Source organism: Moschus berezovskii, chromosome 2 (genome assembly GCF_049115385.1).
Source record: "Moschus berezovskii isolate FMDL1 chromosome 2, NW_MosBer_1.0, whole genome shotgun sequence".
Taxonomy (NCBI): Eukaryota; Metazoa; Chordata; class Mammalia; order Artiodactyla; family Moschidae; genus Moschus; species Moschus berezovskii.
Genome location: NC_142461.1, coordinates 22,114,140 through 22,186,228, shown reverse-complemented (window position 1 = coordinate 22,186,228; position 72,089 = coordinate 22,114,140).

The window sequence follows — 72,089 nt, the reverse complement described above, 5'->3', positions numbered from 1 at the left end:
ATCGATGGATGAATGGATAATGATAATATGGTACAAAATACAATAAAATACTATTCAGCCATAAAAAGATGAAATTTTGCCTTTTGTGACAAAATGAATGGACTTTGAAGGTATTATGCTAAGTGAAATTAAGTCAGATGAAGAAGGATAAATAGTATATTCACTCATATGCCAAATATTAAAAAAGTGAACAAATTGAAATGAGAGAAAACAAACACAGATATAGAGAATAGAGTAGTGATTGCAAGAGGAGAAACAGGTAAGGGGAGAGTGACTGGGTAAAGAACCTCAATAAAACAGTGGTAGATGGAACCCAAGCTTTTGGTGATGAGCACGCTGTAGTGTCTAATGAAATTGAAATATAATGCCATACACCTGAAGCTTTTGTTATCAATGTAATCATAATAAAATACCCACACACACAAATAGCAGTTAGGGGTACTACACTATGTCTCATTGTTTGGGCCTCTTCATCTGATAATTTGTTATGTGTTATTTTCATTTTACTGTACAGTCAAGGCCCACAGCTCCTCAGAGAATCAATTGCTCATATTTTTTCTTCTAAATTTGTATTTTTTCAATTTGAAAAGTCTGCGACTGTGGTTCAGGATGATTTCTTCCCTCAAACTGTTTTCTTTGGATAGCAAACGGATGAACCAGAATGCCTTTGGATACTTTGCTGAATCTGTCATTCCTAAATGCCACTCCTGTCCACAACAGAGCCTGTTCACAATAGATCAGCTCATCTGGCTGTTTTTCTATTAGCTAATTCTTATCTTTAATGAGATAATACATTGAGAACAACATTTCTCCGGGTTTGTATTGTAGCTAAGAATCATGTTCCTGCATTTTTATATTTTGACTGGTTGGCTTCAGGGTGAAGTTGAATTAAAAAATATGGAAAACTGGGTGGTTTCTATCTAATGCAATCTTAGGAGAAAATATTCAGTTTCTCCCAAGACTGTAACATGTTCCTTTTTATGTGGTGATTTCTTCCTTGTTATAAATTCTGAGTTTGATTTGAATGCCTCTGCACATTGTTTTTCTGTTGCTTAAAATTTTTGCTCTTTGAAATACATGTATTTAGGAGAGAGAGAGTAAATGATGTTAAGTAGGAGTTTTTTAATAATAAACTTCCTAAATGATTTCAAAATTATTTTTCCTTTTCATTGTACATAATGAGAATGTTGCTAACAATGACTTATCTCTTAATCTCTTAATACTGGACACCATAAGGCCTAGTGTTGATATTCAAATATTCTACTTATCTATTTTCCACATGATCAGTTTCCAATGAACTTTACCACAATGTATTTATATAACAAACTTAAATGTCTTAAGCTTTGGATTTCCTTTAACCAATATTCATTTTCCTTGCTTTATGTTTTATTTATGACACACCTGCAAATGTTAGCATGGGCTGCTGTTTTCTACTTTATGATTTTACATTTCTTACTGCAAACTTCACTGGGCAAATTAGAATTGTTAGAAACATAAGTACTTACAAAAATGAATTAAAATGTTTAGGATAAGAATGAAAATTCTCAGATTTTAAATTAACTGACATGGCATATTTGCAATACCTAAAATAATAATTTGTGTGTTACTGTGAATGCAACCAGAAAAATATTACAACTTATTCTTAAGTGGATGACTTGAGGAATCACCCACTATGGTGAAGATGGCTTTGTGCCTTGTAGCGTTGAGCCTTGTTTGTTTGTTTTCACCTCTGTAACAAAATCCTGATTTTAGTTGACATGTCACTATCTGAAATGAAAGCCATCTTATTCCAGCTTCACATGCATGGTAGATGTGGCATGTAAACCAATTATTCCTCAAAATATAGGGTAATATTTTTGGTGGGACACTCTCCAAAGGAGGAAATATTCCCCTTTTTTGCTCCATTTTCCCTACGATAGCTTGGAATGCAAATGTGATAGCTGGAGCTCTGGCAGGCATCATGGACCATGAGGCAAGAATAAGTTGGTTTATCACCATATTGAAATGTATGCAGACTATGCCAGCATTGGATTATCCAGAAATATGAAGTTCACCTTCTTTAAGCTAGTCATTTAAATTTTCAAGCTGTATGAACACAACTTTAGTCCTAAAAAAAAAACTCTCTATAATAATAATTAATGATACTTATAATATTATGTATAAATAGCAACCCACTCCAGTATTCCTGCCTGGGAAGTCCCATGAACAGAGGAGACTAGTGTGCTACAATCCATGGGGTTGAAAAGAATTGGACACCACTTAACAACTAAACAATGATAATAATAAGCAACACTAATTCAATTTGTAACTGTCAAATAGTCTGACAGTTGACTTTACACTAATTAATTTGAGCCTCTAAGAAACCTTGTAAGATAGATAATTTTATCATTTCCTTTTTAATAGATGAGAAAGCTGAAGTTCAGTAGATTGAAGTAGCTAGCAGAGGAGCCAGGCTCCTTGTATAGGCAATCTGACTCTAGAACACTGGTTCCTACCACTAGGCCATGTATCACCCTTAGAAAATCAGTACTTGTCACTTAGTAGTCAGCAACAATGTTTCTCATGCACATCACGTCATGCTGTGGTCTCCTGCCAGCCTCATGACCCCTGAGATACCTAGACATACATACAAATTGAAGAAGATAGACATGTATTGATTAACTATTTTCCAGCACTGTGATAGACATACATTCTCATTTAATTTGAATTATTGTTCTGTGAGGTAACCTCGTAAAGCAGGAAAGTTCAGTACAGTGTGTAGAGCCAGTGACTGAGCCTAGGACACCCACTTACTAGGTTTGTGACCTTTTGCAAATTAGAAGATTTCTGGACCTCAGTTTCTTAATATGTATAAATGGGGAGATATTAATGCCTGTATCATAGGTTTCTAGAAATTAAAATAGTTAATCCTTGTAAAGTGCTTAGAATAGAGCCTGGCATAAAGTAGTCACTCGATGCAATTTAGCTATCAGAATCTCTCTTATATGATAGACAGTGAACTTGAGGCCTGGATTAGACAATGAACCACCTATGGTGGACCCTTTTCTTATAAACAGATTCTGAGATAGCGGTTCAGGTGCAAAAAGGATATTGGAGAAATCTCATAGCAATAGCACCATGGAGGAGTAAGGACGGCAGGTGTGGGCTGACAGAGGTGTTAACTTGCAATGCTCATGCAGTTCTGCCATAGGTCTCAGCTGATGCCATAGGGAGCTCTGAGCTGGGTGGGCCCTTCAGAGCTGTTGCTAACTGAGACGGTGTCTAGGCCTTCATGCCTGTGCGTTGACCCATCATTGGATGTGAAAGACACCAATCATAGCGGATGTAGAGGATGCAATAGCTTCTTTTGGTTGAGGGTGATTTCCAGGGAGCGCTCATCTGAGAACCTGCAGGAGACCACCATTTGTGCCAACAGTGTCCCTCTCATTGATAGGGGAAGTGATTGTATCCAGGCAAACAAAACTGCGCAAATATAGCAGCACAAAATCCCAAAGTCATAAATGATAGATCTGGGTACAAGATCAGATTGTGTAGCTTGTGCAACGCTTCTCTGTCGCTGTTGTTTTTAGTCACTAAGTTGTGTACAAGTCTTTGCGACCCCATGGACTGTAGCCTGCCAGGCTCCTCTAGCCATGGAATTCTCCAGGCAAGAATACTAGAGTGGGTTGCCATTTCCTTGTCCAGGGGATCTACCTGACACAGGGATCAAACCAGAGTCTCCTGTGTCTCCTGCATTTTCTGCCTTGCAGGTGGATTCTACTGAGCCACCTGGGAAGCACCTCTGTACTGTGTTACAAACCCTCTCAAACAGTTTACAAAGAAGAACACTGAGAAGTAAACAGAATGACCCTGCTGGGAACCTGTACAAAATAGCCCTCTGAGAATATAACCAAACAGCAGAAGAAATTGATAGAATTTATGTCATGGTGTGGCATTAATCATCATTTTCTCTTTTTTTCCAGATGGAGATTCAGTTTTAGACTGTGCTCCCTTGAGGCACGGAGAAGGCAATGGCAAGCCACTCCAGTACTCTTGCCTAGAAATTGCATGGACAGAGGAGCCTGGTGGGCTGAAGTCCATGGGGTCGCTACTAGTCAGACATGACTGAGCGACTTCAATTTCATTTTTCACTTTCACACATTGGAGAAGGAAATGGCAACCCACTCCATTGTTCTTGCCTGGAGAATCCCAGGGATGGCAGAGCCTGGTCGACTGTCGTCTATGGGGTCGCACAGAGTCGGACACGACTGAAGTGACTTAGCAGCAGCAGCAGCAGCACTTGAGGCAGAGGTATAAAGGAAGGACTATAAGAAAAGCTACTGAGATGAATAGGAAATTAATTACTTCTGACACTGTTTTCAGTTCAGTTCAGTGGCTCAGTCCTGTCTGACTCTTTGCAACCCCATGAATCACAGCACGCCAGGCCTCCCTGTCTATCACCAACTCCCGGAATTCACTCAGACTCATGTCCATAGAGTCGGTGATGTCATCCAGCCATCTCATTCTCTGTCATCCCCTTCTCCTCCTGCCCCCAATCCTTCCCAGCATCAGAGTCTTTTCCAGTGAGTCAACTTGTCGCATGAGGTAGCCAAAGTATTGGAGTTTCAGCTTTAGCATCAGTCCTTCCAATGAACACCCAGGACTGATCTCCTCTAGAATGGACTGGTTGGATCTCCTTGCAGTCAAAGGGACTCTCAAGAGTCTTCTCCAACACCACAGTTCAAAAGCATCAATTCTTCGGCGATCAGGTTTCTTCACAGTCCAACTCTCACATCCATACATGACCACAGGAAAAACCATAGACTTGACTAGACAGACCTTGGTTGGCAAAGTAATGTCTCTGCTTTTCAATATACTATCTAGGTTGGTCATAACTTTCCTTCCAAGGAGTAAGCGTCTTTTAATTTCATGGCTGCAATCAGCATCCGCAGTGATTTTGGAGCCCAAAAAAATAAAGTCTGACACTGTTTCCACTGTTTTTCCATCTATTTCCCATGAAGTGATGGGACCAGATGCCATGATCTTTGTTTTCTGAATGTTGAGCTTCAAGCCAACCTTTTCACTCTCCTCTTTCACTTTCATCAAGAGGCTTTTGAGTTCCTCTTCACTTTCTGCCATAAGGGTGGTATCATCTGCATATCTGAGGTTATTGATATTTCTCCTGGCAATCTCGATTCCAGCTTGTGCTTCTTCCAGCCCAGCGTTCCTCATGATGTACTCTGCATATAAGTTAAATAAGCAGGGTGACAATATACACCTTTTCCTATTTGGAACTAGTCTGTTGTTCCATGTCCAGTTCTGACTGTTGCTTCCTGACCTGCATACAGGTTTCTCAAGAGGCAGGTCAGATGGTCTGGTATTCCCATCTCTTTACATTTTGCTATTTTCTAAGCCAGCGCTTAATTATCTGTACTATAAATTGAGTATAGGAAGACATCCTCATAAGTATAGTGGTGAGTATCCCTGCCTGTCATGCAGGAGACCTACATTCTGTTCCCTGATGGGGAGGCAACACGCCCTTGAGGCTTCCCTTGTGGCTGAGTAGTAAAGAATCCACCTGCTAGTGCAGCAGATGTGAGTTTGATCCCTGGGTCTGGAAGATACCTTGGAGAAGGAAGTGGCAACCCACTCCAGTATTCTTGCCTGGGACATCCCAGGGACAGAGGAGACTAGTGGGCTACAGTCCATGGGGTTGTGAAGAGTTGGGCACGACTTAGCAACTAAACAACAACATGGCAAATAAACCATCATGTTTACATATGCATTGCCAATGATTTTACCAAATAAATCACAGAGGAAGTGTAATGACATGGACAGCATTGAGCCAGAGTAGAAGCAGCTGTGACACGTGTGTCAGCCCTCTGCTTGCTATCATTCAGTAGTTCCATTTTGCCTAAGGAAGAACTTCTATATAAGCTCTAAAGGGAAAAATGTTTGACCTTTTCACTGAATAAGAGTCATGTCTGGAAATGACAATGCCCATGCCAGTACTTGGTAAAGAATCCTGTTAACTTGGTTTATCCCATATTCTGGTACTTCTCATTTCATAAAGATCAACATCTTTATGTCAGCATCCTAGAGTTCATACAGGGAGAGGCTTTGTGCTCATCTTCTATCTGTGGCCTTCTCCATTTCTGTTTTATTTTGTCTCTTAATATCTTTTACTTGGTGCTTCCCAGTTGCCTCAGTTGTAAAGAATACACCTGCTAGGCAGGAGATGCAGGTTCAATCCCTGGGTCAGAAGATCCCCTGGAGAAGGAAATGGCAATCCACTCTAGTATTCTTGCCTGGGAAACCCTATGGGCAGAGGAGCCTGGAGGTCTCTCTTAGCTGAGAATATTGACAGGCCGTGTATCATGTACAGGTTTCTGGATCCTGGCCGGTCCTGGTTTGATACCCACTGTCACAGTTTCAGAAGAGCCCAGTATCTCCAGTTGCATGACAGCCTAGACTCACCAGTTCAGTTCAGTTCAGTCACTCAGTCGTGTCTGACTCTTTGCGAAACCATGGACTGCAGCATGCCAGGCTTCCCTGTCCATCACCAACTCCCAGACCTTGCTCAAACTCATGTCCATTGAGTCGGTGTTAGCATCCAACCATCTCATACTCTGTCATCCCCTTCTCCTCCTGCCTTCAATCTTTCCCAGCATCAGGGTCTTTTCCAATGAGACAGCTCTTTACATCAGGTGGCCAAAGGATTGGAGTTTCAGCATCGGTCCTTCCAAAGAATATTCAGGACTGATTTCCTTAAGATTGACTGGCTTGATCTTGCAGTCCAAGGGACTCAAGAGCCTTGTCTAACACCACAGTTTAAAAGCATCAATTCTTAGGCACTCAGTTTTCTTTATGGGTCCAACTCTCACATCCATACATGACTACTGGAAAAACCATAGCTTTGACTAGACAGACATTTGTCAGCAAATTAATGTCTCTGCTTTTTAATATGCTGTCTAGGTTGGTCATAGCTTTTCTTCCAAAGAGCAAGCATCTTTGAATTTCACCATCTGTCTATGCTCCTCCCCATCTCCATCCTTGGGAAACCAGAACCAGCACCTTTTCTCATATACTTCAGTCCGTGCAGTTGTCTTCATCCTGGTCCCACATAGAGTTTCACCTTGATCATCATCTAGCACCCTCTCATACTGCACTTGCCTGAACCATGCTGGAGCTTGTTCTGAACCACTTCGATCCCTTCTCCAGGATCAAACTAGACAACTATAGGCATTTCCCTTATCCCTGTGCTGAAGTAAGGTTGGGAATTTAAAAGGAAAGACTCTATTTTGGATCTACTTCTAGCTTCCTTTTGCCATTTTCAGCTCTACTTTACTCTCTCCCCATCATGCCTCAGATCAGTGTCTCCCTTTTACTACAAAAGCTAGATGTATGACTCAAGATGAGATCACTTCTAAGATACCTGGGCCATTTTTATTTCATCTGGACTGTGGTACTGTGGCATTGTGAACTATACAAAGGTGGAAAGAGGTAAGAAGACACTAAGACGCTGGTGGGGGGGGTCCAACATGGGACTATTTTTTACTAGCACTGCTAGATGTTATTATAGTGCTGGACAAAGGATTCCTGTACTGTGAAGTTGACAACAGCCAGCCACACCCCCACCCTTTTTGGTGTAAAAGAAGCCTGAATTCTAACTCTGATAAGATTTTACTATGGGACACTGGTCCACCATTGCCTCAGGTGACTGTTTTGCTGCATAAAGTTGTTATTCCTTGCCCCAGCAACTCACCTCTCCATGTGTTGTGCTGTCATGAAGCAAGCTGTACAATCTTGGACTTAGTAACAGCATATCTTGGTTATCCGGTAAGTATAACTTAATTTTGGCTAGAATCAACTTTCACTCTCCAGTGTATCTCAGTTTGAATGATAAATTAGGTGGTCACTGACTTTTGAGGGACTTTTCTATAATCCCATTCAATGAACATTTCATGAATATGTCTACTATAGAGCTCTATCTTTGAAGATGCCTCCTTTTTCCTGGGTTCTGTTTTAGACATTTTAAAAGATGGCTCATTTTGTGGTGTTTCTAATTCAGCTTTTCAAGTGAAACGGAGATACAGAGCACACACTATTTGTCTCTGACCTGCAAGACTTCATTACAAGTGTTATATTACAGATAACCTCCTGCCTTTGGAGGATGAGAGAGAAAAGGAAGTTAGTTTCTGTGGTTCTGATTTCACTCTATTTCCCCCTATGGATTCATTGCATTGCATGACAGCTCCATTTCCATTACTTGGAGTTCCAAACTCCAAAATTATGCCTGACTAAAAAGGTATTCATTAGAAAAAGGTAAAAGTGGCTTCAAAAGATGTTTCTTTCTTGCCAAATATGTTTATTAGTTGAGTAGCAAACATGTTAAGCATAGCATAGATATATAATTTGTGTATCTACTAAAACATGATAAATATTAATAAGTGCTAGCAGGTAGATGTTTCATATCCCTTTGGTGAGTTGAAGCTTTTTATAATAGATAGCTTTTATTCTTACAGGAAATCCATATATTTAATTTCCATTCCTGTTTCAGGGGTACAATAAATAGGTAATGATACTTAAGAAAGTTTGTGTTAGCTGCTCAGTTGTGTCCAACTCTCTGCGACACCATGGACTGGGGCCTGCCAGGCTCTTCTGTCCATGGGATTCTCCAGGCAAGAATACTGGGGTAGGTTGCCATTTCCTTCTCCAAGTTAAGAAAATAGACATTTTAAAATTCATGGAATTCAGTTTGGAATAGAATGTGTTATATGCCAAATCTTATGACTTACAGGAAACTAAAATAACAGTGAGGTCTGCTGGGAGGGAAAAAAAAAAAAAAAAGATAAGTTTTTCCAGATCTTTGAATATCTTTTAATTCCTTATCTTATTTATTCTGCACACAAATTTCCCACTCTCAAACTCCAAAAATACTTATTTGCTATGTGGTGATATTAGTGCCCAGTTTGAATCTCAGAACAATATAAAAAATAATTTTTCAGAGCTAACTAAACAGAACTTTTATTAGTATTATTCTGTCTGATTCTGTTTCTCTTTCTGTCTTCATTCTCATCTGGTAAATCTGGCTGTGGATCTCATGAGTGCTGGCTATTTCATGAGTTATCTGGCTCTCACAGCATCATTATTTCCACACCCATTTGAGAATCCTGAGAAATCAGCCTCACTTTGACCCTCTGGGCTCTAAACTCAGCCAAACTTTTAGAGTGAAAAATAAAGAGAAGAGTCTGGACAAACTTAGGTAGGAAATATCATTTGATTTGTCACTTGGGGGAAAATCATCCAGTTCTCAAGCCAGATAAACTCCAGAAATACTAAGAACTGCCACTGTACTCAGTCCTCTGAAATGTAGCCATTTGAAAGTTTGGGGAAGGAAAGCAGGGAAAGTATTTCAGATGTATAACCTACATCTGTGCTTTTCAATATGGTAGCCAACCACCACATATGTCTATTTAAATTTAAATTAATAAAATTAAATAAAAATAAAAAGTAATCTCCTTAGTTGCATGAGCTGCATTTCAAGGTTCAGTAACCACATGTGATTAACAGCCAAAGCATCTTTGTTATTGCAGGAAGTTCTGTGGGTAGTACTGATTTTTATGATGTCCCTAAAATATGTAGTAAAGTTTACATTATGTTTAGCCTGACTCTAGCATGTTTACTTGGAAAAGAGAATAACACAAAGGGGTGTGACTAATGAGGTGCTAATCTGAGAAAAGAACAGTCTTTGGCGTGAAAAAAGGAAAGTGAAACTACATTGTACGAAGAGAAAGTTTTGTGGCTACTACTACTTCGTTCATACTAGGAAAGCTTTACCTCACTTCTTCCTATAAATTTGACAATTATTTAATCCCAAGATTCATGAAAAATCATACATTTTCAATTTATTTCAGAAAAATTTTAAATTACAAAATACTAAAACTTCATGCCTTAGAGAAGTTTTCATTTATATAGCCTCCCTGGGAAGCCTGTGGACCAAATAATTATTACAGTTAAACAAAAGTATGTTACTTAAAGTTACTAGTCTATTCTTTTGCACCAAAATGGACAAATCCCTAAAAAGCTAAAAGTTCATATACCTGATTTCTGTCTCCTTTTTATAAAAATGTGTAACTCTGGCAATTTGTCTTTCCTCAGTTTATTATCACCACACCAAAACTTTTAATAACTCTTACTTAAAGGAATTTTATGAGAGTAAGTATTAAGACAAATGTGGCTGACAATTTATTCTAGATATTACTATTCTAAAACTATTTCCTATGATACTATGAACGTAATCCATATGTTAGTTGCTCAGTTGTGCTTGACTTTTTGTGACCTCATGACTGTAGTCCACCAGGCTCCTCTGTCCATAGGATTCTCCAGGCAAGGATACAGGAGTGGGTAGTCATTCCCTTCTCCAGGATAATGCATTAACAAATCCTTATTAATTAAAACAAACTGGAAGTAATAATTACATAGGTTAGTTGAGATGAAGTCAATGTTTCATTTATATTCTTAATAACCCATACACCTTAAATAATAGTGATTGAAATCATGTGGATATAACTAAAATCTCTTCAAAAACGTCATAAAGTTTAAAAAATGAATTCTGAATTATATTGAATTTAAACATATTTTTAAATTAAATAACTGACTTTAAACAAGTATCTAATAAGCTCCTATATGGTATTGGGGATACAGTAGGGAGGCAGGGAGGCCAGATCTCTGCCTGCATAGACCTTGAGACTTACATTCTAAAGATGGAAACAGTTGATAAACATATAAACTCAATAATAATATGTGTGACAAGATACAGAAATAATGTGATAGAAAATAATTTGAAGGCATGAAAACAGCAGTGCATAGAGTAGACAGAAAAATCATGCTGGTTGATAAGATTTCAAGATGGAGGAAGCTAGTGTGAGATACTTTAGGAATTTTAGGCTTGCTGATTTTAAAGTATGCCTATTAACAACTTTATCCAAATGTCATTATGTCTAGAAGATGGAAAGGAAACAAACGACAAACAAAGATTGGTGATACTAGAGGACAAAAACCTAATGGTTTTTATTTTGTTCATTCAACAACTATACATTGAGTGCTTATTCTTGCCTGGAGAATCCCATGGACAGAGGAGCCTGTCAGGGTCCATGGGCTCGCAGAGAGTCAGACATGACTGAAGCAACTTAGCATCAATAGTATCAGTGTTTTATACTGTAAGACAGCAGCTAGAAACTCAATTCTGGATAAAACAATCTTTTCAGTTGCTTCTGAGAGCAGCTTTTGAGCAGGATTGGAGAGTGTGGTTCAGTGATGAATATCATCTTTGGAGAAAAAGCAGTCAGTCGTTAAACACAAAAATAGAAAAAGTGAGAGAACAGAGGTCTTAAAATTATATGACACTCAAAAACCTTCATTTTGGTTAGAAATTCCAGCTTTAACACCTGCTCCCCCACTAAATGTCTGTGATTGATAGTGTTATATTTACAGCTTGAGGATAAAAAATGAAAAGTCTTCTCTTTAATTAGGTGTTTGCAAAAGTTATGAATGGTCAGTGAAACATGAGATAGGGTCAGAGCCTGATTTTGTTTTTGTTTATCATTCCTCCACCTGCTTTTTAAAGGCTACAGTTTGTTTCCCACTAATTGTCTCTGGCATGGAGTTGGCAAGCTTATCTGCCAGACTTTCTCTATTGTGGTCTAGGTCAGATTCACCCCATGGGAAAAAAGCAGGATCTGGTTCACTGAATCAAAGACCTAAGAAAATCACTGAGAAAGTTTTCCTATAATCTTGGAGTTTATTTTGTAAACACATTCTCTTTAATCACAGCTTCCAAGCTATTCTGTCTCACTTCAAAGTACTTCCACTGGCCCCAAGACACATTTTTGGTGCATAGACAAGGAATGGCCTATCAAAAGCAACCATCACTACCATTCACCACTCTCGTTAGTCTTTTTTAAAAGCCCAGAAACCTACAGCAAATTCTCTGAATAATAACTAGAAGTATCTTTCAAGATGAATTAATCTAATCAATAAAATTGATTTCAAGTTTTATCTTTAAAAAGCAGTTGGGGACAGGACTCAGTACTTTAAAGAGTGATGGAGAATGAAGAGGCCATCTTCCTTCTTAAAGAATCTTCAATTTCTCAACTTAAATGTAAAAGCCAAGGAGATCAGAGATTGAGTGATGACTCTTAGTGTGTGCCTGCTAAGTCGCTTCAGGTGTGTCTGACTCTTTGTGACCCTATGGACTGTAGCCCGCCAGGCTCCTCTGTCTATGGAATTCTCCAGACAAGAATACTGGAGTGGGTTACCATTCCCAATGGGATCTTCCCGACCCAAGAATTGAACCTGTTTCTCTTATGTTTCCTGTATCGGCAGGTGTGTTCTTTACCACTAGTGCCATTTGGAAAGCACAATAACTCAGTACTCATGGATAAATGAGGTGTTTCCATCCTTGGAAGATGCAGCACCAGATGATTTTACATCTATTGGACTGATTTAGTAGAAATGTCTTTTAATTAAAACAACAAACAATGTGAAATAAAATGTCCATAGTGACAGCAGCAACCTGTTCCAATATATACTATTTTGAGTGCCAAATAGTTTTCTAAGCTCTTCACGTATTCTATGTATATGTATGTGTGTATATATATATATACATAATCCTCATATATAGGATTGGAGAAGGGAATGGCAACCCACTCCAGTACTCTTGCCCGGAAAATCGCATGAATGGAGGAGCCTGGTAGGCTACAGTCCATGGGGTAGCAAAGACTTGGATACAACCGAGTGACTTCACTTTCACTTTCATGCATTGGAGAAGGAAATGGCAACCCACTTCAGTGTTCTTGCCTGGAGAATCCCAGGGACGGGGGAGCCTGGTGGGCTGCCTTCTATGGGGTCACACAGAGTCGGACATGACTGAAGTGGCTTAGCAGCAGCAGCATATATAGGATATATATTAATATCTAATAATGATATAATAACATATATAATATACATGACATTTAATAATATAAATATGTTAATAATATACATTAATGTATATAATCCTCCTATAACCCTTATTATAGATACTCTTACCATGACTCCTCATTTCCTTGAAGGAGAAACTAAGGCAAAAACAACTTAAGTAACACATGGAAGATTGACACTGGATGGATGAGTGGTGGAGTACAAATTTAATGCTGCTTTTTGGGCCCTGGCAACTGCAAGGAGATCCAACCAGTCCATTCTAGAGGAGATCAATCCTGGATGTTCATTGGAGGGACTGATGCTAAAGCTGAAGCTGCAATACTTTGGCCACCTCATGCGACGAGTTGACTCACTGGAAAAGACTCTGATGCTGGGAAAGGTTGGGGGCGGGAGGAGAAGGGGACGACCGAGAATGAGATGGCTGGATGGCATCACCGACTCTGTGGACATGAGTTTGAGTGTACTCCGGGAGTTGGTGATGGACAGGGAGGCCTGGCGTGCTGTGATTCATGGGCTCGCGGAGAGTCGGACACGACTGAGCGACTGAACTGAACTGAACTGAACCACACTCTTAGTATTAAGCATAGTTGTTTTTCATAAAGGAGTGTTGAAAATTATGGAACAGTCACTGCTTGTTTAAATATGTGTTCATTTCTTATGTCATGCCATTTGTCCTGTCAGTAATTGGCTAAATGTCTAATATTTCTATGGAGATTTCCACAGTATACACCCCTTGACTAAAAGAAACAAAAGCTGTGTCAAAGACCTATTTAGGTGAAAGTTGCAACGATTGTCGCAATTTTCTGCATGATGTAGTTAACAAGTGGAAATTACTAGAGCAGCTTCTAAATAAGCAGACAGCAAGGGCTTTGCTTTCCATAGTGGTTATCTCCTGAGCACCGAGCAAGGTTCTTGTGAGGTAAATATACATTTCCTAAAGAAAGATACAATGCTGATTTGAAACACCCTGAGAATTAATGATCTTGGTAAAAGTAGTACATATATATATATATATATATATATATACATGAAAAGTGAAAGTGAAAGTGTTAGTTGCTCAGTTGTGTCTGACTCTTTGTGACCCCAAGGACTGTAGCCTGCCAGGCTCCTCTCTCCATAGGATTCTCCAGCAAAAATACTGGAGTCGATTGCCATTTCCTTCTTCAGGGGATCTTCCTGAACCAGGGATTGAACTCGGGTTTATTGCACTGCAGGCAGATTCTTTACTATCTGAGCCACCAGGGAAGCCCATATATGTGGTTGGAATTTGAGCCTTTTTATGGACTAAATGTTTGTGCCCTTCTCCAATTTTATATGTTGAAGACCTAACCCCTAGTGTGCTGGTATTAGGAGGTGGGGCCTTTGGGAAGTAATTAAATTGGAATGAGGTCATGAAGATGGAGCCCCTGTCATGGCATTAGCGACTTTATAAGAAGAGGAAGAGATACCAGAACTTCCTCTCTGCTATGTAAAGACACAGTGAGAAGGTGGCTGTCTCCAAGCCAGGATGAGGGCTTTGCTGGGAGCCTAACTGGACAGCACCTTGATCTTGGACATCTCAGACTCTAGAACTATGAGAAATATATAACTGCTGTTTAAACCATCCAGTCTATGGTGTTTTGTTATGGCAGCCATAGCAGACCAAGAACTCATGGACTCTAAGAGTCATTAATCTGTAAGGACAGAAATGCATTGGCATCATCATGATGGGGTGAAACTAGAGAATAAAGCCAAGTGTATGAGCTTATTGTGGCTGTTCTAACAGAGGACCACAATTAGGTGGTTTAAATCAAGAGAACTTTATTCTCATGGTTCTGGAGACTAGAAGTCCACTGTCACAGTGCTGGCAGCCCCACATTCCCTCTGGGCTCTCTAAAGGAGAATTCATTCCTTGCCTCTTCCAATTTCTCGTGGTTGTTGGCATTCCTTGACTTGTGACCGCATTGCTCAAATCTCTCCTTTGTGGTCACATTGCCTCCTCCTTTTCAGCCTGTGTCTTCTTTTATGTCTGACTTAAATTTCCCTTTGCCTTTTTTTCTTTTAACGATATTGTGATTTGATTTAGGACCACCCAGATAAACCAAAATGATCTCTTTGTCTCAAGATCTTTGATGCAAAGACCCTTTTTCTTTTTCCAAATAAGATCACATTCACTGGGGTTCCAGGAATTAGGATACAGATATATCTTTTTATGGGACCACAACTCAATTCACTACACCAAATAATGTCAAGAAAAACCAGGGGAGGTCTTCTTTAGGCTTGTTCTGTTTGTGAAGCTGTTGACATTATAAACCCCCTTCACGTTAACCACAAGCTCAAGAAAAATGTTAAAACTGTGAATAGTACTTGTTTTATCTGAACAAGTTCACATAGCACTGGAATGAGTATATCTGATTTGTTGGAGTTAGTGAGTTCTTAAATTGCAAAACTACATGCTTAATTTTGCATACAGATAGGTCAACTTTCTCTGTTAGTCTTACAATAATTCCATTCTAGGCTTGGTGACTAAATAAATTAAGGCCACAGCCCTTGAATTAATTACTGCATTAAGTGAGAATGCGGTAACAGATCAATTCAGGTGAATGTGCTCAGGATTTGACATTCTACAGCATTTTCTATTCCTGCCCCTCTAAGTAATTGTTGACTTAGACTGCATTCTTATCTTCATCAATTTTGCATCATCAATGTCTATCATAGACTTGGAAGTATTTGGTGGTGTGAGCTGTGAAGCAAATTAGTTGTGTGAATGATTGAATGCTTGCCATGGTGATGATTTTTTTTAAACCATTTTATTTTTATTATTATACTGGGGTTCAGTTAGTTCAGTTCAGTACAGTCACTCAGTCGAGTCCGACTCTTTGCAACCCCATGAATCACAGCACACCAGGCCTCCCTGGCCATTACGAACTCCCGGAGTTCACTCAGACTCATGTCCATCGAGTGGGTAATGCCATCCAGCCATCTCATTCTCTGTCGTCCCCTTCTCCTCCTGCCCCCAATCCCTCCCAGCATCAGAGTCTTTTCCAGTGAGTCAACTCTTCACATGAGGTGGCCAAAGTATTGGAGTTTAAGCTTTAGCATCAGTCCTTTCAATGAACACCCAGGACTGATCTCCTTTCGAATGGACTGGTTGGATCTCCTTGCAGTCCAAGGGACTCTCAAGAGTCTTCTCCAACACCACAGTTCAAAAGCATCAATTCTTCAGAGATCAGCTTTCTTCACAACCCAACTCTCACATCCATACACGACCACTGGAAAAACCATAGCCTTGACTAGACGGACCTTGGTTGGCAAAGTGATGTCTCTGCTTTTTAATATGCTATCTAGGTTGGTCATAACTTTCCTTCCAAGGAGTAAACGTCTTTTAATTTCATGGCTGCAATCAGCATCTGCAGTGATTTTGAAGCCCCCCAAAATAAAGTCTGACACTATTTCCACTGTTTCCCATTCTATTTCCCATGAAGTGATGGGACAAGATGCCATGATCTTTGTTTTCTGAATGTTTAGCTTCAAGCCAACCTTTTCACTCTCCTCTTTCACTTTCATCAAGAGGCTTTTGAGTTCCTCTTTACTCACTGCCATAAGGGTGGTGTCATCTGCATATCTGAGGTTATTGATATTTCTCCTGGCAATCTTGATTCCAACTTGTGCTTCCTCCATCCCACGTTCCACAGCGTGCTCTGCATAGAAGTTAAACAAGCAGGGTGACAATATACCACCTTGATGGACTCCTTTTCCTATTTGGAACCAGTCTTTTCTAACTTTTCTAATGTCCAGTTCTAACAGTTGCTTCCTGACCTGCATACAGGTTTCTCAAGAGGCAGGTCAGGTGGTCTGGTATTCCCATCTCTTTCAGAATTTTTTACAATTTATTGTGATCCACACAGTCAAAGGCTTTGGCATAATCAATGAAGCAGAAATAGATGTTTTTCTGGAACTCTCTTGCTTTCTCCATGATCCAGCGGATGTTGGCAATTTGATCTCTGGTGCTTCTGCCTTTTCCAAAACCTGCTTGAACATCTGGAAGTTCATGGTTCACGTATTGCTGAAGCTTGGTTTGGAGAATTTTGAGCATGACTTTACTCGCGTGTGAGATGAGTGCAATTGTGCTGTAGTTTGAGCATTCTTTGGCATTGCCTTTCTTGGGACTTGGAATGAAGACTGACCTTTTCCAGTCCTGTGGCCACTGCTGAATTTTCCAAATTTGCTGGCATTCTGAGTGCAACACTTTCACAGCATCATCTTTCAGGATTTGAAATAGCTCAACTGGAATTCCATCACCTCCACTAGCTTTGTTTGTAGTGATGCTTCCTAAGGCCCACTTGACTTCATATTCCAAGATGTCTGGCTCCAGGTGAGTGACCATTGTGATTATCTGGGTCGTGAAGATCTTTTTTGTACAGTTCTTCTGTGTATTCTTGCCACCTCTTCTTAATATCTTCTGCTTCTGTTAGGTCCATACCATTTCTGTCCTTTTTCGAGCCCATCTTTGCATGAAATGTTCCCTTGATATCTCTAAATTTCTTGAAGTGATCTATTGTCTTTCCTATTCTGTTGTTTTCCTCTATTTCTTTGCATTGATCACTGAGGAAGGCTTTCGTATCTCTCCTTGCCTTTCTTTGGAACTCTGCATTCACATGCTTATATCTTTCCTTCTCTCCTTTGCTTTTCTCTTCTCTTCTTTTCACAGCTATTTGTAAGGGCTCCGCAGACAGCCATTTTGCTTTTTAGCATTTCTTTTCCATGGGGATGGTCTTGGTCCCTGTCTCCTGTACAATGTCACGAACCTCTGTCCATAGTTCATCAGGCACTCTATCTATCAGATCTAGTCCCTTGAATCTATTTCTCACTTCCACTGTATAATCATAAGGGATTTGATTTAGGTCATATCTGAATGGTCTAGTGGTTTTCCCTACTTTCTTCAAGTCTGAATTTGACAATGAGGAGTTCATGATCTGAGGCACAGTCAGCTCCTGGTCTTGTTTTTGCTGACTGTATACCGGGGTAGCTGATTAATAATATTGTGATAGTTTCAGGTGGACAGCAAGGGGACTCAGCCATGCATATACATGTATCTATTCTCCCACAGTGATGCTTTTATCTGGAGTCAGTAATTGGTGAATCCACCTATGTGGAACACAACTTAGAATAAAGATTTAATTTTAAAATAGTCTCCCAGCATTCAAGTTAGATACTATATCTGAGTATATATATTCTTATGTGCCTCAGTTCAGTTCAGTTCAGTCACTCAGTCATGACCGACTTTTTGCGACCCCATGAATCACAGCACACCAGGCCTCCCTGTCCATCACCAACTTCCGGAGTTCACTCAAACTCATGTCCACAGAGTCGGTGATGCCATCCAGCCATCTCATTCTCTGTCGTCCCCTTCTCTTTCCGCCCCCAACCTTTCCCAGCATCAGAGTCTTTTCCAGTGAGTCAACTCTTCGCATGAGGTGGCCAAAGTATTGGAGTTTCTAATTCCTCATAAATAGACAAGCCTCAACTTCCATTAATTCCTACCTTTAGCATCTCTTTCATCCATTCATCCATTGACAAATGCTTAGGCTGTAAAAGAAAAAAAAAAGATTGGATTTAAATATTTTGCCTGTTGTGAATAAAGCTGCAATTAACATGAAAATACAGCCACCACTTTGCTATCCTACTTTAATTTCCTGTGTATATACATATCCAGAGTGGAGTTGCTGAATCATTAGCATTCTTGTCTGAAGAATTCTCTGGACAGAAGAGACTGGCAGGCTATGGTCCACAGGGTTCAAAGAGCTGGAGACAACTGAAGCGACTTAGCACCTATCCATGGTAATTTTATTCTTAATTTTTCATTTTCCACAATAGTTGTACCCATTTTCATTCCCATTTGCAGTGCTCAAAGATAACCTTTTTACCACATCCTTGCCAACACTTAACGTTTTTTTTTTTTTTTTTATGATGGCCGTTTTAACAGGTGTGAAATAATCTCATGGGTTTGATTTGCATTTCCTTGATGATTAGTAATGTGAGCACCTTTTTATGTAGCTGTTGGCTATTTTATGTCTTCTAGTTATTTTTGTTTGCATGTGATTCTAATAATTCTGACTTTACAGTTTTCTGAATAAATTTGAGAGAAAATTATGAGGGGATCCATGGAGAGCAAAACAAGCTTGACAGAAAAATTATTAAAATGAAAATTTATACTTTACATAATGTTCACTGGTTTGTTTGTTTCATGAGGATCACATTATTAAAATGTTTTACTTGCCTGCCTGTATGCCTAACTATTTGATATATTCCTCTCATGAAAGTTTGGCAGACAGACCCTGAAAAGTACATGTGGACTGACCATTGAAATCAAAGATGTATATTTTTATCTAAAATAGTGTGAGGTAATTAGTATTATACATCTCCATCAGTGATAGAAGCTCACATTTATTGAACATCATTTAATAGTTCATTCTTGTTGGAGTCATGTTTTAAGTGAATCGGATGTTGTTAGCACTTCTATTATAAGGAGGGTAAGAGACTCAGGGAAGGCACAAAATTTTTCTGAGGTTACACAGCTAGGGAATGATGGAAAAGGGTTCTACAGGAGTTTCAGGAAAGACACATTTTTCCTGTTATTTGCCTCTCTGTATACAACAGCTCTGGTAGAACCACAGATTCTTTGTTCCCCCATTTTTGCAGGTACTAAGATGTCTTTGCTTCTCATCTTAATGTCAATATATAAGAATTTTATCTGTTCTGATCATCTACTGCCCCATTCATTTTGTCATTCCTTTCTCTTGCACTTCTTCATTTATTTTTACTTTGGACAATTTGCACTTCCTCTTGTCAGGAACATACTTCTTCCTTTTCTGATCATGGTAGTTGGTGAGCTTATACAGCAGTTATGTTGATTCCTGTGTATTGTGGGAAAAAAAAATGTTGCAGTGATAAAAAATGACAGGGCATCGGAGACTTTGGGAAGCCACAGTCAGAAACAGAGATGTTTGTATTATCTCAGTTTTTGGACAGATGTATTTGGGAAGTTGAAAGGGCATCACATTTGAAGTTGGCAAGCCCAGATTCCAGATCTGACTCCCTCCAATGTAGTCTGTGTTGTTGTGGACAAACCCCTTTAGCTCTCGAAGCCTCAGATCTTTGTTAACAGATATTAACAATAATATCAACTCAAGTAACTATTTAGATAGTGTAAGTGAAAAGCATTAAAATATTATAAAATTACAAAGGAGCATCGGTCATTTTTTCTACATCCCAGGCATGACTTTGAATTAATAAATCCTGTCTCTGATTGAAGTTTTATCTTGTAGCAGAGTCAGCTCTTAACTGAAGCTTATGAGTCATAGAGGAAAGCAGACACTTGCATCAGAGAGTGAGCTGATCATCTCTAGGTAAGGCAGATTTCCATCAGCTAAGGTAAAAGTATCCAAATACAATTAACATACCAAAGAGTGGCCCTGGCCTCTATATTGCACTGTGCTGTTATTACTTTGAACTTTAGTTGCTTAATTCCACATATTCACTGATGCTCTTGAAAGAAAGATGTTACCAAGACTGTTTTAATTCTCAGCTTCGAAAAGAAACATCAGTTCTCTTTACTCTTTCAAAACAGTTGATTGACTTGTATCCCTAAAAATCCTCCCTGAATTTATGCTGTTTCCAAATTGATGCTATTGGTTTAACTATTTATTGGATCATATCTACTCCACCTATTTTGTGAAATAGATTTGAGGCAGCCAATGTACACTTTGGGGGAAACAGAAGCAAAACAATTTCTATTAAGAACCACCACTGAGCATTATGCTGTTATAACCCCAGCTTATTAATCTGTAGGACAGAAAACAAAACCCACCTTATTAATTGCCCTGCCAAGATGAAAAGGTGGAATGAAATACACTGTATGACATTGCTGTCAGCTTGACTAAATATTTTGATGAATGAACTTATTGTGTTTTCACCCTGAGGCTTTTTAAAGTTAAGGGCATGCTGAAAAAAAAAAAGTGAAGGAAAAAAGTACTCCTGTGAATGCAGTTACCTCCCCACGGGTGGTGGAAGCAGACTCTCACAAAGGTCACCCTTATGGAGAGATGTGGGTCAGCCCTAGCTTGGGTACAGCCCGTCTGTGTCCTGAGGCTAAGTGATCTGCAATTCTGGGACCATCCTGCTGCTTATTATTCTAGAGAAATTTGTTACATACAATCGCATCAAAGGACCTCTTGCTCTGAATACCTTTGAGAGCTTTCAGAAGATGAACATCCTCTGTCATGGGGACCCTTCTTTCTTCCCTCACTCTACATCCCCTTCCTTTTCTTCTTTCCTAAAAGGAAAAATAAGAAAGTGACATGTATTATGCTTGCCATCTAGCATTCCTACTTTATTTAGGGTAGCCAAGTCACCGACTCTGTGGACATGAGTTTGAGTGTACTCCGGGAGTTGGTGATGGACAGGGAGGCCTGGCGTGCTGTGATTCATGGGGTCGCGGAGAGTCAGACACGACTGAGCGACTGAACTGAACTGAACTGAAGCTTTATAATCTCAACTTTCTAGAATGACAGAAAATAATTTATATTCAAAGAAACTTTTATTTATATGACAGCAAAATAATTTTCCTTGGAGAAGTTGGACACAATAAACAAGAACAAAGTGAACTTAATTATTGTGAATATTTAACATGGAGTTAGAATGACAGATTCTGGAAAACTTGAGCTGAAGACGTATTTTATTTGAGTTTATGGGGTTTTATTAATGTGAACCAGAAACTGAAAATTTAGAGATTGAATGTTTGAATCAGGTATTTCAGCTTCTCATGAAAATATTAAAAAACATAGCTCAGGGCCCACATTCTTGCATGAATACTAATTGCTCCATACCCAAATTTAACTATAGTCTGTGATACAGTACATAAACATAAGACCTTAGTCACAGTCATTTACTGATTGATGATATACTCATCAGCATTTTTGATACTCATATAGTCTGTTTTGTGGACAACAAATACATTTCCATCTTGCTGGAGTTTTTTCCTAAGGGACTTTTATCTCTTGTATTTAACCTTAAGAAAACGAAAGGCAGAAATTTCCTTTCCCAGTACTTGGCACAGGTGACTAACTTAACCATCATCATTAATTAAGCAGGGTGGTTGGATTGCTAGAAACCAAATTTGATTTCATAATCAATGGACTTAATTTGGTTTTCCTTGGTAATGCTCAGAGAATAACGTATACATTAAAGTATGATGTCGATTCGTGGTTTGTGCCTCACATCTGTTGGAGATGTTCACTTGTGAGTTCTGTGACTTCAACATTAATAAATCTTCATGTTGAAATCTTAAAAAACATGTAGAGCTTTAACCTGATATCATCAAATGCTTTATTACCAGGATTTTTACAGCTCAGTTTAATTGGCCACCAAATCAAATTCTAAGGTACAAAACAGTTTTTAAATGACTGGAATAGAGGATGGACTCTGGGCCATGCAGGACATGTTACATATTCTCTATATAAATGCATTTCAGTTTTTGTCTTTTTTTACATTCATCATTGCTCTTTTGTTCTCTTCAGATTCTCAGAGGTCATAACATGTCTTGTCCATAGTTTCTTCTGACTAAATTCCCCGCAATTTGTCCTCAATGATCCCAAGTTACCATGATACTTCTGGAACCCATAATAATGTCCTTTTCTATCAATCCTAAATTTTCTAATGATCACTGCATTCTTTTTTTTTTGTATAATTGTTTTTTATGCTTTACTCCAATCTTCAGTGTATTGTGTAATGAGTTTTGTTGTTTGTTGTTTTAGTTGCTGAGTCATCTCATATTCTTTGTGACCCCATGGACTGTAGCCCACCAGGTTCCTCTGTCCTTGGGATTTCTCAAGCAAGAATATCTGAGTGGGTTGCCATTTCCTTTTCCAGCGGATCTTTCCAATCCAGGGATTGAACCTGCCTCTCCTGCATTGACAGACAAGTTCTTTATCACTGAGCCACCAGGGAAGCCCAGTGAGTTTTGTAACTACCACTTAAACCAACATAACAAGAATTTCCTTCAGCATGGAAATTTCCCTTTTCCTGCTGCCTACCCACCAAAATTCACATGCAATCACTTGTGTTTAAGCTTTAAAAAGTTGGGTTGAAAGACTTCTCTGGTGGTCCAGTGGTTAAGAATCTGCCCTGTAATGCAGGGGACACTGGTTCGATCCCTGACCCAAGATGACCCCACATGCCATGAGGCAACAGGCCCATGTGCCACAATTGCCAAGCCTATGTGCTGCAACTACTGAAGCCTGCACGCCCTAGAGCCCGCTCTGCAACAAGAGAAGTTGCTGCAAAGAGAAACTCACGCACTGCAGCTAGAGAGTACCCTCCCCGACTCGCTGCAACTAGAGAAAGCTCACCTGTGTCAACAAAGACCCACCACAGCCAAAAATAAAGAAATAAAAAAAGCAGTTTGGTTGACATACATTAAATCACATATACATATCATGCAAAATTATATTATTTTTAACATATGTATATTAACAAAAAATATGTATAACAATTGTATGGTCACCACATTCAAGAGTAGATAGTAGCAGAGAACTCATTAGCTCAGAGCATGTGTGGTTTTGTAATACTCATTGGCCAAAAAAGTATAACACAAATATTAAAATATAAAAATATGAAAAAAAATACTTAACATATATGGACCGAGAACTTTCAATAACTGAAAATATTGATAGTACACACATATATGAACATGAACATATGTATGAGCACATGTAGATACATAAACATACATATACACATATATGCATAAAATTATAGTATGATGGGATACATGCATTTTTTAAGAAAGAGTTTTCAAAGACATAACAAAACAAAGTAGCTTACAACAGCATTAAAAGGGTATCAGTTCAGTTCAGTTCATTTCAGTCGCTCAGTCATGTACGACTCTCTGCGACCCCATGAATCAAGGCACGCCAGGCCTCCCTGTCCATCACCAACTCCCGGAGTTCACTCAAACTCATGTCCATAGAGTTGGTGATGCCATCCAGCCATCTCATTCTCTGTCGTCCCCTTCTCTTCCCGCCCCAAACCTTTCCCAGCATCAGAGTCTTTTCCAGTGAGTCAACTCATCGCATGAGGTGGCCAAAGTATTGCAGTTTCAGCTTTAGCATCAGTCCCTCCAATGAACACCCAGGATTGATCTCCTTTAGAATGGACTGGTTGGATCTCCTTGCAGTCCAAGGGACTCTCAAGAGTCTTCTCCAGCACCACAGTTCAAAAGCATCAATTCTTCGGCCTTCTTCATAGTCCAACTCTCACATACATACATGACCACGGGAAAAACTATAGCCTTGACTAGACGGACCTTGGTTGGCAAAGTAATGTCTCTGCTTTTTAACATATTATCAAGGTTGGTCATAACTTTCCTTCCAAGGAGAAAGCGTCTTTTAATTTCATGGCTGCAATCAGAATCTGCAGTGATTTTGGAGCCCGAAAAAATAAAGTCTGACACTGTCTCCACTGTTTTTCCATCTATTTCCCATGAAGTGATGGGACCAGATGCCATGATCTTTGTTTTCTGAATGTTGCGCTTCAAGCCAACCTTTTCACTCTACTCTTTCACTTTCATCAAGAGGCTTTTGAGTTCCTCTTCACTTTCTGCCATAAGGGTGGTGTCATCTGCATATCTGAGGTTATCGATATTTCTCCCAGCAATCTTGATTCCAGCTTGTGCTTCTTCCAGCCCAGCGTTCCTCATGATGTACTCTGCATATAAGTTAAATAAGCAGGGTGACAATATATAGCCTTGACATACTCCTTTTCCTATTTGGAACCAGTCTGTTGTTCCATGTACAGTTCTGAAGTATAGTTCAGTTCAGTTCAGTTCAATTCAGTCAGTGAGTCAAGTCCAACACTTTGCGACCTCATGGACTGCAACACGCCAGGCCTCCCTGTTCATCACCAACTCCCGGAGTTCACCCAAACCCATATCCATAAAGTAGGTGATGCCATCCAACCATCTCATCCTCTGTCATTCCCTTCTCCTGTTGTCAATCTTTCCCAGCATCAGGGTCTTTTCAAATGAGTCAACTCTTTACATCAGGTGGCCAAAGTATTGGAGTTTCAGCTTCAATATTGGTCCTTTCAGTGAACACTCAGGACTGATCTCCTTTAGGATGGACTGGTTGGACTTCCTTGCAGTTCAAGGGACTCTCAAGAGTCTTCTCCAATACCACAGTTCAAAAGCATCAACTCTTCAGCATTCAGCATTCTTTACAGTCCAACTCTGACATCCAAACGTGATTACTGGAAAAACCATAGCCTTGACTAGAATGACCTTTGTTGATAATGTCTCTGCTTTTTAATATGCTGTCTAAGTTGGTCATAACTTTCCTTCTAAGGAGTATGCTTCTTTTAATTTCATGGCTGCAGTCACCATCTCCAGTAATTTTGGAGCCCCCCAAAATAAAGTCTGACAGTTTCCATTTTTTCCCCCATCTATTTGCCATGAATATGGGACCTGATGCCATGATCTTAGTTTTCTGAATGTTGAATTTTAAGCCAACTTTTTCACTCTTCTCTTTCATGTTCCTCAAGAGGCTCTTTAGCTCTTCTTCACTTTCTACCATAAGAGCGGTCTCATCTGCATTTCTGAGGTTACTGATATTTCTCCCAGCAATCTTGATTCCAGCTTGTGCTTCCTCCAGCCCAGTGTTTCTCATGATGAACTCTGCATATAAGTTAAATAAGCAGGGTGACAATATACAGCCTTGATGTACTCCATTCCCAATTTGGAACCAGTCTGTTGTTCCATGTCCAGTTCTGACTGTTGCTTCCTGACCTGCATACAGTTATCTCAAGAGGCAAGTCAGGTGGTCTGGTATTCCCATATCTTTCAGAATTTTCCAGTTTATTGTGATCCACACAGTCAAAGGCTTTGGCATAGTCAATGAAGCAGAAATAGAAAAGTTTTCTGGAACTCTCTTGCATTTTCAATGATCCAGCGGATGTTTGCAATTTGATCTCTGGTTCCTCTGCCTTTTCTAAATCCAGCTTGAACATCTGGAAGTTCACGGTTCATGTATTGCTGAAGCCTGGTTTGGAGAATTTTGAGCATTACTTTGCTAGTGTGTGAGATGAGTGCACTTGTGTGGTAGTTTGAACATTCTTTGGCATTGCCTTTCTTTGGGATTGGAATGAAAACTGACATTTTCCAGTCCTGTGGCCACTGCTGAGTTTTCCAAATTTGCTGGCATTCTGAGTGCAGTACTTTCACAACATCATCTTTTGGAATTTGAAATAGCACAACTGGAATTCCATCACCTCCACTAGCTTTGTTCGTAGTGATGCTTTCTAAGGCCCACTTGACTTTACATTCCAAGATGTCTGGCTCTAGGTCAGTGATCACACCATTGTGATTATCTTGGTCCTGAAGATCTTTTTTGTACAGTTCTTCTGTGTATTCTTGCCACCTCTTCTTAATATCTTCTGCTTCTGTTAGGTCCATACCATTTCTGTTCTTTATTGAGCCCATCTGTGCATGTAATGTTCCCTTGGTATCTCTAAGATCATCTTGAAGAGATCTCTAGTCTTTCCCATTCTATTGTTTTCCTCTATTTCTTTGCATTGATCATTGAGGAAGGCTTTCTTATCTCTCCTTGCTATTCTTTGGAACTCTGCATTCAAATGGGTATATCTTTTCTTTTCTCCTTTGCTTTTTGCTTCTCTTCTTGTCATACCTATTTGTAAGGCCTCCTCAGACAGCCATTTTACTTTTTTGCATTTCTTTTTCTTGGGGATGGTCTTAATCCCTGTCTCCTGTACAATGTCACAAACCTCCAAACATAGTTCATCAGGCACTCTGTCTATCAGATCTAGCCCCTTAAATCTATTTCTCACTTCTACTGTATAATCATAAGGGATTTGATTTAGGTCATACCTGAATGGTCTAGTGGTTTTCCATACTTTCTTCAATTTAAGTCTGAATTTGGCAATAAGGAGTTCATGATCTGAGCCACAGGCAGCTCCTGATCTTGTTTTTGCTGACTGTATAGAGCATCTTCATCTTGGCTGCAAAGAATATAATCAATCTGATTTCGGTGTTTGCCATCTGGTGATGTCCATGTGTAGAGTCTTCTCTTGTGTTGTTGGAAGAGGGTGTTTTTTATGACCAGTGTGTTCTCTTGGCAAAACTCTATTAGCCAATATTCAGTTCAGTTCAGTTCATTTCAGTTGCTCAGTCGTGTCTGACTCTTTGCAAAACCAGAAACCTCAGCACACCAGGCCTCCCTGTCCATCACCAACTCCTGGAGCCTACTAATGACCATTGAGTTGGTGATGCCACCCAACCATCCTATTCTCTGTTGTCCCCTTCTCTTCCCTTCTCTCAGCCTTTCCCAGAATCAGGGTCTTTTCAAATTAGTCAGGTCTTCGCATCAGGTGGTCAAAGTATTGGTGTTTCAGCTATGCCAATATTACACCTCCTAAAAAAAAATAAAGAATTATAAGTATTCTGTTCAAGTGAACTTAAAAGTGTATGGATAATGAATAAGGAGACACTTCTAAGATAAAGGCCAGTGAGATGTTAGGGATACCTTGGGTTCCAAAAAAGACCAACTAAAATTAAAAGGACAGGTTCCTGGGAAAAGAAATAGCAAAGGAGCTGGTTTGATTTTTCAAATTAATGTTTATGATTCAACCAATATGGTCTAAAAAGGGCAGTGACTTGTCAGTTCTAATTTGTGAAGCCAATTTTGCTCAACTCTTAGAATGGAAACTACATTTCATTATAGTAGAAGTGAATCTCAGTGCTTTAACTATTTTAATGTTGATCCATCAAAATGGTTGGAGCATCTCTTTTCATTGTTGACAGTTCCGAGGAAAGACTTTGTATTTAAAAAATAGTAAGGAAAGTGTTATTTCAATCTTTCAAAATACTTTGTTTTAGCTTGCAAAACTATTCCAATACCTTCTTATCTTTTTGCTAATAATATAAAATAACTTTTTTGTTTTTGCCATCAGTTGTAAAACTTACTTTAAGTGTGTCCAGTGTGAATAGTTCACAATGATTCATTTTAAGTAACTATTTTGAGGCATATACTTTCTTAGTTACATATAATAGGCTAGCACTTTTTTAATAGGTTAAAATGTCTCATATTAGTATCCATTAGTAATTATAGATATGAGCTTTTTAGCAATTAGATGTTTAAGAAAAAATGATTACCTCTTTAAAATCCAAATCCTTTTCATATGTATCTGTGTGCTAAGTCACTTTAGTCATGTCCAACTATTTGCGAGGTATCTAACGTGCATTAATTAAAAGGACCCTGCTGCCCTTTTATAAAATGAAGAGCTACACTTAAATGTTTTGCTTTATAAATAAATTTGTAACTATTTATCTTAAAATCTCTAAGCTTTACATAAAATAGAAAGAGTCTTTATATGCATTACAGACACATCCTGAGTTTGTGAATGTAGAATTTTATAATTTGAATATTGAATTTTTTATTTACCTGATCTACTGAATGTTTGGGGTTTCCCCAGTGGCTCAGTCAGTAAAGAATCCACCAACAATGAAGGAGACTGCCTGAAAAGCAGGAGAGCCAGTTTCAGTCCCTGGGTTGGGAAGAGCCCCTGGAGAAGGCAATGGCAATCCACTCCAGTATTCTTGCCTGGGAAATCCCATGAACAGAGGAGGCTGGTGGGTTATAGTCCATGGTGTCGCAAAGAGTCAGACATGACTGAACAACTGAGCACACAGCATTGAATGTTTGCCCCTCTATCAAAGTACCTCCCGAACCCACTTCATTTCCCCCTTCCCTTGTTGTCCTTGAATCTGGCATGTGTGTGTGTTCAGTTGTGTCCATCTCTTTACAATCCCATGGACTGTAGACTGCTGGGCTTCTCTGTCCGTGGAAATTTCCAAGCAAGAATACTGGAGTGTGTTGCCATTTTCTACCCTAGGGGATCTTCCTGATCCAGAGATTGAAATCACAGCTCTTGCGTCTCCTGCATTGGCAGGTGGATTCTTTAACATTGTGCTAGCGGGGAAGCCCTTAAACCAGTACATTTACTAAAATAGGGGTTAGTAGATGTTATGGGCTTCCCTGGTAGCTCATCTGGTAAAGAACCTGCCTGCAGTTCAGGAGATCCCACTTCAATTCCTGGGTCGGGAAAATCCCCTGGAGAAGGGATAGGCTACCCATTCCTGTATTTTTGGGTTTCCTTGGTGGCTCACACAGTAAAGAATCTACCTGCAATGCAGGAGACCTAGGTTCAATTCCTGGGTTGGGAAGAGCTTATTTCTGGGTTGTCTATTCTGCTTCATTGATCTGTATTTCTATTTTATCACCAGTACTATACCTCTTGAGGTAAATTAATAGAAAGCATGGCAACCCACTCCAGTAATTGTGCCTGGAGAATCCCCATGGACAGAGAGAGGAGCCTGGTGAGCTACAGTCCATTGGGTGGCAAAGAGTTGGACACGACCGAGTGACTAAGTACACATATATATGTTTTAACATGAAGTTAAAGTAAAAAATAACATGTACTTATGTCTTTCTCCTAAAATATTCATAACAGAAAGAACTATAAAGAGAATCATAAATTCCATCTCTTCTCAGATGACTTAGTGTTAAAGAATCCACTTGCCAGTGCAGGAAATGCAGGTTTGATCCCTGGGTCAGGAAGACTCCCTGGAGAAGGAATTGGCAACTCCAGTATTATTTTCTGGGAAATCCCATAGACAGAGGAGCCTGATGGATTTACAGTCCATGGTGTTACAAAAGAGTCAGATACAACTTAGCAACTAAACAGCAACAACAAAACATGTTTTTCTTACAAGGGGACAAATGTTAGTACTATTTCAGTAACTAGCAAAGTAGATATAATCATTTCATTTAAAGCTCTATTTTTGATTTTTCAAAAATAAACTTTCAAATTAGAGCAGTTTTATATTTACAGAAAATTGAGAAGATAGTGTAGAATTACTATATTCCTGACATTTGTTCCTCCTTTCCCTGGCATCTTGGGACTTCCCTATAGCTCAGGTGGTATAGAATCTGCCTGCAATGCGGGAGTCCCAGTTCCATCCCTGGGTCAGGGAAATCCTTTGGAGAAGGGAATGGCAACCCACTCCAGTATTCTTGCCTGGAGAATTTCATGGACAGAGGAGCCTGGCAGGATACAGGCCATGGGTTCACAGAGTTGGACATGACTGAGCGACTAACACTCCACTTCTGACATCTTACATATTATGGTACGTTCATCACAACTAATGAACCTAAATTGTTATTATCTCAAGTCTATAGTTTATCTAAATTTCTTTGGTTTTTATCTAATATCTTTTTCTGTTTCCAGGATTCCATCCAAGATAACATTTTGCATATAGTAATTCTTTAGGCCTTTCTTGGCTGTGATTATTTCTAAGATTTTTCTTGTTTTGATAACCAAAATCAAAATCACATATATTTTCTCATATGTAGTCTCCAGAAGTTTTATATTTTTTTATCTTACATTTAGATTCATGATCCATTGAAATGGCAACCCACTCCAGTGTTTTTGCCTGGAGAATCACAGGGACAGGGGAGCCTGGTGGGCTTCCGTCTATGGGGTCGCACAGAGTCGGACACGACTGAAGCGACTTAGCAGCAGCAGCAGCAGCGTTGTCTATATCTAGGCTTTTTTTTTGTTGTTGTTATTGTTGTTTGGTTTGCTTGTTTGTTTTGCATATGGATGTCCAGAATTTCAGCTCAATTTGTAGAAAAGATTATTCTTTCTCAATCAAATCAAATCAAATGGGCTTCCTTGGTGGTTCAGATGGAAAATTCCATGGACGGAGGAGCCTGGTAGGCTATAGTTCATGGGGTCGCAAAGAGTTGGACACGACTGAGCAACTTCACTTTTCTCAATCAAATTGTCCTTGTTTCTTTGTCAAAATCAGTTGAATATATAACTATGAGCTTATTTCTGGGTTGTCTATTCTGCTTCATTGATCTGTATTTCTATTTTATCACCAGTACTATACCTCTTGAGGTAACTTAATAGAAATTAGGGAAGAAGGGAGAGAGAGATTACAAAGAAGTATTTTATACAAACATAGAGGCTGTCTAGTCCCAGAATCTGTACGGTGAGTAGATAAGCTGGAAGCCCAAGAAGCCAATGGTCTAGTTCCAATTTAAGTCTGAAGACCTGAGAATCAGAACATCAAACAGTGTAGCTTCCATCTAGAAGCCAGCTCAAGACTTAGAAAGAGCCAATATTTCAGTTCAAATCTGAAGGCAGGAAAACGCCAATGTCCCAACCTATCAGGCATGAAGAGTTTTTTCCTACTTAGGATAGGGTCAAATTTGTCTTCTATTTGGACCTTCAACTATTTGAATGAAGCTCACTCACATAGTTGGCCTTCCCAGGTGGCTCAGACAGTAAAGAATCCACCTGCAAAGGGGGAGACTTGGGTTCGATCCCTGGGTTGGGAAGATTCCCTGGAGGACAGCACTGCAATCCACTCCAGTATTCTTGCTTGGAGAATTCCCATGGACAGAGGAGCCTGGCAGGCTACAGTCCTTGGGGTGGCAAAGAGTCAGACATAACTGAGTGACTAAGCACACACACACACACACACACATTATAAAGGGTAATCTGATGAACTTAGTCTACCAATTTAAATGTTCAGTTCAGTTCAGTCGCTCAGTCGTGTTCAACTCTTTGTGACCCTATGGACTGCAGCACGCCAGGCTTCCCTGTCCATCACCAACTTCCGGAGCTTACTCAAACTCATGTCCATCGAATCAGTGATGCCATCCAACTATCTGATCCTCTGATGTCCTCTTCTCCTCATGCCTTCAATCTTTCCCAGCATCAGGGGCTTTTCTAGTGAGTCAGTTCTTCGCAACACATGGCCAAGGTACTGGAGTTTCAGCGTCAGCATCAGTCCTTCCAATGACTATTCAGGACTCATTTAAATGTTAGCCTCATCTGAAAACCCCCCTCACAGACTGTTTGATCAAATATCTAGGCATCTTGTGGCCCAGTCAACTTGACACATAAAATTAAACACTGCACTTTTATTTCTTTCTTTTGTCATATTGCACTCTCGTTGAATCATGTGGTGAGAAAGGACACCCTTGCCCTGTTTCCCTATCTTAGGGAGAAAGTGGCTAATTGCTAACCACTAAGTATGTTGTCAGCTGTAGGGTTTTTGTGGGTGCTCTTTATCATTTGAGATAGTTCTTCGATATTCCTCATTTGCTGAGAGGATTTTCGTTGTATTTGGTCATGAATTGGTACTTGCTTTTGTCAAAATTTTTTCTGCACTTGATGGTGTAATCACATTATTTTTGTTTGATGTGATGGATTACATTGATAGATTTTTTGAATGTTGAGCCAGTCTATTCATTTACAATAAATCTCATTGACTTCTGGTGTATAATTTTCTTAGCTATATTTCTTGATATTTTGTTAAGGATATACTTTGCATATACTTTCATAAGAGTTATTGGTCATTGGTTTGTAATTTTTATTTCTTGTAATGTTTCTGGTTTCCATATTACAAATTCTGTAAGTTTTTAACCTCATGTATTTTGATCCTGTTTTGTTAGGCATATACACATTTAGGATTATATATCTTATTGGAGAAATGGACCTTTTATAATTATGCAACGTTTTTCTTTATTCTTGATAATCTTCATCATTCAGAACTTTATCAAGTAACATAACTATTTCAGATTTATTTTCATTAGTTTTATTATGATAGATCTTTGTTCTTTTATTCTTAACCTATCTGAATCTTTATAATTATATTGGATTTCCTATAAATAACATAACTCTGTTTTGTTAATTCTTTTCAAAACATTTTTTTCTATTTTAAAACAATTTAACATTATTTAAACTAGTAGTGTTCTTAACCTATAAAATAATACTTAAATGGAAAGTAGTAGTAGCCAAGAATAAAGTAAGAATTACTTAGGTTATAAGAATACATTTAGAAGGGCTGCAATACCTCTTTGATTTTTTAAAATTCAAATTTACTCTGTTCATTTTAATTCCTCTTATGGCATTTGATTTTTTGTAATTAGTTTTTAATATGCTTCCAAAGATATCTGGGGTAAAATCAGGATTATAATTGCTTCTGGCTGACATCAAATTAAAAGAATTCATTGAAATAATTTCCTTTATGGTTATATTAGAAATGTAGCTAGAACTATAGTGAATAATTTTATTAATTGTCTTCTATTGTAGATTGATGATGAGATGTCTTTATAGTTGATCAGATGTTAGTAAAATTTAATGGGTACTTACAACAGGTTTATAATCGGGTAGGCAAAGTTTCAAATTCTTGTTATGTCAGGTGCCTAATAGATGACTATAAGCACATTATTTAAAATCTCTAAATGGCAAATATCAACTAATATAGGATTCAAAAAAATATAGGCTCAGAGGGATGTAGGTTCTTGACCATGCTCTACCATTTATTAGCTATATAAATTAAGTGCACTTAACTTAATTTTCGTTTATTTTCTCATCTGTTAAGTGATATATAACAACTGAGTGACAGTGATTTTTAATTAAATACATTTTATATTATACTACCAATTAAATATAAATTCAGTTCAGTTCAGTTCAGTTGCTCAGTCGTGTCCGAATCTTTGCGACCCCATGAATCACAGCACTCCAGGCCTCCCTGTCCATCACCAACTCCCCGAGTTCACCCAAACTCATGTTCGTCGAGTCAGTGATGCCATCCAGCCATCTCATTGTCTGTCGTCCCCATCTCCTCCCACCCCCAATCCCTCCCAGCATCAGACTCTTTTCCAGTGAGTCAACTTGTTGCATGAGATGGCCAAAGTATTGGAGTTTCAGCTTTAGTATCAGTCCTTCCAATGAACACCCAGGATTGATCTCCTTTAGGATGGACTGGTTGGATCTCCTTGCAGTCCAAGGGACTCTCAAGAGTCTTCTTCAACACCACAGTTCAAAAGCATCAATTCTTTGGTGCTCAGCTTTCTTTACAGTCCAACTCTCACATCCATACATGACCATGGGAAAAACCATAGCCTTGACTAGACGGACTTTTGTTGGCAAAGTAATGTCTCTGCTTTTTAATATGCTATCTAGGTTGGTCATAACTTTCCTTCCAAGGAGTAAGCGTCTTTTAATTTCATGGCTGCAATCAGCATCTGCAGTGATTTTGGAGCCCAAAGATACAAAGTCTGACACTGTTTACACTGTTTCCCCGTCTATTTCCCATGAAGTATGGGACCAGATGCCATGATCTTTGTCTTCTGAATGTTGAGCTTCAAGCCAACATTTTCACTCTCCTCTTTCACTTTCATCAAGAGGCTTTTGAGTTCCTCTTCACTTTCTGCCATAAGGGTGGTGTCATCTGCATATCTGAGGTCATTGATAGTTCTCCCGGCAATCTTGATTCCAGCTTGTGCTTCTTCCAGCCCAGCGTTCCTCATGATGTAGTCTGCATATAAGTTAAATAAGCAAGGTGACAATATACAGCCTTGACGTACTCCTTTTCCTGTTTGGAACCAGTCTGTTGTTCCATGTCCAGTTCTAACTGTTGCTTCCTGACCTGCATACAGGTTTCTCAAGAGGCAGGTCAGGTGGTCTGGTATTAGAAGGTGCCTAAGAATGTTTAATACAATATAGCTCCTAAATAAAAATTAAACTTGTTTTTAATTCTAGAACTAGAAAGAATTAATATTACATGATTTTTGAGTTTTTCTCAGCCTTTTATGGTTTTTTGTTTCTTTCTCTATGTAGGACTTTTCTGACTAACATCTCTCTGAAAATCTCATTTTCCCTTGCCAGGAAATTAAAAAACAGAAAAATAAATATGTTACATTTAGTGAAAAAAGAAGACTCTGAGTGAAGGATAGAATGCTCTGATTAAGGGCCAAATATATGAACTATCACACATGAATTTTGTGACTTCTGCTACAAATGATCTGCTATTTAGAGATAAACTTTTTTCTTTTTGGCCATGTACTATACAATGGTATTTGCTAATAGTTCTGAGTTTCTTGTAGATGAGCTATTATTGTAAATGATGACATGGAAATAAGCATCTGCAATGGTAGAAATGTGACTTCTAGGTTTGCTCTGCTAATTTTTGTGTCTGTGTCCATGTCAAAATTCCTATTTTTGTTTTAATTTATTAAAAGTAGGAAAAATTTAATTTGCTGTTAAAATTAGCAACTTTATTTCTAATTTATTACACTTTCCATCTTGGATTTCAGGAATCTATATTTTAAAGGGTTATATGTTCTTCCACTTCTGCTCATGAAAGAAGACCTGCTGAGGGGCATGCTGTTCCACCATAAACAAATGTACAACTAAACAAGATACATAAAATAACAGTCTTCAGATATTATTATAAAAAGCAGTGTAAGACTGTGATAACTAAGACAAGGGAGATTAATAAGAATTAGCCTTTAATAATCTCAACTTACAACCTGAAGACAATTTCTGTATCACAGTGTTGGGATGGTTAACTAAACAGGGCCAAGTGATCCTAATGTGTTGAGAAGTCAGAAAGCATAATTTACATGGAAAAATGTAGCTAGCTTGTGTGATGCTGAATATGTAAGAGGAAAGAACTGCCCACAGAAAGATCGCAAGCTCTGGCTCTTTGCCTGAGAAATGATCTGCGTATGTGTGAAAGGAATACTTCCGAAGTCAGGGGAAAGAACCAGCAGAGAGAAGCAGACCCCAAACTGTCCCAGAGCTCACACAGACCTGGGAATATTTGGTGTTCCTTCGAGAAAAAGTGGAGATTATTCATAACATACAGAACATTTGATAGAATACTCAAAACACCTTGCCCTAGTAGTTGAGCTAAATTAGACTACTCTGGGATTGTAACAAAAGCTTGCTTCAAAAGGATCAGACTGACCCACTGTTATTTAATGAACCAGAACAAAATCCAACATTCTTCAAAGAAAGTAAAAAAAAAAAAAAAAGATACAGCAATCAACAGTGTAATTAAAAGATATGCAAGAAACAAAAAAATAAAATTCATAGCTAGGGAAACTTTGAAAAAAGGAAACGGATACTAAAAATTAAGGCTAGAGAACTCATCATCAGCTTATCTGTACCGTAGGAACATTAAAAAGGTTCCTTATGTATTTTAGATCTACAAAGGGGATACATGTAGTAATGGCAAATGTGTAAATAAATATAACATATTTTGCTTTTCATTTTTTTCAGTTTCAACTCTTGAAAAGATAATTGTTTAAAGCTGATGTAATAACAATATGTTATGAACTTTATATCAAAGGAGAATAAGTAAATGGAAGTATACTATTGTAAGATGTTATACATTAAGGGGCATTATGATCTAAGAATAGACTAATAGATTAAAGAGATATGCTGTAAAGCTTGAGAAACTACAGAATAATAAAACAAAGAAGTATAACTGATAATACTAAAGCAGAGAGAAAATCATGAATATCTATTTATATAAAAGACATAGAAGAAAAAAGGCAATGAATAAATTGAACAAATAAAAAGCAGAAAAATCATGTTGGTAAATATAATAAATGTAAATAGTCTGAAACTCCAATGAAAAGGCAGAGAATATTCACATTGGGTAAAGTGGCAAGATCCAATTTGATGTTAATTAAAAGAAGCCAGACACAAAATATTATACAATCTATGATTTAATTTATATAAACTTATATAAATGGCAAAATTTTAGTGACAGAAAAGAACAGCAGTGTTTGCTAGAAGCTGGGAGTGAGGAGATAAAATTGATTTCAGTTGAATTTGACAGCACTTTAGAAGGGAATGGCAACCCACTCCAGTATTCTTGCCTGGAGAATTCCATGAACAGAAAAGTCTGGCAGACTACAGTTCATGGGTTCGCAAAAGTTTATTATACAGCAGTTTATGTTAATCCTCTGTATCTTAATTGTGGGAGTGATTGTAAAATTATTTGTATTTGGCAAAATTTATCTAATTGAGCACTTAAACTGAACAAATTTTATTATATGACATTTATAATTCAATAAAAATGAATTAAAAAGAGTATATGAATATTCATGTTTAGAAATCGGGAATGGTTTCTAAGGGGACTGTCTTTCTGCTAGATTCTTTTAGTTTTCAGATTTTTATATTTAGTCAAGGATTTGAACAGGATGAAGAGATTATCAAAGTATTCAGTTCATATAGGTATTCAGTAAATTATTCTTAATAATTTCTAAAGTTGAATACTCAAAATGGGTAAATTTGAGGTAAGGAATCGAGTCAGTATTAACACAATGTATTTTTAAAATCTAAAATGCCTTGAACATATTTCCTTTGTGATTTCTCATTTCACCTTTCCAAAATTATGGTCCCTCCTGGTTAGCTGGCAGAGTAAAACCAATGGCAACTCCATTGGTCACAGTGAGATTCAAAACCGTTGCATAGTTGAGCAGGCCATTTGAAAGAAACTTCTTTATATTGCGAGTGTTAGTCACTCAGTCGTGTCAGACTCTTTGTGACCCCATGGACTGTAGCCTGCCAGGCTCCTGTCTCCATGGAAAAATACTGGAGTGGGTAGCCTTCCCTTCTCCAGGAGATCTTCCAGACCCAGATATCGAACCCAGGTCTCCTGTATTGCAGGCAGATTCTTTATTGTCTAAGCCACCAGGGAAGCCCCGCCAATAAATGTATTCTTTCCAGAGTTGTTATCCTATTGCCTAAGAAATTTCACAAGGATTGTTTTTAATCTTTAGATTCTATTCTGATGCCAAAAGGTTAGCATACATTTATTGTTAGTTAATATTGTGTGTTAACATCCCTATTATGTAAGCAATATAATTTTTTAAAAGGAGATGAAACTTGTAAAACATTAAGAGTGGTTTGAGCTAGTGTTTGAGTAAGCAACAAGAGTATGTTAAGAACTTGAACCAAAGATTTACACATGTGTATAAATGGTAAAAATGAGACCTTTTAGCAAATGGGCTTTAATTGTAGGTGGAGATGTTTTATGACATTTCTTTTAGCTATTTGCTGCTTATCATGGAACTAGTAATGATGAGAAATTTGAATTTTATCCATAAAGAAATCAGAAACAGGAAATGCAAGCTTACGTCACAAGTGACTAGGTTCTCTCTGGTAATTTAAGGTCCTGGAATTCACTTAAACTAAGATAAATTGTCAGAAGTGTCCCCCTGGGTGTCCATTAGAGTTTTATGGCAGATTTAAGGACTTGGAATAGCTTCATTCTGGACCCAGGAGGCCTGAGTGTCTCTTTGATCAATTATTGTACTTCCATTAAAATATTTTTACTTTACTGTGGGGGCATCTTGATCACTACATCTTGCTTCAGCTGTCAGATCATCTAAGTCTTTTATTTGAAAGGTTATATCACTCCTCTCTGCTAATGTGTTCAATGTTTAAGGAGTCCAATTCACAGCTGATACAAATTTTTCCTGCTGGACTAAAAATCGACTTCACTTTGCAGTGAAAGATGTTCATCATAAAATATCCTAGTGAGATTCATGGGCTAGCCTCTTATACAGTTTGGATGATAGAGTAACATAAATAGCAGCCTTGATCGTTCAGCTATGTTAACAAAATTCTATGATAATGAAAGTGCTTGATATATAACGTAACAATATAATGTAACTCTGTAGAATTTCTTTGCATTTCAATTTTGAACTGAAGAGTCTTCATTGAAAATGGTTAATCACCACCCAAAAGATTGTTAACTGTAGGTAACAAATCTTTTGTTCCTTGAGTATATATTGAACTGGTTATTTAAAAAACATATCATACAGTGAAATGAATGCTCATACCTCTCTCTATATATTAAAGACATGAAAATTAATTAGAAATCTGAAAGATACTTTGATTTCTTGAAATATGCTATATGTGTATGTGTAGTATTACTTTAATAGTGTTAATAATATATTTCCTTATCCTTTTTTAAAATTTATTTATTTCAGTTGAAGCCTAATTACTTTACAATATTGTGGTGTTTTTTGCCATACATTGACATGAATCAGCCATGGGTGTCCATGTGTTCTCCATCCTGAACCTCCCTCCCACCTCCCTCCCCATCCCATCCCTCAGGGTCATCCCAGTGCACCAGCCCTGAGCACCCTGTCTCGTGCATCGAACCTGGACTGGTGATGTGTTCCACATATGATAATATACATATTTCAATGCTATTCTCTCAGATCATCCCACCCTTGCCTTCTCCCACAGAGTCCAAAAGACTGTTCCATACATCTGTGTCTTTTTTGCTGTCTTGTATATTTCCTTATTCCTAAATGGAAGTTTTTCTTTGTTACTTGGCATAGTCACTTTTATTTCTAATTTCTAGTTCTTTCATTTGTTTTGTGTTTTAATAGCACTTATACACAGGTTTCTGGAGAAGGAAATGGCAATCCACTCCAGTACTCTTGCCTGGAAAATCCCATGGATGGAGGAGCCTCGTAGGCTGCAGTCCATGGGGTCGCTGAGAGTTGGAGACGACTGAGTGACTTAACTTTTACTTTTCACTTTCATGCATTGGAGAAGGGAATGGCAACCCACTCCAGTGGTCTTGCCTGGAGAATCCCAGGGACGGGGGAGCCTGGTGGGCTGCCATCTATGGGGTCGCACAGAATCAGACACAACTGAAGCGACTTAGCAGCAGCAGCAGCATATACAGGTTTTAGTGTTCAATTTAAAAAAATGGGATTCCTATTGATTTGTATTAATTGGTTCTGGCTTTAATATTCATATGTATATATTAATTGGATTCCCATTGATTTGTATTAACTAGTTCATAAGCCAAGCTAGTGGAATATACTCTAATATAGAAAAGAAAAATCAGGTTAACATCTTTGTCTTCCAAGTTAGCGGCATATAAATATCATAGCTTTAGACAAAATTTCTTGTGTCACTTAGTGTGTAGTTGTTACAGATTAATGTCAAGCAATCAAAGAAGTCAGGTTTCATATATACTTGTATTCCATTATTTTCAATAGCATCAAATATACTCAAAAAGTTACAATCATTATAATGCTATATGTGAGAGTTGGACTATAAAGAAAGCTGAGCACCGAAGAATTGATGCTTTTGAACTGTGGTGTTGAAGACTCTTGAGAGTCCCTTGGACTGCAAGGAGATCCAACTACTCCATCCTAAAGGAGATCAGCCCTGGGTGTTCATTGGAAGGACTGTTGTTGAAGCTGAAACTCCAATACTTTGGCCACCTGTTGCGCAGACTAATTTGAAAAGACCCTGATGCTGGAAAAGATTGAGGGCAGGAGGAGAAGGGGATGACAGAGGATGAGATGGCTGGATGGCATCACCAACTCAATGAACATGGGTTTGGGTAGACTCCAGGAGTTGGTGATGGACAGGGAGGTCTGGTGTGCTGTGATTCACAGGGTCGCAAAGAGTCAGACACGACTGAGCGAATGAACTGAACTGAATGCTATATAGTATACAGGGGATCTTCCCGACCCAGGGGTCGAACCTGGGTCTCCCGCATTGGAGGCAGACGCTTTAACCTCTGAGCCACCAGGGAAGCCCCAGTAATGGTAAGAAATGAGACATTTGTAAATATTATGATAGTAAAATCAGGGGAGGAAGCAATAGGCTTTCAACTGAAACTAACCACCACTACAAGTTACTAAGAGGACAGAGCAATGCTTGAATGTTGAATGACAATCAGCCTGATGCATAAGTATCATAATAGTATTAATTATAATTTAAGATTTGTATTCATAACAGTTTGCTTTTTATGCACCTTGAGCTCTATGTGTGTTTTTGAATAATCGTTTAACTTGAACAATTTGTGAATGCCGTATGTGGGCTTCCCAGTTGGGGTTAGTTTTAAAGAACTTGCCTGCCTGTGCAGGAGACATAAGAGACGTGGGTTCAATCCCTGGGCATGGCCACCCACTCCAGTATTATTGCCTGAGGAATACTGTGGACTGAGGAGCTTGACCAGCTACCATCTATGATGTTGCAGAGTCGGACAGGACTGAAGCTGACTTATCCTGCATGCACGCACACCTCATATCTATTTTCTAAAGCTCTCTAATTTTCTTTTTTACTGTATTTTCTCTTTGCTCTCTCTTGTGCCTATATAGATAAATATCGGGTTAGGTGTTTAGGTTTTGTATCAGTGTTCTGGGGTGGTCATAACAAAGTACCACAAATTACATGGATTAAAATTTTAGAAATGTACTCTCTCATACTTATGAAGGCTAGAAGTCCACAATCTAGGTAGGTGTTGGCAGGATTGTTTCCTGCTGGAGGTTCTGAGAGAGCATTTATTCGCTGCATCTCTTGTAGCGTCTGGTGATTGCCAGAGATCCTTGGCTTTTCTTGGCTGTAGACAGATCACTTCAGTCCCAGCTCCATCTTCACTTAACATTCTCATCTCTGTGTGTCTGTGCCTCTGTTCTTACAAGGACACCAGTCATATTGGGTTCAGGGTCCACTTTAATCAAGTATGATCTCATCTTAACTTGATTACATTAAAGGCCCTATTTCCAGATAATTAAGGGTACTGGCAGTTGGGACTTCAATACCTTTTTCGTGGGACACAATTCAAATCACAGCAAGTGTTTATAGAACATGGATATAACCCAGACGCAGAGGGTTTCTGCATCTTTCTTTCTTCATGGAACTCTTTGACAGCAACTGTTATAGCTTTAACACATTTTAAAATGTTTGTATAATTTTAGTTATCTTAAAATGTTAGTATATTAATTATCATAGTTACTTAAAAGAAAACAATTTTTTTCTTTTTAATAATAATTCTTATCTCGTTCATGGTGTGGAAGCTTACAAATTTATTCATCTGTTCATCACTGCTAGATATTCACTTTTTTTTCCCCAGGTTTTCGTCACTACAAACCAACTTCATAAATACCTTAGTACCTATGGTTTTACCAGTTGGTTCTTCTGTATCTGTGTAATAGATCCCTGGATTTGGGATCAAAAGGGAGATATTTTAAAATGCCACGACAAGATGGGAGTGCCCATCTGCGGTGCCTGCCGCCGGCCCATCGGGGGGCATGTGGTGAACGCCATGGGCAAGCAGTGGCACGTGGAGCATTTTGTTTGTGCTAAGTGTGAGAAGCCATTCCTTGGACATCGCCATTACGAGAGGAAGGGCCTGGCATACTGTGAAATCCAGCTATTTGGTGATGTTTGTTTCCACTGCAACCGTGTTATAGAAGGCGATGTGGTCTCCGCCCTCAACAAGGCCTGGTGAGTGCACTGCTTTGCCTGCTCCACCTGCAGCGCCAAGCTGACACTCAAGAATAAATTTGTGGAGTTTGACATGAAGCCAGTCTGTAAGAAGTGCTATGAGAAATTTCCACTGGAGCTGAAGAAAAGACTTAAGAAGCTAGCTGAGACCTTAGGAAGGAAATGACTTTCTTTATTTTTTCTCTTCGATGCAAAGATAAGAGATCACAACATTGCCTGACCTGATGCACCCTGTCTTAAAGTTGTGTCTCAAAATAGTTGAGAGCGAAGAGGACCTAGAGCGAAGAGGACCTATTGAACACCTATTGGTGTTCTTCATCTCCTTTTTCTCATTAAAGAGAAAAAAAGTTTCTGTCATCATATTTAAAACATGGATGAGAACAAGATTTGCCTTTGTTAATAACCCTTATCAGTTTGTTGAAATGTAGACGATACATAATAGAAGAAGAAACATGGTTAAATGTTAAATTTTAATTAAGGTTCAAAATATTAAATATAACTTTTAAAAATGAAAGCAGTCAGTTTTTACATGACTCAGATAAAAAAATATAAACATTATTTACTTTGTATTGGAAAGAGAAAATTAATTACAACTACAGTTGGGGAGGATATAAAAAACAAAACCATATCTCACAGAATCTTAGTGTGTTTATCAAACTGCTACTGCTACTGCTGCTAAGTCACTTCAGTCGTGTCCGACTCTGTGTGACCCCATAGACGGAAGCCCACCAGGCTCCCCAGTCCCTGGGATTCTCCAGGCAAGAACACTGGAGTGGGTTGCCATTTCCTTCTCCAATGTGTGAAAGTGAAAAGTGAAAGTGAAGTCGCTCAGTCGTGTCCGACGCGTAGCGACCCCATGGACTGCAGCCCACCAGGCTCCTCCATCCATGGGATTTTCTAGGCAAGAGTACTGGAGTGGCTTGCCATTGCCTTCTCCGGTTTATCAAACTAGTGACTGTAAAATGAATATACACATTACTCAGATAAGAAACAGGTATATTCAGAACTACTTGATTTGGGAACTTTTATTGTTATGGTTAAATGCAATAATTATTAAATTTAGTTTTAATTTTTGTTCTCTTTTGCGAACTTCTTTATACAGTTACTTAACATAGTAGTTATAGCTAGCTAATAGTATTATTTTTAAAATGTTGTGCAAAAAGTGTTTATACTAGGTATTTGAAAATACAGTATACTTTACAATATTGGAAAAATGAAGTATTTTTTCATATATTACAGCAATTATGTTTTGAAGCTTAAGGTCACAGATGCAGTCTTAGAATAGGACATGAAATTAAATGTTAAGTAGTTTGGAATGTATCACTTAAAAAACATGAATATGTATTGATCATATTGCCTTTATAACCATGCTAATATCTATGCTTTATATATAAATAAACTTGCCTTGCCTTAGGAAAATACATACATTAACCAGGAATTCTAGCTGTTTCAAACCTTACAAACTAATAACAAGTGCATTGAATGAGATTTGTAAACTCATTTACCACATCTATGATTATATTAAAAATTTTTTCTTCTTTTTGGGGAAACACATTGAAATTAATTTTTGTGATCTTAATTAGAAGAGAAGTATGTTGATATGTGTTTCAAGTTTTTCATTACAAATCTTAGATTTTATTTATTGTATGTAGGAGGTATAAGTAACACTTTTAAATTGGAAGAGTGGTGTTTAAGTGTCAACTTTAGGCCAAAAGTAGTGAATTATTTTATTTTTCAAAGTTTTATCTTAAAGTTTCTGAATGTCTTTCTCCATAAACCTATATGCAAAGCAAATTTTGTGAACATTTTTTAAATGTTGCTGCTACTATGTTATCATGTAAAAGAAAGTTGCAAAGATGGGCTTCTAAGGGGAAAATTATTGGTATTTTAAAAAAATTGCTGAAATGTTATTTTGCCATAAAAAAAAAAATCTCAGGATGCTAACAATCTGCCATTAAGATATTTGTATGCATGTATTTTTAAATACTTGTGCATGCACTTTAGAGTAAATTGTATTTCAGTTTTTAGTTAATTTATAACCAATTACTTAATTTTTTTTAGTGCTCTTTTAGGGTTCAAAGAATGATCAGTGATAGAAAATAATATATACTTTAAGACTGTGTTCAGAAGTCTGAACAGTCTTTGCATTTGACAGCAAGAATCAAATTCCCTTCAGCGTGCCTTTGTCAGCTAATACATGACCAGCAACACAAATCTTTAAACTATTTATTAAATCCTATACTGTGGATACAGTGCAGGATCTGCAGTCTGGGGTCTTGATGTTAAATTCCTAAATGCTCCCACACAGGAAATCCAGAGCAGAAAGCGCCCACTTACCTGTGTTTCTATTCACTGGGAAGGGGCACGGGCTGAATCACTACAGGGCTCATGTCTCTCCTGTGCCCTGAGGTCCTGCTGCTCACCCCTCTTGTAAAATAGGAGTTTGTAATTCCTGCAGGTTTGCCCCTTGAAGCCTCCAAGGCCATGGGGTGTTTTATCCAGACACACACACCCTGCCCCCTGCAGGGGATCAATGAGCCCTCACTCTTACCAGGAGTAAGGAGTAAACGGCTGTCAGTGGATGAGAGGATGGACTTGCTTAGTTTCACATTCTTCCTTCTCCCAGAAGGGAGAAGCTCAGGCTAATGAACAAATCTTTGCTTAAAATCCTACAAGGCATTTGAAATAATTCATTGTTTACTACATTTCTAAGTGCTCTTTTCCTTATGAAGCCTAACATAAAAATGTCTTACCCAGACATTGGAAAAATGTCTGGGTAAGAATCAAACATTTTTTACATCTTATTAACGTTGTAACTGATGGTGGGTCATTTTGCCTTATTTGTTTGCCAAAATAGCAATTTCTAAATTAAGAAAATTTTGAAGTTGGCTTGCAGCATTGTTGTATTTCATTTTCAATTGTAAACTCAGTGGCAGGGACACTATGTTAATAATTATGTTTTTACATAGCAACCAGTGCAGTATATTCTTGGTGCTTAATAAACGTTCATAATTGTTGAGAAAAAAATAAATAAAACTTTCTAGTGTTACCAGATTAGTTTCCAAGGGCATAATAATTTATCTTTCCTTCAACAATTAACAAGCATAGCCCTTCTGTTGCATCTCTGCTGGAATAGGTGTTGAAATAAAAAAAAAAATCTTTAGGATGATGAGTATAAAGTGATATTTTATTGCTTTAAAATACATTTCCTCCATAGTGGGTTTAACCCTATTTTCATATCTTTTGAGAGCATCTGATGAATTCACACGAACCTGTGGATATGTTATCTCTAGCATCTGTCTTACAAAGATTTTTCTCAAAAATCTTTCTTTGCTGACTTGCCATGAAAATTCTTTTATAAATTTTATGACCAAGTACAAACTATTTTTTAAAATATAGGTTCTGGATTGATGGTTTCGGCTGAGCAGCTTTTCCCAGGAGAAGCTGATCCGTCATCTCTTAGGTCAATTTTTTGTGGACGCTGATACTTGTCTTCCATATTCTTTCAGTGTTTATTTCTCATACTAATAGAACCCTTGGATCTTCATTGTGCCAATGACTACTTTGACAAGAGTGAGCTTGACAAGCTTCCTTGCAGCCTTGGTGTGTCCTTGTTACTCAACTCTGTTAAAATACATGAGATGTGAGCAGAATGATGTCATACCTCTTCCCTTGCTTTCTCTACACTGACAGGAATATTTCTGAGTCATGTTGGACCATAAGGATGTGATCAATACCCAAGAATTTCAAAGTAACTAGATGGAAGGAAAGTTGACTCTTGATAATGTAGAGCCATCATATGGGCCCCAGAAATTAGCTTCATGGAAATCTTCATGGAAATTGTGTTTAAACCACTGATATTTTAGGATGCAGTTGTAGAGGACACATGTGTCCTAAGTCACTTCAGTCATGTCCTACTCTGGGAGACTCTATGGACTGCACCCTGCCAGATTCCTCTGTCCTTGGGATTCTCTAGGAAAGGATACTGGAGTGGGTTGTCATGCCCTCTTCCAGGGGATCTTCCCAACCCAGGTATTGAACCTATGTCTCTTAGGTTTCCTGCATTGGCTTTGCCACTAATGCCATCTGGGAAGCCCTATAGAGGCCACAACTACACTCAGAATAATATAGCCACCTAAGAAGCACATGTGTTCCATATTTAGAAACTACGTTAACTATCTGTCAGAGGATCTTTGGAGAGAGTAGCATTATTTGGGATTCCATTCATGCAAAAAAATTGATTTGCCTACATAACGGTCTGTTTACAAAAATAAAATATTATTCCCATTATTTTCCAGCATATAGTTTAATGTTACATTAATATTTCTGTATTTATTCAGACACCTAGTAATTATTTTTCTGAGGCAACACTAACAGAAGGCTAAAGAAGTTCAAATGATGATTTTACAAGAATAAATTGTAGGCTCAGAGTTAAGTTTGATGTTTTCAATGGTGGGTGTGAGGTTTCCTGAAGCAGCAGGATAAATGAGTGTTTAATACCTGTTTGCTTTATTGAACAGCAGCCACTCTCTCTCCAAACTCTTTCCGCAATCCTATCTTCACACATTCTAAAAGTACTGTTTGATCTAAAAATATTTTTATTCTCTTAAGTAATGATTCTTATATATGCCATTTTTATCAATATCAATCTTTTATACTGAAGCATTTAACTTTAATAAAAGCTTAATAGGAAAAATAATATTAAATGTGATGTTATCCTTTTCTTCCCACCCCCCGCCCCGCTGTTTTCACTAATGTATCTTTTTCATTCTAACCTTGCAGTGTTGGCTTTTTTCAGATTGCAACTTCAATCACCTTCTCACCTCCCTCCACATTTCCCTATCTTTCCCACTTTTTCTAAGATCCCGAACTGAACTTGCTTCTTGCCCATGCAAGAGTAAACACTTTTCCTGTTCTCTTCAAATTTCGGTTTGATGCATGCTCATTCACACAGTTGTGTCTGACTCTTTGCAACTCCATGGACTGTAGCCAGCCAGGCTCCTCTGTCCATAAGATTCTCCAGGTAAGAATACTGGGGTGGGTTGCCATTTCCTCCTCCAGGGGATCTTCCGAACCCAGGGATGGAACACACATCTCTTGCGTCTCCTGCACTGGCAGGTTGATTCTTTACAGCTGTAGCCACCTGTGAAGCCTATAAAAGAGAAGCATTCTGTCACCACCTTGATTTTCTCAGAAATTCTGAAGAGGAGCATTTCCCCTTTACTTACTCAAGTGGATAAAATGGCTTATTCATGAACATCTCCAAGGTGAGACTAGGTCCACCTCTATTCCTTTCTCTGTTTCAGGGCTGGATTGAAAAGGCCAGTGGTTCCCTGCTCCCTAATGGTGAGAAGGAGTGAAGGCTGAGGATCTGGTTTTCAAGGGCAGATGGGTTGAGAGAGGCACATTCTATGATGCTCTCTGTCTGCAGCTGGGTTTGTGCACCAAATTGTCATCCTTCTTGGGGCTGGCAAAGTGTTTAGAAATAGTTGAATGTGTAGAACTGTTAGGGAGGTAATAGAAAGCCTCACCTTAATATCAGATCAAAGCCACACTCAAGCCCATCAAATACATCAAAATCCATGCATTTTTTGAGTTATTAAACTCCACATATCTAGTGAGAAAGCTTATGCTCTCCTAGATTCCTGTATCTCTATCTTCAATTGCTTAAACTGATGAAAGAGGGAAAAGGTGACAAATTAGAGCTTCTTTGATGTGTTACAAGGTCCACTGACATCAGGTCCTGTATTTCTTTTCATCTCTTGGGACAACACTCTACCTTTCAATTTGCCCTAAGTTGACTAAAAACATTATTCATAACATAAGGTTGAGAGTTATGTTTATTTGGCAGAAATTTTAAGACTTCAAGTCCAGGAGGCAACATCTCAAGTAACCCTGAAAGAACACCTCCAAGGAGTCGTGAATAAAAGTCAGTTTATACAAGAATTTTACAACAGAGGGCAGGTAGTCTTAATGTCAAAAGATTATTTTTAATTAAAGAAAATCAGATATCCCAAGTTAAAGAATTTAGTACTTTTCTATGCATGGAAAGATGTCAGTCTGTGTTCATTGAAATCATTCTTCTGATATGTACCTCCTTTGGTGGTTCAGACAGTAAAGAAATGCCTGCAGTGCAGGAAATGTGGGTTTGATCCCTGGGTCAGGAAGATCCCCTGGAGGAGGAAATGATAACCCACTCCAATATTCTTGCCTGGAGAATTCCACGGATAGAGGAGCCTGGTGGGCTACAGTCCATGGGGTTGAAAAGAGTCAGACATGACTGAGCGACTAACACACTTTTCAGCTACCTGGGGCATGTATTCTGTGTTTTCATATCCTGAGTTCCCTTAGGGCTTACCAGATCACTACCCAGTGGTGGCCACAATCGCTGATGACTGTGACATCCTATGTTTCCTGATATAGTAGGCAATGCTCCACTTCTCACCTGTGCTGCAAGAGAGATAAAAGTGTAGATGAATCTTCCAAGAAATGAAGGAAAGTGGAATAAAGGAAGAAAAAAAGGAGGGAAGATGAAAAACAGAGCAGAAAAAACAGCAAAAAAGTGAGAATGATAACTTGAACATACATTTCTTTAAAGAATTCTTGACAAAACTCTCTGGATCTGGAAATTAGAAGCCACTTTTATTTCTGATGCTGAAATTCAGCTTCTCTATGCACTAGTGTGGAGAAGGCAATGGCAACCCACTCCAGTACTCTTGCCTGGAAAATCCCATGGACGGAGGAGCCTGGTAGGCTGCAGTCCATGGGGTTGTGAAGAGTCAGACACGACTGAGCAACTTCACTTTCATGCATTGGAGGAGGAAATGGCAACCCACTCCAGTGTTCTTGCCTGGAGAATCCCAGGGACGGGGGAGCCTGGTGGGCTGCCGTCTATGGAGTCGCACAGAGTCGGACACGACTGAAGTGACTTAGCAGCAGCAGGAGCAGCATGCACTAGTGCAGAACTGAATCTTGGAGAAAAGAGTTTTGAGTGAAGTAGAAAAAGATAGTTTTATTGCTTTACCAGGCAAAGGAGAACACAGTGGGTTCCTTCCTTGAGAAATTATGTTTTCCAACCCAGGAGGATTTGATGAGGAGTCTTAAAACAATACCTTAAGGATGGGGTTGCTGATGACACTAGGCTGTGTATAGTACAGTGAATTTCAGTTCAGTTAGTTCAGTTCAGATGCTCAGTCATGTCCGACGCTCCGCAACCCCATGAATCACAGCACGCCAGGCCTCCTTATCCATCACCAACTCCCTGAGTTCACTCAAACTCATGTCCACAGAGTCGGTGATACCATCCAGCCATCTCATTCTCGGTCGTCCCCTTCTCCTCCCGCCCCCAACCTTTCCCAGCATCAGAGTCTTTTCCAGTGAGTCAACTCGTCGCATGAGGTGGCCAAAGTATTGGAGTTTCAGCTTTAGCATCAGTCCTTCCAATGAACACCCAGGATTGATCTCCCTTAGAATGGACTGGTTGGATCTCCTTGCGGTACAAGGGACTCTCAAGAGTCTTCTCCAGCACCACAGTTCAAAAGCATCAATTCTTCGGCGATCAGCTTTCTTCACAGTCCAACTCTCACATCCATACATGACCACGGGAAAAACCATAGCCTTGACTAGACGAACCTTGGTTGGCAAAGTAATGTCTCTGCTTTTTAATATATTATCAAGGTTGGTCATAACTTTCCTTTCAAGGAGTAAGCGTCTTTTAATTTCATGGCTGCAATCAGCATCTGCAGTGATTTTGGAGCCCAAAAAAATAAAGTCTGACACTGTTTCCACTGTTTTTCCATCTATTTCCCATGAAGTGATGGGACAAGATGCCATGATCTTTGTTTTCTAAAAGTTGAGCTTCAAGCCAACCTTTTCACTCTCCTCTTTCACTTTCACCAAGAGGCTTTTGAGTTCCTCTTCACTTTCTGCCATAAGGGTAGTGTCATCTGCATATCTGAGTTGACTGATATTTCTCCCGGCAATCTTGATTCCACCTTGTGCTTCTTCCAGCCCAGCGTTCCTCATGATGTAGTCTGCATATAAGTTAAATAAGCAAGGTGACAATATACAGCCTTGACGCACTCCTTTTCCTATTTGGAACCAGTCTGTTGTTCCATGTACAGTTCTGACTGTTGCTTCCTGACCTGCATACAGGTTTCTCAAGAGGCAGGTCAGGTGGTCTGGTATTCCCATCTCTTTCAGAATTTGCCACAGTTTATTGTGATCCACACAGTCAAAGGCTTTGGCATAGTCAATGAAGCAGAAATAGATGTTTTTCTGGAACTCTGTTGCTTTCTCCATGATCCAGCGGATGTTGGCAATTTGATCTCTGGTGCCTCTGCCTTTTCTAAAACCTGCCTGAACATCTGGAAGTTCACGGTTCACATATTGCTGAAGCCTGGCTTGGAGAATTTTGAGCATGACTTTACTAGCGTGTGAGATGAGTGCAATTGTGCAGTAGTTGGAGCATTCTTTGGCATTGCCTTTCTTTGGGATTGGAATGAAGACTGACCTTTTCCAGTCCTGCGGCCACTGCTGAGTTTTCCAAATTTGCTGGCATATTGAGTGCAGCACTTTCACAGCATCATCTTTCAAGATTTGAAATAGCTCAACTGGCATTCCATCACCTCCACTAGCTTTGTTCGTAGTGATGCTTTCTAAGGCCCACTTGACCTCACCATTCCAAGATGTCTGGCTCTAGGTCAGTGATCACACCATCGTAATTATCTGGGTTGTGAAGATCTTTTTTGTACAGTTCTTCTGTGTATTCTTGCCACCTCTTCTTAATATCTTCTGCTTCTGTTAGGTCCATACCATTTCTGTCCTTTATCGAGCCCATCTTTGCATGAAATGTTCCCTTGGAATCTCTAATTTTCTTGAAGAGATCTCTTGTTTTTCCTATTCTGTTGTTTTCATCTATTTCTTTGCATTGATCACTGAGGAAGGCTTTCTTATCTCTCCTTGCTATTCTTTGGAACTCTGTATTCGGATGCTTATATCTTTCCTTTTCTCCTTTGCTTTTTGCTTCTCTTCTTTTCACAGCTATTTGTAAGGCCTCCTCAGACAGCCATTTTGCTTTTTTGCATTTCTTTTCCATGGGCGCAGACCCGAGATATGCCGGCCCAAGCGCAACCGACCAGGCAAAGAGGCGCAGCCGGTTGGAGCTACCCCACGCGTGAGGCCAGGCCCAGCGGCCGAGAGGAGCTGCCCCAGGTCCAACAGGGGGTGGCTGTGCTGGCGCAGGAGGGCCGAGAGGATTTATTCCATGTTCAAGGTCAGGAGGGGCGGCCTTGAGGAGATACCCCTCATCCAAGATAAGGTACAGCGGCTGCACTTTGCTGGAGCGGCTGTGAAGAGATTTTCCACGACCAAGGTAAGAGAAATCCAAATAAGATGGTAGGTATTGCGAGGGGGCATCAGAGGGCAGACACACTGAAATCATAATCACAGGAAACTAGTTGATCTGATCACATGGACCACAGCCGAACGTGGTCCACTGGAGAAGGGAATGGCAAACCACTTCAGTATACTTGCCTTGAGAACCCCATGAACAATATCAAAGGGCAAAATGATAGGATACTGAATTTGGAATACAGTGAATTAGTTAATATTAATGTAGTTTATACTTGAAATTTACTTTGAGAGTAAATCTCATACACACAGTAAATAAATGAAGTGATAGATATGTTAGTTAACTTGATTATGGTAATAAGTTTATAATGTATATGTGTCAAAATATCATGCTGCATAACTTAAACATAATGAATTTTTATTTGTCAATAATACCTTAGTAAAACTGGGCAAAGAATACACACACTTATTCATTACATTTATATTTATTTAATGCTTACATTATATTATTCATTATTTTAGGGACTGAACCAAGTGCTACGTTTCTCAAAACCTCACTGGTAGAGTTTCCCTGCCTCTGCCATCTGTTTTAGGCTGATAATTTTGTGAAATACAATGGGTATAAGTGAAAAAGCTGACTCAACATTCAAAAAACGAAGATCATGGCATCTGGTCCCATCACTTAACAACAAACAGATGGGGAAACAATGGTAATAGTGAGAGACTTTATTTTGGGGGGCTCCAAAATAACTGAAGATGGTGACTGCAGCCATGAAATTAAAAGACACTTGCTCCTTGGAAGGAAAGCTATGACCAATCTAGACAACGTATTAAAAAGCAGAGACATTACTTTGTTGACAAAGGTCTGTCTAGTTAAAGCTATGGGTTTTCTAGTAGTCATGTCTGGATGTGGAGTTGGACCATAAAGAAAGCTGAGTGCTGAAGAATTGATGCTTTTGGAGTTGAGAGTGTTGTGGTGTTGGAGAAGACTCTTGAGAATCCCTTGGACTGCAAGGAAATCAAACCAGTCCATCCTAAAGGAGATCAGTCCTGAATATTCATTGGAAGGACTGATACTGAAGCAGAAACTCCAATACCTTGGCCACCTGATGCGAAGAGCTGACTCATTGGAAAAGACCCTGATGCTGGGAAAGATTGAAGGTGGGAGAAGAGGATGACAGAGGATGAGATGGTTGGATGGCATGACTGACTCGATGGACATGAGTTTGAGCGAACTCCAGGAGTTGGTGATGGCAGGGAGGCCTGGTGTGCTGCAGTCCATAGGGTTGCAAAGAGTTTGACATGACTGAACAGATTCTTAGTTACTGCAACATTATCAATTTGCTATTAAAGTTTCTAAATACTGATGTTCAATTTCCATACTTTTGTAGATCAGTAATAATAATTTACAGAACGTCAAAACATCAGTCCATACTTTGAGTTGCACTGTAGAAGGAGATATGAAATAATAATGCAGAAGCTCTGAACTTCATTCCAGTATCTGGTGCTACTCTTGCTGTTTAATCATGTCGGAATCTTTTGCTGCCCCATGAACGGTAGCCACCAGGCCCCTCTGTCCTTGGGATTTCCCAGGCAAGAATACTAGAGTGAGTTGTCATTTCCTTCTCCAGGGGATCTTTTTGACCCAGGGATTGAACCCACATCTCATGTACTGCAGGCAGATTCTTTACTGCTGGGCTACCAGCGAAGCCCCTCATTCCAGTAGAGAATTCATCAAAAAATAAATAAATAAATAAACTGAAATGTAACACCAATATCATGAAATACTACAAAAGTCTTAAACAGTATGAAATAGATTGGTCTATAGTGTTCTAAGAGAAACCAATTTTAAGCAAGAAGAAAAATTGCTGCAAGTTCAAGTCCAAAATTGGTACTAATGGTCTCTTCCAAGGACAGAGATTAATTAGGTGGGGAGGGATTGAGAGGAGAATGTTGGTAATTGTTCTCTTCACTTTTAACTTTTTACAGCCTTTAATTTGTTAAAACTTCTGTGCTCCATTACTTATACAAATTCCTTAATTAATTTTAAACTTATAATTTAATAATATAATTAAAGTATATATTTCTTTAATATCCAAGATGATGCTGTGAAAGTGCTGCACTCAATATGCCAGCAAATTTGGAAAACTCAGCAGTGGCCACAGGATTGGAAAAGGTCAGTTTTTATTCCAGTCCCAAAGAAAGGCAATGCCAAAGAATGTTCAAACTACCACACAATAGCACTCATATCAGATACTAGTAAAGTAATGCTTAAAATTCTCCAAGCCAGTCTTCACCAATACGTGAACTGTGAACTTCCAGATGTTCAAGCTGGTTTTAGAAAACGCAGAGGAACCAGAGATCAAATTGCCAACATCCGCTGGATCATGGAGAAAGCATGAGAGTTCCAGAAGAGCATCTATTTCTGCTTCATTGACTATGCCAAAGGCTTTGACTGTGTGGATCACAATAAACTGTGGAAAATTCTTCAAGAAATGGTACTACCAGACCACCTGACCTGCCTCTTGAGAAACCTGTATGCAGGTCAGGAAGCAACAGTTAGAACTGGACATGGAACAACAGACTAGTTCCAAATAGGAAAAGGAGTACTTCAAGGCTGCTTATTTGTCATCCTGCTTATTTGACTTATATGCAGAGTACATCATGAGAAATACTGGGCTGGAGGAAGCACAAGCTGGAACCAAGATTGCCGGGAGAAATATCAATAACCTCAGATATGCAGATGACACCACCCTTATGGCAGAAAGTGAAGAAGAACTAAAAAGCCTCTTGATGAAAGTGAAAGAGGCAAATGAAAAAGTTGGCTTAAAGCTCAACATTCAGAAAACTAAGATCATGGCATCCTGTCCCATCACTTCATGGCAAATAGATGAGGAAACAGTGGCTGACATTTTCTGGGCTCCAAAATCACTGCAGATGGTGATTGCAGCAATGAAATTAAAAGATGCTTACTCCTTGGAAGGAAAGTCATGACCAACCTAGACAGCATATTAAAATAAAAGAGACATTACTTTGCCAACACAGGTCCGTCTAGTCAAGGCTATGGTTTTTCCAGTGGTCATGTATGGATGTGAGAGTTGGACTATAAAGAAAAGAAAGAAAAGAAAAGCTGAGTGCTGAAGAACTGATGCCTTTGAACTGTGGTGTTAGGACTCTTGAGAGTCCCTTGAACTGCAAGGAGATCCAACCAGTCCATCCTAAAGGAGATCAGTCCTGGGTGTTCATTGGAAGGACTGATGTTAAAGCTGAAACTCCAATACTCTGGCCACCTGATGCGAAGAACTGATTAATTTAAAAAGTCCCTGATGCTGAGAAAGATTGAGGGCAGGAGGAGAAGTGGACAACAGAGGATGAGATGGTTGGATGGTATCACAGACTCGATGGACAAGGTTTTGGGTGGACTCCAGGAGTTGGTGATGGACAACAAGGCCTGGCGTGCTGAGATTCACTGGGTCGCAGAGTCGCATATGACTGACCCACTGAACTGACGGACTGACTGACCTCTTAGTAAAAATATATTTTCAATTCTCTTTTAAAATATTAATGATTTTAATGACAAAGGGCTTCCCTGATAGCACAGCTGGTAAAGAAGCCACCTGCAATGCGGGAGAGCTTTGTTCGATCCCTGGGTCGGGATCCCACTGGGGAAGGTATAGGCTACCCACTCCCGTATTCTTGGGCTTCCCTGGTGGCTCAGATGGTAAAGAATCTGCTCGCAATGCAGGAGACCTGGGTTAGATCCCTAGGTTGGGAAGATCCCCTGGAGAAAGGAATGGCTACCCACTCTAGTATTCTGGTCTAGAGAATTCCATGGACTGTATGTGGTCACAAACAGTCAGACAGGACTGAACCGCTTTCACTGTCCACTTCCACTTTAATGACAAAACTATGAGCCTGAACGCATTTAATCTTTGCTCATATATGTTATACCTCCCGCTATTCTCACTCCATAGAGCACCTGCAGGCTCACACACTTATACACACGACTTATGTGACATATAATATTTATTCCAGTTCTGCCGTTGATTTTATTTATTCAGTATCAAAGAAGGTCGTTTAAGTTAGAGGTCCTAAGCATTTATGGGAAAACATTTTCCCTTAACTGAGGACAACACAGCCATCCGAGTGAAAGTTCAGATGATTTAAATATGGTGAGATTCATGCATGCTGATTCCCTTTTTCATTCTGGGGAAGCCTAGTTATGTGTATCCCACATGGAAAGGTCAACTTGAACATGGACATGACAGGTTTTCAAGGGAAAATTCCAAAACTTACTCTCCAACTTTTCCAGTTAGGAAGATTTTCAGATATCTAAGCATACATTTCAAGAAAGTTAAAGTCCGAGAATCCAAGTAACACGAAAAATACAGAAATCATAAAGAGACTTTCTGTGTAATACTTTGGGTCCTTCTTTGAAGATTCACAAGGGTACACTTGGCCCCATGATATACTGATGTCATCTTGTGGACACTTTGAAAGTAGATACAAATCTGAAGAAAAGAAAGAAAGGCACTGGTCATTGTAAGCAGTTTTTTGCCTTTCAACTAAGTGAATAAACTGACTCATTGAACAGATAATTCCGAACTGATCTTCTATGTGGGAGGTGAGTCATGCAAAGTGCCACATGTAGGAAGCATAATCACACAGGTGATAAAGACTACATTTCTGCCTGTAAGTGCTGGAGGAGAGGTGTATCAGGTGAATAAGTCTAGCAACACAAGGTGGAGTATGTTATGAGCTGCAACGGATGTACCAAGAAATCTAAGAAAAATTCAGATTTAAAATACATCACATGAGTTTAGGGCTTTAGGGCGTGTTTCACTAAAAATTCATCCCAACAGCAAGGTCAGATTATCAAAGAAATGTGCCCATTCCCATGTCTTTAGTCACACTGTGAATACATTGTGTTAAATGCTTTCCACAAAGAGTCAAGCTTCTTAACAGGAACAGATTGTTCTCAATTAGAGTGCTGTAATTGTATGACCTTAGCACCATTACAGGGGTAGCAGGTGTGGAGGTGTTAAGCAGTCTTGTCTGGTTAGAGGCTTCTCAATCTAGTTCACATCCTGTATTGTAATCTCTCCTGATTCCTGGGCACATACCCAGGAAACAGCTTTGTATTGAAGCTGAGTGAGAAGACTGTGATGAGCCTCTTTCACTGACTGCCATCTTTTCAAAATCAGCAGATAAAAAAGCTCTTAACTCTTCTTTTGTTTCTAATTGTCCATCAGTTCAGTTCAGTTTAATTCAGTAGATCAGTTGTGTCTGACTCTTTGCAACCCCATGAACTGCAGAACGCCAGGCCTCCCTGTCCATCACCAACGCCTGGAATTTACACAAACTCATGTCCATTGAGTCGCTGATGCCATCCAACCATCTCATCCTTTGTCCACCCCTTCTCCTCCTGCCACAATCATTCCCAACATCAGGGTCTTTTCCAATGAGTCAGCTCTTCGCATCAGGTGGCCAAAGTATTGGAGTTTCAGCTTCAACATCAGTCCTTTCAATGAACATCCAGGACTGGTTTCCTTCAGGATGGACTGGTTGGATCTCCTTGCAGTCCAAGGGACTCTCAAGAGTCTTCTCCAGCACCACAATTCAAAAGCATCAATTCTTTGGCACTCAGCTTTCTTCACAGTCCAACTCTTACATCCATACATGACCACTGGAAAACCATAGCCTTGAGTAGACAGACCTTTGTTGACAAAGCAATGTCTCTGCTTTTTAATATGCTGTCTAGGTTGGTCATAACTTTCCTTCCAAGGAGTAAGTGTATTTTAATTTCATGGCTGCAGTCACCATTTGCAGTGATTTTGGAGCCCCCCAAAATAAAGCCAGTTACTGTTTCCACTGTTTCCCCATCTATTTGCCATGAGGTGATGGTACCAGATGCCATGATCTTAGTTTTCTGACTGTTGATCTTTAAGCCAGCTTTTTCACTCTCCTCTTTCACTTTCATCAGGAGGCTTTTTAGTTTTTCTTCAATTTCTTCCATAAGGGTGGTGTCATCTGCATATCTGAGGTTACTGATATTTCTCCCATAGTTTTGCAAAAGCTTGGCAAGATCAAGTTTGGAATTAGACATGACTGTAGACTTATTCCATTCCTCTGTAATTTGCCAGCTATGTGTCTTGGATAAATCATAGCTTTATGCCCTTGATAGTTCACTTGTAAGATGAACTTTAAGTAATGATATAACATTGTATAATATTACTTTGTCTGGCACAAAGTAAGCATCCAATAACTACTACCATTGCAATAGGTAGTAGCATCACTTTTATTTAACTGCCAACCATAAATAAATCTTCCATATATAAAGCCAGGTGTTCAGTACCCTTTGTCCAAAAATCTCTCTATTGATTTTCCACTTATCCAGATCCACTCCATTTTTACAACCCTAAATCCAACCTTACATTTTCTATAACAAATTGCTATGGCCTTCAAATTAAATGCTTACTTGGTCAAATGCAATTTAGTGATAGCCAAGTGAAAAGTTAGAAAGTAGTTAAAAATATGCTAAGACTAATGCATGTATATTAGCTAATTCTAGTGCCATAATTTGCATATAGATATGGACACAGTTATGGGCTTCTGTGGTGACTCAGATGATAAAGAATCCTCCTGCAATGCAGGAGACCTGGGTTGGATGCCTGAGTTGGGAAGGTCCCCTGGAGAAGTAAATGGCAACCCACTCCAGTATTCTTGCCTGGGAAATCCCATGGACAGAGGAATCTGGCGGGCTATAGTCCATGGTGTTTCAAAGAGTCAGACATGACTGACAGACCAAACCAAAGAGACGCAATTACTATGATTGGAAAATAGTTAGGTTGCCTAAGTCAAATTACAACTCCATTGATTACAAGGTGTGTTACATTGGGCAATTTATCTCACCTCCCCAAACCTCAGTTTCATCACATGGGGAAAAGAAAAAGAAGTAAGGCATAATATTTCATTGGGTTGTACTTCCTCTGAGATCAATTTTTCAACTTAACTGAATACCAGGGTCTATAGCACCACCAGTACCCATTTCAAGAACTGTATTGCAAAAAATATACCAAGACTGGTTACTTCTGGAACAAGATTAGATTACAGTAGATTCTCACTGAATATTTTAAGCTTTATCTAATTTGAAGAACACTTACTTAAGTATTACTTCATATTTACTGGCCCTGGAGCCAAATGTCTTGTATTCAAACTTTGGCTGTGCCATTCACCGTCTTCTAACTCCCAGAATTTTATTCATATGATCAGTGATTTCAGAGAGATATATGATGATGTGTTTCCTCATGAGATTCTGAAGCACATTTCTGGCACTGTCATGTACCTTAAATGTTGCCATTTCTCTTTTGCAGAGATTTAAGATTGAATATGTTAAGAAGGGAAGAGTGATGGTAATAGATAAACAGCAACATTAGTCTAACAGTGAGCCAGGAATCTGAACACTTAGATACATAAAACTGAGTTTTATCTAACCAAGCATAAGTGGCTGCATGCCTAAGCAGAGTTTCTAATCATAAATATCACGTTCATGATAATAACAATATCCAAATAATTTAATGAAAATAAATTGAATCTGTTACTCTGAATAGCGTTATGATCATATGGATTAAAATAATACATTTTGACTTTATATTGATATTTTGTGTTAGTCATTCAGTCGTGTCTGACTCTTTTTGTGAGCCCATGGACTGTAGTTCACTAGGCTCCTCTGTCCATGGAGATTTTCAGGCAAGAATAACTGGAGTGGATAGCCATTTCCTTTTTCAGGGTATCAAACCTGGGGCTCCTGAATTGCAGGCAGATTCTTTACTATCTGAGCTACCAGGGAAGCCCATATTTATTATTTAACGCAATGTAAATATATTTTGTATTACATTGTATGTTGTGTGATCATTTTCTACTAGATATGGATTTATTAGTGTTGTTTCTTGCAGCTATCTATTTTCTTCCAGTTTTATTGAGATAATAATTGTCATACAGTGCTATAAGTTTAAAGTCTAAAGCATAATGATTTGACTTACATATATCACATACATCATGAGAGATGATTATCACAAAAAGTTTAGTAAACATCCATCTGGATGAAAACAATACTAATATTTAAATTTAAAAAATGCTTCAGTAAAATCAACTCATCTCTCAAACTTCTATTGATTACACACCATTCCATGACCATTTCCAGTCATAACAACAACCCTAGAAAAGTACTCTTAGAAATTAAATAGAAAGTAACAGTGAGTTTCTAGGAACCTCATTCAAGTTGTTTATTTTCAGCTTTCAGATTGTATTGTATTTTATGTCACTGAACAACTATAATGATGATAGGTCCACTTTAGAGACTGGAGCTTTAGTGACAGTAAGTGGTCAATCATTTATTTACTTACTCCTTAATATATTCAATTAACATTTTTGGAATGTTTATCATGGCCCAAGCACCATACTATTGTTTCACAGCAAAAAATACTGCCTTTTATTTGTTTCCACATTAAAATATTTTCTATAAAATTTTGCATAAGAGAAGTTCCATATATAAAATAAGAATGGGAAATATTAATATGTGATCTATTTATTACACAAGAAATACGTGAGTAGGTACTCTTACTATCATGAAGGACAGAAGTTGGGGAAGTACAGAGCATAAAATGCGAAATCCACTTCAGTGCTTCACCCACAAATTCATATGCATCTTTCAGAATTTTTGCAGTATATTTACATATTCTCTCATATTTCCTTATATAAAATACATGTTTAGGTATGTATATGCATATACATATGTACAGTTTTAAAGTCATGTGGGTTTGTTTTAAACATACATCAGTCTGTACTATCATATGGTACACGTGATCCATATGATGTATGTGTATATATCCATCCATACATGCATATGCACCATATACATACATGTATACACACATATGCATATATATATATTTGGCATATATACATGTGGTACATATGATATGATATATATGGTACATATATCAAAAAACATAATTTTCTTTCTTTGTATCTATATTTTGGAGATTTTTTTCCATGTTAGTATATTAGCCATATAAGGTAGTTAGCCACAATTTTTTTTTTTCTTTTAACTGAAGCATTAAAGGCTAGTGTAGGGAGGTATGCTTTACAGTGGACCACTAACATTAACCTGTAAGATGTACATTACAATTACCAATTTAGTAAGTCTGGAGAGGTGAAGAATGATTTCCCCATTTTGAAAAGTAGTAAATGCTGAAGCCTGGATATGAATTTAAGTCCTTGTGTGTCTTATGTTATTTCTTTTTTCTTAAATCTTATTCAATATCTCATTTGTAAGAGTTAGAAAGAGATAAACATTATGATTTTTGCATGTATAAAATGAGATAAAGTGAAAGTTGCTCAGTCATGTCTTTGTGACCACATGGACAAATTCTCCAGGCCAGAATACTGAAGTGGGTAGCTATTCCCTTCTCCAGGAGATCTTCCCAATCCAGGGGTTGAACCTGGGTCTCCTGCATTTCAGGTGGATTCTTCAACAGCTGAGCCACTAGGGAAGCCCATAAAACGGGATGGTCTAGGTCAAAAGAAGCAGTATTACTTAGATAAGAATGTTGAACCTTTGGGTGCAAAATTTTTTTAAAAAAACTAGCTTTTTCTCTAGCTATTTTTATTTTACTTTAGGCATTTTCTGAATTTATTATGTAGCAATAATACAGAACTGTGACAAAGGTTCTTGTGAAGAGGATGGATGGGGTACAGATTAAATAAGAGGGGAAAAAATTTAATGGCTTTTATCTATTTGGGGTCTCCCAAAAGTAGTTGTGGGAAACAAAGGAGACTCGGGTTCAATCCCTGGGTCAGGAAGATCCTTTGGAGAAGGGAATGGCAACCCCACTCCAGTATTCTTGCTTATTAAATCCCATAGACAAAGGAGGCTAGTGGGTTACAGTCCACAAGAGTCAGAGATGCTTGAAGTGACTTAGTACACACACATGCAAAAGTAGTTGCTAAGAGAAATATTTGAATCCAGGTGGTTTATTTTGGAGGATAATTCTACAACTCACTAGAGAGATAGTGGGGAGAGTGAGACCAGGAAAAATAAACCCAATACCAAGTGCAGCAATGGCTTCCAGGTAACCATGAGTACTAACTAATGTACAAACTGCTTCAGATACATCCCACGAAAGAGAGTGGGACTAGGACATTTAGTCACAAAACCCCATTCCTCCATAGTTGGAAATTGTTCCCAAGGGTATTAATTCCCCTGTCCTTTCCTCCACTGGTGGGTTGTTTCTATGCTTGGCTGAATGGCCTTTCAAGATATCAGAAAGCAAAGCAGACAATCTCTTATCAGAAAGCTGCAAAGTGCCAGGAAACATCCACCATCACTGCACAGAAATCAGCTGGGAAGAAGTGATATTGTTTAGGGCATTATGAGTGTCACTTTCAGTCTCATTACCCATTCAGCAGTGAAGAGCCAGGCAGGCTTGGTTAGAAATACAAAGTAGATAGAAAATCGATGTGGGGCTTTTCTATTGCTCCATCAATAAACCCTCTTCTGCTTCCTCCCTCACTGACCATCCTAGACTAACCTCCACACAAGCCTCAACTTGCACCTTGCCATCATCAAACATATTTGCACATCAACAAAAATGTTAAAGCAATGTTAGTTGATAAGTTATATTTTACAAGCACAATTAAATTTTAAACAAACACCTTCAAAAAGGATAGATTCATGAAACCAAAGAAATGATGTATTACACAACAGATGGATGGAGAGATCATTATTTGGAGACTGGTTTTTATTCCATCTAATTGTAATGAGAAATAAAAATGAATATATTCAAGCAAATTATATTCATTAGGTAATTCATTTTTTTCTTTATTCAACACTGATTTATAAAGGGCCTTGTATGTGCCAGGCATAGTTAAAGATGTAACAGGTATTAAACAATACAACCTAGATCAAGGCATAGGAGATCACAAAACTCAAGGAAGTTTGGTCTAGAGAATAGATATAGGCTACCCACTCTGGTATTCTGGCCTGGAGAATTCCATGGACCACTTGTTTAGTTTAGTTTAGTAAAGAGTCGGACACGACCAAGCGGCTTTCACTTAAAGTCATCTCTGAGTAATGTGGTTTCCCATCACATCTACTTGTTCCACAGACTGCCTAACAGTCCTTTCAAATCTTTAAAAAATTTTCAGAGTCCTAGGGATCCTGTGAGACAGTTAGGTGGAATTTCTAACTCTTCCTAATATCCGGAAGTAAAATATACAAAACCCCATGAGATCATGTTGCCATGAAGACTGAACACCTGCAGGTAGATAGTGTGAGTCTTTACTTTGTGAACAAGAGAAATTTAAATCCTGAATAGTAGAAATGTTCTTGGCAAGGTGCTGTGTGCTCAGTTGCTCAGTTGTGTCTGACTTTTTGTGATTCCATGAACTGTAGCCCACCAGGCTCCTCTGTCCATGGGATTTTCCAGGCAAGAATACTGGAATGGGTTGCCAGGCCCTTTTTCAGGGATGGTGCTTTGGGTCTTAAGATAACTTTGATTTGTTAACTGTCTGATATAAGCTTCCTAGTTTGAAATATTGGTCTTGAATAAAAATCATCTCTATGATATATCTTGGTAAAATCATGGGTGATCTGGTCCTTTGTTTTCACATGTAAAATGTAATTCTCCAGCTAGAAATAAGCTGTGTGGAGATGTTGCCTTATCCAATGTGCCAATTTTATCCAATCCAATTTCTGATGTGTCAGAAATCTATCTGATGTCAGATTTGAACCTTCTTGTACAGACACTGATATACCCACAAGTGTAGCTAAACCTATACACTTATTAATTTTAATACATTTGCATATATACAAACTATGATGAATTATATAACAGGACTCCATATGAAAATAAAGATAATTATTGCAAAATATATGTCGATATATCTATCGTTCAGTCTCTAAGTCATGTCAGACTCTTTGTGACCCAGTGGACTGCAGCACACCAGGCTTCCCTGTCCTTCACTGTCTCCCGGAGTGTGCTCAAACTCATGTCCATTGAGTGGGTGGTGCTATCCAACCGTCTCATCCTCTGTCACCCCCTTCTCCTTGTCTGTCTATACATACATATAAACCTATTTGAACACAGAAACACACACACACAGTGAGATTTAGGTTTCTAGCCACATCAGTGCATTGGGTGATGAGTCAATGACTCTTTTCTGTTTGTTTGTTTGTTTTAGTTTCAGTTTCTGACTCTTTCACATAACCACTTCTTCCCATATTTGTGTAAGGTCTAATCTTTAAAATAGGCCAATTATTCCTATAATAACCAGGATGTCTGGGCTTCCATGTTAAAAACCGATTGATGAGTATTTAAGGTATATAAAGAGATGGTAGCCTTTATTTTTAAATGAATCACTCTGACCATTGTTTGGAGGGTGTATAAGAAAGGGATAGCACTGGAATCTGGAAGATCATTTAGGAGGGTATTGCAGAGAGATGGAGGGAAGTATACAAGTTCTATATGTATTTTGGAGGTAGACTTGATAGGACTTGATTAAAATGTGAAACTGCTTTTTGAATTCCATATGCACTATTAGATGATGAATCTCTTAAAAGGTAGAAAATTCTCATAATATCGACCAATAATGAGCTGAGTGGTAGTTTCTCCTCAACTGGAAGAGGTGACCTTAGGTTGCTCAGAGTGCTCTCCCATTATCTTATACATTTCACATTTTATTCCTTGACAGTGTATGTCAGGTTGCTATATGTCAGCCCTTTATGATATGTTTAATACACAATAGCCTTTTATCCACAATATTATTATTTTTAAGAAATTTCGTGGAAGAATGAAAAGAACATTGGGCTTTGAGCCAAAATCACTGAGCACAATTAATGTAGAACTAATTACCCCAGTCACACTGGACCTTTCAGAATCTTCTAATCTGTAACAATGAGGATAAAAACATCTGTTCGGTCTCCCCTGCAGAGCTGTTGTGAGTATCTAATGGGGGCAGTAACTCTGGCCTCTGGCTCTAATGCTGTGTTGAACATGTGTCTCATTTTGTTTCACCTCCCATTTTAATTTCTCATGTAGTTTATATGTTGCTCTTCTCCACAAGGTCTTTAAGTCCTTGAAGTCTAGTAATGTGCTTGATTCATCTCTGCATCTCCCCCAGCTTGAGCACAATGCTCTGAACACAGTAGTACTAAGTACAAAGTGAAGTTTATTGAGCAATGTATATGAGATATTTTATAAGTTGTAAATGGATCTCAACATATAAAATTATAGTAAATTGATGAGTCACTGCACTCTGATTCTCTACTGGACTCCTGAGTGATACAGGTAGGTCGGCTTTCAACTTGAATCTACAGGCAGGTACCAGTTGCAGTAATTAATTTGCATTGTTGGTGAAATTCAAGAAATCTAACTCCTAGTGACTGAAGCTCTAAAGGACTGAGAAGCTCACAGGTAGGATGCGGGGCTGGCTTCAGTATTCTTTGTTCTCTGGCTCTTGAGGCTTGACTCTCCTATCACTTCTTTTACCTTGAACTGGATTGCCTGATCATGGAACGATGTTTGTAAGATTCTGTAGAAGTTTAGGTTTTACATCTGTTCACCGGTCTCTGTAGGAAAGGGGTGATATTCATAAGTGGTGATGCTGAATTTTGGGGTGTGATTTTTTGTTTAATTATATATGTGTGTGTATATATATATATATATATATATATATGTATAGGGCCTCCCAGGTGGTGCTAGTGGTAAAGAACCCACCTGCCAATGTGGTAGATGTAAGAGATGCGGGTTCAATCGCTGGGTCAGGAAAATCCCTGGAGGAGGAAATGGCAATGCACTCCCGTGTTCTTGCCTAGAGAATCCCATAGACAGAGGAGCCTGGCGGGCTACAGTCCATAGGGTCGCAAAGAGTCAGACACAACTGAAGCAACTTAGCACACACACACACATACACACACATTTGCTGTCAGTCAGTCAATGCAATGATACTTTATAGTCACTGAGATAAATAAAAAGTCCCTCTCTTATTGACAAAAGGGCCCCACTGGTTAAGACTAACAAGGATTCTTTCCTAAAGCTGACATTGAATTTAACACTGCTATACACTGAGAAAACAGCAGAACAGCTGCCAGAGATTCAATATCTGGTTTGGACTTAGTGTCCCCCACCCCAAATTCATATGTTGAAATCCTAATCCCCAAAGTGATTGTATTTGGAGGTGGAATTTTTGAGAGGTAAGTAGGTTTGCTGCTGCTGCTGCTGCTAAGTCACTTCAGTCGTGTCCGACTCTGTGTGACCCCATAGAATACAGATGAGTTAATGATAATGAAGCCCCATGATGGGATAATTTCCCTAATAATAAGAAGAAACACCAGAGTCTTCTCATTCTCTGCCTTTCTTTCTTTATCATGTGAGAATACAATGAGTAAAGAAGGAGCCAAGAAGAGAGGTTTCCTTAGAACCTACAAGCCAAGAAGAGAGATTGCCTTAGAACCTGACCATGTGGGGTCCAAACCACTGGGCTTCGTGGTCAGCAGAACTGTGAGAAATGCATTTCTGTTTTTAAGCCATCTGCATGCTCAGTCACTCAGTTGTGTCCCACTCTTTGCAACCCTGTGGACAGTAGCCCACCAAGCTCCTCTTTTCATGGTATTGACCTGGCAAGAGTACTGGTGACAGTTGTCATTTCCTACTCCGGGGGATATTCCCAACCCTGTGATTGAAACCATATCTGCTGCATCTTCTGCATCGGCAGGAGGATTCTTTACCACTGGGCCACCTGGGAAGCCCTTTTAAAATTCCATTAGTCTATGGAATTTTGCTATGGAACAGATCCCTGACTGAGAAAACTTCCAATATACTCTCAAACAGCCTGGAATTGTAGGGAGACTAGTGACCTCTCACATTATTCAGAATGATAACATAGAGACCAGGAAATATATTATTTATTATCTTTCTTATTACATTATGAATAAAAATAGTAACCATTTACTGCCATTATATTAGGTACTTTATCACACCTTATCGCATGTAATATGCCCAAGAAGCCTGAAATGAATATTAATATCCCCTTACAGCTGAGCAAACTGAGGCTCAGAGTTGTCTTAATAAATTGCCGATTATCACAACTGGTGAGAGGCTATACCAATATCAAATGCCATAGACTATATATTTATTGGCAACCATTTTGGTAAAAGGCCAAATAGCAAACAATTTATACTCAGTGAATGATACAGTCTATGTTACAACTACTCTGTCACATAAGTACCATATAAAATATGTAAACAAATGGCTGTGTGACTGTGTTCCAATAAAACTTTATTTTCAGCTACTGCAATTTGAATTTCATAAATTTTTTACAGGTCATTAGATAGCCTTCTTAATTCCTTTTAACATAAAATGCAAACATAAAATCCAGCTTACTGCTTATTTTGATTCAATGCTTGTTTGGTCAAATAAGCAGTAGGCTGGATTTACCATTCAGGGCATAATTTGTTGATATGCTCTATTGTCACCCAGAAAAGTCTCACTGGATTCTAGGATGGGCTTGGGAGCATTTCTGTGCCCATCTGGTTGTAGAAGTTACCTCTGTTAGCTTCATATACTTATAGAAAGTGCATTCCATGCCTACATTGTCAGTTAGTGGCCCACAGACCGTGGTCTAGAGGTTGACCCAGTGAGATCTTGCAGTTGTCTTGACCATTGAGTCAACCCATCCACCTGGATTCAAGGCTTTAGCATAAGAACATGCCCTGTGGATAACGGACTTTGTAAAGTATCCTAAATCTTACTAGCGATGTCACCTCTTTGTTGTGCTACCAGTGTGCATTCATTAAGAAAAAGTTTTCTGTAAGCCTGGTATTAACTTATTTCTTTTGCTAGTCTATGCTTTTCATTAAAAATTAAACATTGAATTGGACAAACATTAAAACATTGAATTGGAGGAGCAAGTGTTTGATGTCTCCTCTCTATCCCTCTGTTAAGAAATATCCCCCACCATGCCACTGAAGGCAATCAGGAGCCAACACCTGTCATTTAGCACCAGCTGAACTTGCTCATCAATGCTACATCCTGGACCATGTTCAGGTCCAGCCTGAAGCAGAGGCAAATAAGCAGCTGCCCGGAGAGAATCAGTACAAACTTGAACAGGTGCTGGAGGCCTGAATACTTCAAATATTTAAGATGGGAGCCTTGCCCACAAGTAATTTTAAACATACACATTTATCTTTGGTTTTTGTCCTTAGGCCCATCTTGTAAAAGCATATCAGCTTCCTTCTGTAGTTTGACTCTTCATTTGAGAAACATTTCATGTATTTTTCTTTTCTTTTTTTTTTAATGGTGAGTCATTATACTGTCAAACAGCTCAGTGATTTGTTTTATGTATGCCCAGCTTGCTAGGGTATGAATTAATAAAAATCCACAAACTAAGATATAAGAAAACCAATCTGCTTCATATAAAATCTCTCAGCATAAAATATAAGGTCTATGACAATTTGCCTATAAGTTTTAATTTTAATATAGTTCTAAATTTGAGTTCTAGAAATCAGAGTCATAGGCAAGAAGCAAGAAGCAAGAAGCCCACTGGTTGCAGATATGGCCAGATGAAGTCGTTGTGAGTATTTGTGAGCAGTGGCTGTACTGGACCACTCTATCTTCTGAATACAATTTAAGTTGGAACTTGGTGTCTAAGATAATTGGTAACCACATGCAGAAATTTCCTTCAGCTTCAGCTACCTAAAGTGGGGTCAGCCTCTAAGGCTTGTGACTCTGGTAGTTAGTTCTCATGGTCATTTGACAGGACCAGGCTGCTGGAAAAATGTCATTTAAACACCTTGGTTTGTGAGTCCAGTTATATTGTTTGGTTCATTTTTGCTTTATTGATTGGTGTTTCTCATTTTAACCATGGCCTTATTGCTCTTGGTTTAATTCACACTTTTATCTCAAAGGCAAAAGACACCCATCTGGTACATCAATAATTTAAAGATTTATCAACTGCTTTTGTGCTTTCATTTTGATTCCCATTTGCACCATCTTGATTTTATTTAATATTTCCTAGGAAATGCTACTTTTATTATCGCATGCCTATTGATGAAGATGCATTTGCTAACATGTTGTTAATGAATATTCAATGGATAGTAGGAAAACTGTACATTCACTCTTTCATGAAATTATATTTATTAAATTCCTCCTATATTCCAGGTCCTCTGTGGCACTGGGGACACAACGTAGAGTGGATTAGACACATTAGCACACCCTGATGCTACTACAAGTCTCATAAGATGAGTACAAAGCAGGATATATTTTAGAATACAGTGTGTTATTGGATAGAACCAATATCAACTCTAGGAGGTTGCTGGGAAGATCTATGCTGGGGAGGTATACATAAAAATGAGAGCATCAAAATTGGTATGCACAGACTCACAGAAGTCATTGATTGTCGATACTGATCACATTTTTTAACTGAAAAGACTGAAGCTCAGAGAGGTTAAGTGCTCAGGAGGATCTAGCCACCAAATCATTTGGCCAAGATCTGGATAGATAGCCTCATATACTGGTGATGATGATCAAATATTCTGTCCACAGCACTTAGGTCCAGCCTCCACCACTTGCTTGCTTTGTGATTTAAGGAATGTTGTTTAAAGTTTGTGTACCTAAGTTTCTTTATCTTTAAAATGAGTATATAAAAGAATATCACCTTCTTCTGAGTTTCCATAAGGATAAAATTAGTAAACATTAGCCAAGAGCTTGGAACTGTGCCTACTGTATAGTAGACCCATCAAAGTGTTTGATAAATAAAATAAAACTTAAGAGTACCTGGTCTGGGCTCCAGAACCTGTTGGCTTGGGCTGACTACTGGTGTACAGCTAAGTACTTGAGGGACTTCAGGGAAAGGAAAAAACAAACAGCAACAAAAGCTGTCTCCTCTGGTTTGTTAATGTTTGGCATTTCATTTAGAGAGAAGTTTTTTTTTTTTCTTTTCCATCCTCCAATTGATGCTTTTAGTTAAAACAGTTGGACTCATATAAACAAGGCTGAGCCTCCTTCCCAGAGGATAAATTAATCAAGGTATCACTGCTGGGAGAAAGGTGAAACATTTCAGCATCTTTGAATCAAGAATTAAATAAAGTCATATTTATTTTATCTTAAATATGTTAAAACCAGTACAACATTTCTAACCATTGTGTGTATGTATTTTTTTGTGCTCAGTTGTGTCTGACTTTTTCTGAACCCCCGGACTGTAGCCTGCCAGTCACCTCTGTCTGTGGGATTTTCTTGGCCAGAAGACTGGAGCTAATTGCCATTTCCTCTTCCAGAGGATCTTCTCAACCCAGGGATCGAAACTCATCTCCTGCATTGCAGGAGGATTCTTTACCATCTGAGTCATCAGCAAAGCCCCAGTGATGGTTTTGGATATATCTATAATTATGTTAACAACACAGGGCACAATTATATATTTAAGCCATAAAAATTCTGTTGAGAAATAGGTTCATTTTATCAACTAAACATGGGAACTGTCAAATATATACCAGTTTGATCTACTTAGTTATTTATAACCTCTAATAAAATAGGTAAATCAACTTAGCCAATATCTCTTTAAAGTATAGAAATGCTATTTTCCAGATTTTTTAAAAAATGTATTGGCTTATCAACATTCCAGAGAACAAATAAATCTTAGGATTGATTCTCCATAAATAAGCTGATTCACATCAGTCCCAAGTGCAATTTAAATCAAGCTGTAAAACTGTCTGATCCACAATAAGCAAGTGATGTTTTATCAAGTAGCATAAAGTATTTAAGAACTGGAAAGCTAACTTAGATTGTATACATTTTATTTTATCCTTATGAAGGGTGTAACACTTCATTAAGTTAGAGAAACTTCTCTAAATCCAATTATTTTACATTTTATAACAAATTATTTTCTGAAATCTATATACTGGCCTGAATGAAATCATCAGTTTACTGACAATATATATATATGGTATATGTTTCTCAGGGAAAAACTGAAGTGTCCAGTTCCACCTTTATAAATTAATTAAGTTCATATTAAATTTCACTATTTCATCTTTGCTACCTTAGTTTAATTCTGTCTGTGATGGAGAATAATTGCTCACCTTGGCATTGTGGGAATTGAACATGGTGTTACAAGTAAAGCTCTTGCAAAGTGTTTGGCACATATTAAACACTCAGAAAACTAGGCATTATTGTTAATACAGAATGTATATTAAAACGTGTTCATGCGCAAAGTGAGCCTTTTAGAAATGTGTTTCTTCCTTTCTTGAACTATTTATGGTTTTGGTAAGACGTTCTTTTCTTGGGCTCCAAAATCATTGCAGATGATGACTGCAGCCATGAAATTAAAAGACGCTTGTTCCTTAGAAGAAAAGTTATCACCAACCTAGACAGCATATTAAAAAGTAGAGACATTAATTTGTTGACAAAGGTCTGTATAGCCAAAGCTATGGTTGTTCCAGTCGTCATGTATGTATGTGAGTATTAGACCATAAAGAAGGCTGAACACGGATGCTTTTGAAGTGTAGTTCCGGAAAAGACTCTTGAGAGTCCCTTGGACTGCAAGGAGATCGAACCAGTCAATCCTAAAGGAAATCAACCCTGAATATTCATTGAAGGGACTGATCCTCTAGCTGAAACTCCAATACTTGGATCACCTGATGCAAAGAGCTGACTCACTGGAAAAGACCCTGATGCTGGGAAAGACTGGGGGCAGGAGAAGAGGGCGACAGATGATAAGATGGTTGGTTGGTACCATTGACTCAATGGTCATGAATTTGAACAAACTCAGGGAAATAGAGAAGAACGGGAAACCTGGCATGCTACAGTCCACGGGGTCACAAAGAGTTGGACATGACTGAGTGACTGAACTGAACTGAACCGAAAGAAGTTGCAGTTGTCACATTGAGGGGAAATGCCTATCAGCTACATTCATAGAGAACCAAGAGGATCAAAAGATTTGCATAGAGTGTGTGTATATGGGAAGTGACAGTGGGCTCTCTTCTCCCCTATCTATTTGTACCTTGCATATATTAGATAGTCAGAAAATAAATAAAATAAACACAAATGCATTTTAAAAATGGAGCATACTGAAGTAGGGACCCAGTCAGGAATCTAAGTAATGTTATAATCCAACTGGAAACAAGAAATAAAGTACTTAATGTGTATGCAGTTAAAAAATCATATTTACTAGTCTGATCTTTTAAAAACTGTATTATTATTTTTGGCTGTGCTGGGTCTTCACTGTTACACATGGGCTTTCTTTAGTTGCAGTGAGTGGGGCTACTCTCTAGTTGCAATGCACAGGCTCCTCATTGTGGTGGTTCTTCTGTTGCAGAGTACGGGCTATTAGGGAGTTTGAGATTCAGTAGTGCAGCAGGTAGGCTCAGTACTTGCAGCTTATGGGCTCCAGAGCATGGGCTCAGTTAGTTGTTTACTTGCTTAGTTGCCTGTGGCATGGGGAATCTTCTAGGACCAGGGATTGACCCCGTGTCCCCTGCATTAGAAAGCAGCTTCTTTACCACTGGACCACGAGGGAAGTTATAACGTGAT